Here is a 72089-nt window from a genome sequence, read left to right as displayed (position 1 = left end):
TTGAAGGTCAGTTGATCAGAAGCTTGTGAAGAGCATGCAAGTTTTATGAAAGGTTGATGAATGACTATAAACAAAACACAGGATCTCTTAAAACTATCCAAGTGGTAGTAACTGATCTAAGTAGATAATATAATGGCTAGTATGAGTAACAAATTCTTAAACCAAACTTCTTTTGCAATCATATGGTGGTTTTGATATTCATTCTTGCTGGCGAATTGAAACTGCAGTTGTTATCTAGATTATGTAAATTCAGTTTTGCTCTGGAAATTTCATTTTATTTTTTAGGATGTGTGATGGGAAAAATATACTAGAGTATTTAAGATTTCCCCTTGAAAAGCCATTCAGATTTTAAAGAGAAATCACAATTATATATTACTGTCAGTTAAAGAAGGATAGTAATTTTTTTTGTGTTTGCTGAGAGAGGATTTTTTCCCCCAGTCCAGGATACTTCAGCACTTTTTCTTCTGTGGAGGTGAAGTCCTTGATTTTCCTATGGTTATATATATATTTTTTTTTTGTGGCACCTGGTGTTGTTCTTGTTAGACTTATTCATAACGTGGTTTTACACACAGATCTAATAACAGGGCCATCGACTATTTTCTTTTTCTCAGTTCTGTGTCATTGTCTACCCCTATAATTCCATATCTTAAGCTGATAGGGCATGAAATTGTCTACCAGTTTTCTTGTGCAGTGCCTGGTCAGCCTGAAATCAAGTGAGATCTCTCAGTATTATGTTCATCATAATTAGCCGTTCATGTTGCATCAGCAGGAACAACTCTTCCGGATTTGTGCAGAACTTTCAAATGCTCTCATTTTATGCAGCCATTTCAGTTATAGATTAGTTACCTTTTATTTTGCTAACCATGCAGAGATGTTGCATATATTCATCTGTGGTGCCTTTTTCAGCTCTGCCTATATTGTCTGCTTCATTCATTTACCTCCTTTCCTCTACCCTTCTTTTCTGCTCTGCATGTTCATTTATCCCCTTCTCGAGCAAATGGCTCACAACTTTTTGTGGTTAATTCCATAAAGTCCCACCTGACAGCCTTTGTTTGGCTTTTGTGCCTATTTGCCTGGATCTTGTGCAGTTGGACTGAGTTTAATGGAGTTGCTTGTGGTATACATTAGGACAGAATTGGTCTATTAAGTTTGTAAAATCTCCCCAAATCACCGCAGGTTGAGGAAAGGAGTGGTTGAAAAGGAGGTCTCGTGGGCCTCTTGAAAAATTTACACCAGGTTATTTCTAGTTCAGATCAGAAATACATCAATGACATCTCCCCTGGTGCCTTGATATTTCCAAATACTGTCTCATTTAGAAACCAGAATGGCAAAGATACTTGCAAATGAGAGTGAGGCTCATAAAGGAAAGAATCGTTGTGACATTTCATCTCCTCAGGAGATGATGGCTGCTGAGTGTGTGTGGAAGGATGACCTTACAGTCAAAAAGCACAGTTTGTAATCATAGCCTGTGATCCTTTTCTACCTGCACCACAAATTTCTTGTGAATCACTTAATTTCTCCAAATCTCAGTGCCTGTAGCAATGCAACTTCTTTATCTTGCAAAGAAAATTCTGAGGCACAACTTTGTTTCTTTTACAAAGCAATATAGTATATGTTTGTACTTCCCCCCTCCGCTTCCCCCCTTTTTCTTCTTTTCCTTTTCTTTCTCTTCCTATGCAGGATATTTGCACTCATGACCCCTATTTCGTCTGCCTCATGTTCCAGTCATTTATCAATATAAACAATCTCTGAGTTGGCAATATTTCTTGTGGGGCCACTGCACTATCTTCAGCCTCTCTGCAATTAATATTCTGTCCTGTCATTTAAGTCCAGCCTTGTGTTCCTAATGTCAGGCAGGCTTTGTTTAATATGACCAGCAAGGTAGCATATGTTTCTAAGTTGAGTCCCACTGCCATTTCTGGAGGTATCTCCCATTAATCAAGAAGGCTACTTTGTCGTAGTGCAGCTAATGTTATCACCAAACTTTAAGTACAAAGGTGGAATAATAATGACTGTTGTTTCACTAAATGGAGGTAACACAGATGAATAGCTTCCCTTATGGTTTATTATATTAGTCTTTCACAACATTGACTGATTTGTTTCTATTACCAAGAAAGCTTTTGTCTTATGAAAACGACTTAAGACCACAGGTCAATGTTTTTCATGTCACATCTCCCTAAGAAGTACATTGCTTCATTATACTTTGTATTCTGCCACTGCAATCTGCATGTCACTTGAATTTATTTGTCATGATACCACTGCCAGGCTGCCATTAAATTGTTAACGGATATTCAGGAAATGTTGTTGCAGTAACCTTTAGAGGGAGACATATGGAAATGGACTATATCTGTTAATTAACTTTTTGATATGCAAACCTTCAGAAGTGTAATGCCTGGTATGGATCAGTACACAGGAGCAGAATGTTTTGAGTGATGATGACCACATTTCTTTTCTGTGAGACAAGAGACACTCCAAGTTTGAATTACTTTTCTATCTATTTGAAACAGGAGACTGAAATGTTTAAGAACAAAAATAAAGTCCATAGAAAGACCACAATAAGTCTCACTTTTCTCCATCCACACTAGTCTCCAAAATCAAAATGTCTTGTGATGCCTGTCTGTCTCTGTTTAGAAATTGCAGCTCACAGGAAATGAACAGGCAGTATAAGGGACATACAGGAAAGAAAAACTTGTTGAACAGTTTGAGAACCCATGGGAGAAGCTCCTGAGGTGTTAAGTTAAACTGAACCAGAGATACCAGCTCTTAGAAACGTCACTCTCCCCTTTGGAGAAGGAACTGTCAGAGAAGAGGTCACTAGCTCTGAGCTAACAAGCTGTGATGGTTCCCAGACATGTCCTGGGAGTCAAAAATAGGACTGCAGGCAAATACACTGAACTTAGGAAGGATTAAGCTTCCCTGCTTCAGACACTATGATCTCTAACAAGATCAATATGTTAAGGGATATTTAGAATATTAATTGTTCATACTTCAGGGCTGCTCAGATCTTCTGAAGCCACAGTTACAGAATCACAGAATCACAGAATCGACTGGGTTGGAAAAGACCTCAGAAATCATCAAGTCCAACCCTTAGTCCAACTTCAGTCTATTTACTAGATCATGGCACTAATTGCCATGTCCAATCTCAGTTTAAAAACCTCCAGGGACGGTGAGTCCACCATCTCCCTGGGCAGCCAATTCCAATGCCTGATCTCTCTCTCCATAAAGAATTTCTTTCTAATATCCAGCCTAAATATCCAGTTCTTAATATTGATCCCATCCTGACACAAATACTTGAAGATGGCATAACACAGCACTGCTGAAGAAAGATGCTTGCTGTTTTTTCACTTGGTAAGACTTAATCTGCACCGGTTCCCTGATGTGGTTTGCTGTGGAGCTGCACAAATTCTTGTGACAGCATAAAGTAGCATAGGAATGTGCTGGGATTTTTGGAGGTGGCAGAATGGAGGATCTGTGTGTAACCAAACAGGTTTGGAGTTGCAGTGGGAGCATTAGTCCCAACAGGTGCTGACAACATGGTAAAGAGATAAAGGTAGAGTGAGGTTGAAGAAGGACATGCACTGGCTGCCCAGGCAAGTGTGTTAAGTAACAATGTACATTGATAAGTGTGATACATGTGAAAAAAATAGTGACAGACAACAGGAAGGAAATCCACAGGCTAGGGAGGACAGAATTGTTTGCTCTGAAAGGAATGATATCATCCACCAAACCTGGCAGAAAACCCCAATTTTGCAAAGTTTGACATACCTGATGCAGCACAGTCTGAACAGCCTTAAAAAGGGGTAGGGGACAATTTGTTGGTGGTAGTTTTGTTTGTTTGGTTGATTGATTTGGTTTTGCTTTTCTGTGGACATCAAGTAACTAGAGGAAATAGAAAACTTGTGGTAAACTCAGACAAAAGACTGATGGCTAATCAAGATTTTTGTACTTTCTCAAGGAATAGGTTAGTGGGGGGGTTTCATAGATAGCACTGGGAATTTTAATTATGTGCATGTGGCTAGGAAGCTGTGCTCACAGCATCTCTGCAAGCGTTAGCCTGTTTTCATACTTTTCAGTTATTTCCTGGCATAAACAGTATAAAACAGGTTGCAGGACCTCTATAATCAAGCCAAAAATATTCAGAGAATGCAGCCGTGGCATTACATGTTTGAAAGGAAAAACTATTGAGAAACCGGAAACATAGGAAACAAATATAATTATTGTTTCCATGTTCACTGGTGTCTCACTAGATGAAAGCCAAAACAGAACCATTAGAAAGAACTGCAGTGTATCTTTCAGGCAAGTTTGCTTCTCATGGCAGTGTATTTCAGTATCAAAAATTACTGTCCTGGAAAGGCTCTCCTTACTGAATTTGCTGTTTTAATTCTTTTTCATTATTGCTTGTAAGCTTAGAGCTAATCAGTCATTCTAAAAATTTCTTGCCTTTCTGAAACCAGTTTGTCTATTAAGTGCAGGCCTATTTGTGGATGCCCACAAGTTTTGCTTGACTTTCAGGGTAGCAGCATACCCCTTACCTGTTTAAAAAACTGCAGTATTCACATGGGTTGGGTGAAAGAAAATTCATTGTAGCATAGATGTAGAAAAAAGAGAAATTGCTTTAAGGAATGTTCCAATGCAGTTCACTAACCATTAGGTGTTGTTATACTTTCATGAGCTTAAATCTCTACTGACATGACTCTCTTATATCCTGAAGTGCAAAGACGTGAGAAAGTTTGGAATTGTTCACAATATTTGAGCAATTGAGCCTCCTTTTTGTGGTAGTTAAAAGCTTTTATGTCTTAATAAGCAAGTATTGAATGTATTCCTGAAATACATTTTAGTGATAATTGGCTTAAAAAAAAAAAAAGGTAATTTGAAATGTGCTTTTGATACCAGCAATTTGAAGATCTATTTTCTGTGTAGTAGTATACGTTGTTTCTGCACCCTTTTTATCTGTGGCTCTCAATGTGAGTTTATTGGGATGGAAATTATAACCAATGACATTAAACAAGATGAGGAGACAATGACAGAGAAATAAAGGGGTATTGAAAAAGTTGCAGAGGCAGTTATAACAAAAACAAGGCCAAAACTCATCTACATATATGCTAATGTACCAAACTCAGCAATTGTTTATGGAAATTATGTATACTGAAATTATGGCATGTCTAACTGGAGTAGGACAAAACAAAATTATTAAACATGTTAATAATTAAAAAACATACTTTGCGCTATCCAGAAACTAGTTGCATTCTTAGGCCAAAAAAAGCCTGAAAAAATATGTTTATTTCTCGTAGAACTCTAGGTTGGTACTACTCTCCTTTCTGATTGAAGGCTGTGTGGTTTCATTGGCCTCTGAGATGTCTCGTTGGCCCGAGTTCAGAGTCTCCTCTGCCCAAAAGAGCTTTGAGCTGTCTACTGTCTGTGCAGCCCCACTTCTGGGATGTGCTGGGGGACCCAGTTTCCCATGCTGATATGATTCCAGTCTGCCCAACAGCAGACACTGAGGACCTCCCAGTGGATGGCCACTGTGCAGGATGGCCCTCAGTCACCTGCAGTCCAAACCTGTCCTGCAAAATGCTTTTCATTTTTGTCATATTTATCAAATTATACACACCAGCTGTACTATAGCAGATGTTTCAGTACTTTGGTGCACAAGGAAGGTAACCTAGCTTCAGTAAGGTAAATCACCTTTAACAATGAGGTAAATCACCTTTAATAATGAGGTAAGTCACCTTTAAGTATAAGGTAAATCACCTTAGATGAAATTATTCTATATTATTCTGAAGATGTTGAAGGTAATATTCCATAGATGTGCAGTAACCAAAGAATGGCTGCAACACAGTAACTTTTTGCCTCACTGCTTGTATTTACGCTCTTAACTTAACAAGAGGGAGTCTGAGGTGTTTCTCCCCTCAGTTATTAGAGGTTGTCTTTTTATCTCAAATGTGCCATGGACCAAGTTTTCCCTAAGGTAGGAGGTACATTAGATGAGGAACAGAAACTTATTCCTATGTGACTCCTTAGCTTGCACAAGGACCTTTGAGCAGCACTCAAGACTACTTAGATTTGTGTTTTGAGTTCGTAACATGGCTTAGGATACGGGAGGCAAGAGCTGGAGATGTTGAAACCACGGAATCACAGAATGTTAGGGATTGGAAGGGACCTCGAAAGATCATCTAGTCCAATCCCCCTGTCAGAGCAGGAACACCTAGATGAGACTACACAGGAATGTGTCCAGGCGGGTTTTGAATGTCTCCAGAGAAGGAGACTCCACAACCCCCCTGGGCAGCCTGTTACTCTGTGTTCTGTTACTCTTACTGAGAAGAAGTTTCTTCTCAAATTTAAGTGGAACCTCTTGTGTTCCAGTTTGAACCCATTACCTCTTGTCCTATCATTGGTTGTCACTGAGAAGAGCCTGGCTCCATCCTTGTGACACTCAACCTTTATATATTTGTAAACATTAAAGAGGTCACCCCTCAGTCTCGTCTCCTTCAAGCTAAAGAGCCCCAGCTCCCTCAGCCTTTCCTCATAAGGGAGATGCTCCATTCCCTTAATCACCTTTGTTGCCTTGTGCTAGACTCTCTCCAGCAGTTCACTGTCCTTCTTGAACTGAGGGGCCCAGAACTGGACACAATATTCCAGATGTAGTCTCGCCAGGGCAGAGTAGAGGGGAAGGAGATTTTGTCCCAAACTATAGAGTTGTCCTCCCATTTCATTACCTCTTCTTGCTTCTATTCCTTGTACTCTCACTTTTTGCATTTCAGTCATCAGCAAGCTCCTTCCTAAACCAGCTGACACTTCTCTTTTACCTGTTTCTGAGATTGTGAAATGCTTTCCCTGTTAAAAATATCTTGCAAAGAACAACTTCTCTCAGAAATGGATGGATTGGAAAAGAGAAATCAGTCTGAGAGTGAAAACTTCAGTATAAGCAATCTCTTTGACAAATTCATAATCAAATGCAAAAGAGGAAACTGTAGGGCTACAGTCTTCAGCAAAAAAAACCAAGCAAACAAACAAACAAGAAAAACTGAACAAGCAAACAAACAAACAGCAACAACCCCCAAACAACAAACAAAAACCACTTTTTTTTTTTTTTTACTGCTTTTGATAAACTGAAGTATTTTTTCTTGGTCAATGTTTGTTCTTTGTTAATCTCTTCTCTCCCCACTGTCCATAGGGAAGAAGTACCATGTAACCAGACAGCCATAACTCTCCAGCTGCAAACAACTGACAGGAGTCTGTAGACCACCTATTTGGGAAATCTCTGCTTTAAACCTCTAAATGATTCAACATTTGTGTAAGTCAGACACGTTCTTGTATTATATAGCTAAATAATTTTATAGCCATGTTCATTGTAATGCTAAGAGGTTCAGATACTCTAGGAACTGTTTATTAATGCAAATTGTCTCTCTGATAATTAGGTAATAAAAATGAGAAGTGTATGTGAGCTATGAATATGTCCTTAAAACGTGCATGAAAAGCTGTGTGCTGTTAAAGAAATCCTTGCCACAGTGATAGATGGCTGTCTTATATGGGTATTGTACTGGTTACAAGGTTTGGGATTTTTTTTTGTGTGTGTGAAACTTTGTCTTAAAACAATATTGCTAAACAATTAAGGTCCAATTTTATTGGTATTTAAGGCAAGGCTCAACTGTTCTTGTTTAATGATTCAAATAACATGTAGAAAATACTGCTTTGATAAACACTCGGAAAATGTTACATTGTCCTGGCCAACTTGAGTATTTCAGACAAAGACAAATATTGGTATTTGGACTTTTACTTCCTCAGCTGCTCTGCTTTTTTTTTTTTTTGTGTCCTTTAGAATTAGAAATACTGTGTAAATGCCAAAATATTACAAGGGAGAAACCATTTGATTAATGTAGGTTGAAGTGCCTTATGAATGGAAACTGAAACACAAGCTATAGAGAAATCATTAAAGTCACTTCTGACATGCATCCATCCCTGGTAGTGTATAAACGCTAATTAACAGTGCAGTGAACCAGAGGCAATTCAGAGTGAAACATTATTAGATGAGGAGGTACAAAAGAAAGTAAAATGTCTTCCAGCTTACTGACTAAGGATAGGTGAATATCTACAAATGTCCACAAGCAACCCTGACAGCAGGGACGAAGAGTCTGTCTCGAGATGTTCCTCAGGGTGCCATGTCTGTAGGAGTAATAGGATAAAAGAATAGGTGATCAGGTTGTGATGTAAAGACTAAGGCCTTTTGCATGCAGGTGTCTGGCAGCTGTTGAGGCTGCACTTGTATAGCCCCTAAATACAGACAAGATATTTTTACCAACTGAACAGAATCTGGTATATGCCCAGCTAATCTAAATCATGGTTTTCTCTTGTATACGTAGCATCTGTAGGTGGAGAACAGCAAAAGTCACTGAATACTGAAACCCAAGCTTGGATATATTTCAAGGCAAGGAATTGAAAAGTCATTGTTTCATGCATTTACAGCTCAGCTAGAAAATGCTGCTCAGAGCATTTTGAGAACAGTCCTGGTCTCACAAGGAGGTGGACTTAATACTCTTAATAAATCCTTTTAGACTGTATTTTGTGTTACGGGATGATAGCTTCCTAGTGCCAGCCCTGGCTGAATAGGCTTAAGAACATTATTCACCTCATTTATCCATTTGCATAGACCTTGCTGTTTTCATTCTGGGCTTTGCTTTATAGGGACATATGCTTAGAATGCTTTGTGGAAAAAAAAAAGTGCTTGATCTATGCCTGCTCCTGATAGTTGAATTCCCTCTGCTGAATTTTCTTACCATTATCTAGATAAGTTTGTGATATGGAGTTGAACAGTAACAGGCTACTACTGATGTGTTTGAGGACAACTAAAATGCAGGACACGTTTCAAATCTCCCTTGATTGCCTGTCTTTTGCTGTCACTTTCCTCCCTCCTAGATTTTTCAGCATTTTTCATTGTTGTGGGTTTTCTCTGCAAGTTATATGTGTTCTTACATTGCTGCCAGCATTATGGGACTTCACAGCTTTAGACCTATTTCTTCTACTCACATGATGAAATGAAATTGGTCCGTCTGCATCTTCATTCAGGTTAAGAATAATTAATGATCTAACAAATTATTTCCCTTCCACCTATGATCAGCTACTTCCAGGAGTTCTCTTTCGATGTCGATATCCAGAACGAAGGTTTAATAATGCTGCGTCTTATTTTGAGTGGTATCAGTGAACCTGGGTGTTTAGTCAACCTATCAAACTGTGCTGTTGTTTAAAAAAGAAAAGAAAATAGTAAAGCTATGAGCTTGTTCCTTGCTTGTTTGAACTGAATGCTTGCTGTATGCCTTTTTAACTAACCAGTCATTTTAAGAGTTCACATGCAACTCATTGATGTCTATCTATCAGCAATACAAGAACAAAAAAACACCCCACAAATCTTTTTAGAGTATTTTCATGAACAGCTTCTGATCAGTTGTTGTTCTGAAGAGTGCTTGAGCTATGCAGAAGGAGGTCCGGCAGAATTCATGGGAAAGTGAGCTCTGTAGCAGCTGGAAGCAAAGCTGTAGTAGGCGGATACTTTCACTTAGTCTATGTGAGCTGTCAGTCACTTGGCCAAAGGAACCGAAAATATTGTCTTGAAAATGTTTTTGTTCATAGGAGTGAGGTTATAGATCTTCTATTTTTAGTGGAGTGAAAACAAAGCAAGAGTGAGAGAGAGGAAGATGGTATGAAAATAGAAATTTGAGTTATTGTCACAAGGGAGCATTACACATCGTAAGTGAAATAAGAAAGTGCAGAACATGACAAGAGTGATATTCAAATGCAATAAAATCTCTTTTGAATGTTGTTTACATTTTAAAAAGTAGATCCATAAATTAGGAATAGATGAATCTGTTTTGTGAAAATTTGAAGAACTTGGCAGAATTCACTCATCCAGTGAAATTAATTTCAGGCTGTTTTTAACAGCTGATATATTTTCCCCTGTAAGATGTTTACTGATGACAGCAGGCTCCTCCTTCCTGGAGACTACCTGAATTCTGTGCAGCAACCCTTAAGAAATCAGTGCAGGCAAACCAGGCTCAAACATAGTGAGTAAGCTTAAGTATCTTTGCACCCTATGTGTTCCTTCATGGGCATAGTTTAGAGAAGTGCTGCCAGTACATAGTGGCTATACTGTTGCCTGGACATTGCAGCAGCAAACCTGTGATACCCAAGATGGATATTTTCCCCATTGCTTCTGACAAGAGTGTCTTTCCTTTGCCAAGTCTGGCTATTTTACTCAGCAGAAAGTGGCCAAGTGGGGCTTCCTATTGGAGTTCCCATCCTGTTACTAATCTACAAGTAATCACGTAACAGAGAAAAAGGAGGAAAGACAGGATCAATAAAGTAAATGTGGTGAGAAAGAGAAACATGAAAGTGACCCAATTAAAAAAAAAAAAAAAAAAAAAAAAGACTGAGGGACAAATTATCTCTCTGTGGCAGATGTAGATGCATACCTGGAGCCTCACCAGTCCAGTCCTAACCACAAAGAATAACTTAGTGCACCTAGGGCATTGACTGAAACATGACATTTGTATACAGGACATTTCTGTTGATTCTGATGATGTCTTCTTAAAAAACAGTTGTGTGATGTGTGCTATCCAACCTTCCCTGAAACCTGGGACCTTAATGTTGATATGGGTCATGATGTGGTTATGGATCTTAAGTGCTAAGAGTTACATATACCCCTGAAATTAATTTGACTGCTGTGTACCAAAATCTAATTTATTTTCTTATCATCTCCCAACCATTAGATTGCTAGAGCTGAGCTGTATAAATGCTTTAAAGAAAGGCAGCTCCTAGTCACTAAGGAATATTGCAGAAAATTTGCCTTCCAAGCATGGTTATATAACGCCCACTTATTTTAATTAGACTTTTGCTCTCAAAGTCCCACTTTAACTAAGTGGCATGATCACTGAAACACAGTAGAGATCTGTAATATAATAGCTAATGCAATCTATCTGCTCCTTTCAGCAGTGACTTCGCCTTTAGTATTATGTCTCTCGGGCATGTGAGCCCCAGAAGCTACTTGCAGTGTTGTCTTGCTCTCTGCTATCAGCTGTGCAAGAAACATCTGTGTAAGCATTGCACAGCTTTATTTCTCCAGCAGAAGAGTGGTCCTCTGGGAGGGAAGTCAAATAAACAGCAGCCTAAACTGTACTCCAGATAGCTAAAACCAGGAACAGGACCAAACCAAATTATTCACAATATGATGCTGATGTTAGTCTTTTCTCAGTAAGAAACTCCAAGCAGAGACAACATTTTTGAAGTAAGTAAATTCCAACCAATTAAAGGTTTCCCTTCCTTCCAGTCTTACTTGAGAACTATTGCTGTATTAAAGTCTTTGACAAGCTTGAGACAGTTGTCATGGTTATACCCATTATACTGCTCTATCCCTGCTGCCAACTGCATCTTCCGATGTTTTCTGTGACATGTCCTGTGCAGAATGTGGAGACCTCTTTGGGCAGGCACTGAATACAATTTCAATGTACAAACCAAAAAAGACAAATTGTAAATTTTTCATATCAGAAAAGGATCATTTGTGTATATATATGTGGCAACAATCCCTTTCTGGTTTTTGATCCAACATTCTTGCACTTCACACTGAGCAGACCAAACAATTTGTTTCTGTGTAACCGTGTTAAGCCTACAGGCATCTGAAATTCCTAATAATTTTGTTATGCTTTGTTATGATGATGAATTACTGTGTAAGTTTCTACCATGTCAATTAGCCTTACTTTGTATTGCTCACCCTGTGCATGCACTGAGATAAATTGGACATTGTCCCTGAAAGGCAATGTCCTTGTGAAACATATTGTTTGAAAGACACCTTTTTATTTTATTTTATTTTCCTTTTTGACATCAGCTACTTTTTTGATTCTGAAAATAGGAGACGACACAGTTTTTTTCTCTCACTGTCTGATTTAAAGACTGACCACTTTATAGTATATGTGATCACTTAGTCAAAAAGCAGGAATTAATTCCAAGAAAAATTGCCTTACAAAACAAATAAAACAATCTTACATACAGACATCACAAGCTGTTTTGGAAAAGAGAGAAAACAGTCGTGAAGCAAAAAGGAAGTGTGGGCCCTTCCTGGAGAGAAGAGATATAGCTGATAAAAATTCAGGAGCATAGAGATTGGTAGGGGAAATTGAACAAAACTGTTTAAGTAATTAGCAAAGTAATAATCAAATGATACAACTCATAGTGAGCATTAGCAGCAGTTTATTTTACTGAGTGGATTGTTTACTTCTCAGAGCACTCACTGCAGTCAAGCAGGAAAAGAAACACAGTCGAGCATCTGCTGCATGTCTTCTTTCTCTTGGTGGACACTACAGTTTTTGCCAGACATGACACATACACAAGAGGCACGTTGGGAAGAAGCTCCAAGACTTTACTCAGTCATCTAGCAGTATCTGATCCATGAGAATAGCTAACAACCTAATGGATAAGTCACATTGGGAACTGGACCTGTGTAAACTTGCATCCGTAATCACTTTTATTATGGCCAGTTCCTACAAAAATGCTGTAGTGGAGAAGTCGAGACTAAATTCACAGACATCACATGGCTAGTAAGATTGTCTGAACTTTTTATAGGAAACTGGTTTAGGGAATTTAGTTTTACAGAATATTAAGCTATTGGCAAAATAACCATTTTTTGTTTAGATTTTCTTACTGAAAGGCAACTTCTCTTTTCGTCAAATATGGATTGTTAAAAGTTGAAGATGTGTTTCTACATAGATGGACTACCTGAGTGCATCATGGGTCTTTTGTTGCCTAATGTCTCAATTTACCAAAATTGTGGTGACTGTGCAGTAGGAGGGTCAGCACCAAAGTGTCTGTATACATCTGAATCATCAAAGGTTATTTGCTGATGCCATCTATGCTCCCAGATGTAGCAGCATAGGCCAGCTCCAGCTTGGAGTGTAGCCAAGTTTGCCATCTACTGAGCACGAAAAGCTGAGAAGTGCGAATTTTTAGCTCAAATACTATCGTATGATGATGCATCTAGATGGCCTGCAAACCTGAGGTGATAAGAAATGTGGAGTGAGTTAACCCATGACCATCTAAATCTGACCATATAACTATGTTTTTAAATGACTCTTGAAGCCCCAAGATCAATTTTCTGTAACCCTTTTGAAAGGGATTACTGGTGCTTTCTACTTGATTGGTTCAAAAGACAGCATATGCAACACATCCTGTACCCTTGAGGAGCATGTATGAATGAGCTTGTGCTGTGCTTTTCTCCTGTTAGTCTCCTCTTGAATTATAGGAGAGAAACCATCACAAGCCACTTCTTAATAGTGCTGCATACACTGTGGCAGTAACATGGCCTTTCCAGATATAGTTCCTGTTCAGGCTCCTAAATTCCAGAGATTCTGTGGGCAATAGAGATACCTAAATTTGTTATGGCTACCTGTAGGATTCTGTTTGTGGGCTAGAGGCTTGTTTCAGCTGCCACCACACAGGAACTGCTGCCATTTCAGATGCTCTAGAGTATGCCAGACATCCTGATGGGTCTGTGAGACCTATTGCCAGCAGGAGGACAGGCAGGGTTACACTATCTCATCTCAAATGTCATTGCGTCTGTCTGTGTGGGCAATGGATTGAGCCCTCAGTATCAAAGCCCTTATTGGAGTCAATAAAGACCAATCCTGGAGTCACTGGAGCTGAGCGAGTGATTCAGCTCCTCAGCTGCTGGTTCCCCAGGTTGGGGTGCATTGTGCTCTATGTGGTGTTGGCTGGATTTCTGCTGAGTACAGCAGGCAGATGAAAAACTGAAGTGTGTGTGTGCTTACATGTAGATAACTATGGTTAGATAGCCTAAACACAAAATATTTCAAATAGTCAAGAATTACTTTTTATAATTTTAAAGGATAATTGTAGAAGCTTCCTTTCAGTACTAATATAGAGCAATGAGAGTTCCTGTAAAGTCTGAAGGTCTCATAAGGAAGTATCTGTCATACGGAAGGTTATAACTAGAAACAGAGGTATTTACCTTGTGTACAAAAATTAACATTTAAGGCAGACCAACTAACAAATGACCTGTCAGGCAGGTTCCAAAGTGAAAACAGTTTACTGCTTTAAAATAAGATATTTTTGAAATGGTAGTAGGCAAAGGAATGATTGGTGGAATATTGGCAGAAGCTGAACAGGAACTAGATAGCATCACCACTGGTTTTGATCGCTCTGATCCCAGTAGCCTTGTGGGGCGTGATTTCCCACTCCTCATTAATGAAGAGCTAACACGGAAAAAGTGTGCAATTTCTTTCAGTAATAGATTTTTCAGGGAGTAAAAGGTTGAGTCGTGTGTGCTGTTTCTTGTTGCACTGAAGACAGAGGTGCGGTAGCATTCACATGTGCAAGATTTAATTACTCTGATTTATCAAGCAATTATTTTTCCTACTAGTTTTATTTAACTGTCGGAGATCTCATCCTTTCTTTGAGCATAATGAGTGCACTTGCTCCAGGAGGCAATTTGCCATTCACAGATGAATTCTCTTTAATAGCGACTCTGCTTTATTTTTCATTTTCAAATGAAATTACATTCTCAATTTGTTGGTAAATTTGAGTAGTAAATTTATTAGTATATGAGAACAGTGAATTCTTTATTGCAAGATGACACAACTTGTGCAGGGAAGTGATTCCCGTCCTAACCTTCCTTTTAGACAATAATGTTAAGCCATGCTGGTAGAAGATGGAAATTTTGAGTTTGAACCAGCAGGCTGGAGAAGGTCTTGGATTCAGAGCTTATGTTTCCCAAATAGAAGTACCTAACTCCTAATCTACAACATAAATTACAATCACCACTTCGGTTTTCCAGCCATTTAAATGAATTAAGGAGTCTTCTGTTTCCAAAATAGATGGTTCTGTTTCCAAAATAGATGGTATAAATGCCAACATCTAGTGTCTGACTTGCACAAGCTTGTAGTGCAGGGTTTCAGTGGGGGGACAGCATATCTTGTTGCAATTACCTGCGAACAGGACAGTGCTCACTATGTTTACTGATGATTCTCACTCCCATTCCTTTTATCATGGGAAGAGCTTATCTGTGCTATCTACATCCGTGGTTTCTTCTGAAGGATTAGATAACTCTGGTTTTGCCTGCATTCTCTGGCTTTCTATGCACACTGTAAGTTTTCCAGTATTTTGTCTGTTTTAAGCATATCCCATTGTGACTTCCTGGTTTTCTTATTTGTAATCTCTTATTATCTATTCTAAAATATTGTGCTAAATTGTTTTTTTATATCTGCTAATTCATGTGGAGCATCTCATCATGTTCTCTTTTTCATGAAGCCTTCTTATACCTTTTGCATCACTGCTTATTGCTTATATGTAGGGTGGCATCTTACAAAACCTGTAACTTAACTCTCATCAGATCCATTGCTCACACTCTTGACAGCAGAAAACAGCCTAATTTTCATTAGAAACACAGCCTAATTTTCATTAGAAAAACCATCCAGTTGGAATGGAAATAATTAGAATGCAGCAGGAAAAAAAAATCCATGTGGACTACAACAGGAGAGAAAATGCTCTTCGCATGGGTTTTTTTTGCCTTCATTCTTGAATGTTTCACAGTTTTCACTTGCACCTGTTGCAATCTAGGACTCACAGGAGGTTGAGATCAAGAGGGGCCTCTGGAGACTCTGAGGTCCAAACCCCTGCTCAAAGCAGGGTCAAGAACAGCAGGTTTCTCAGGGTTTTCAATATCTGCAGGTTTGGAGGCTCCGTAAGATCTCTGGGCAACGAGTTGCAGTATTTGACCACTGTCAGAGTTGAGAGAGTTTTCTTCTGAAGTTTGAATGGGATTCCTTGTATTTCAGTTTGAGACCCCTGATTTGTGTCCTTTCAGAGGCTTGTGTATAGTATTGTGGTACAAGATTGTGAAGGAAAAATTCAGTAGTATCTTTGATAGAACAGTGAGTGAACATTTGAGTTAATATATTTGTAGTTTCCCAAATGCTAAAGCCAGAAGAAACTGTATAGTCTAACTTTCAGAAGAAAAACTGTGAAGTCAGTGTCAGTAATTTCTGCATAAAGCCAAATAATAATCTGTTGCAAGACAGTGTGTTTCACAGGAAGGACTCACATTTTCAAATGCCATTAGAAGTAATTGAGAAACTACATCATCCATTGGTGATTTGTTCTAGTAGTTATTTGCCTTTATCAAAAAATATAGAAAAAGCAAACTCATAATTTCACAGAAAATAAAGCTGGAAGAGACTCAAGATGCAACCCCCTCACCTGAAGCTGTGCCACTTACGCCTACGCCTTTTAGAAAGGTGTTTGCCTTTTTCCTTGATAAACCCCAGTGATGGAGACTGAGCTGTTTTTGTGGATGATTCTAATTATTCAAAAGTTTTTCTAGCGCCTAACTTCAAATTTCCATTGTTGGTATTTAAGTGTGAAACTTCTTGTCCCTAGTGGTCATGGATAATTGTTTACTCTCTTCCTTACCACTACCCTTTGGACACCTGAAAACTGTTAACTCTCATTTCAGATTTCTCTCTTTTAGGTTAGGTGACCCCTTCAACTTTTCCTGAGCAATATTTTCTGGAATTCTATCATTCTTAAGGCTCTTTTCTTCCAGATGGTCTAGAATGTTCTTGAAGAGCAGTGCTTGTGACTGAAAACGTAGTCTAGTAGATGCTGCATGAGCTTTTGCAGACAGCCTTTCACATGGGCAGCATGTTCACCTTTTGCAATATTATTAGCACGTGCTCAAATCCTATCTGCTTTAATCTTCAGACCTCTTACAGCCATGCGGATCTCTCATTCCCTATCCTTTATTCATGTATTGTTATCTAATTGTATAACTTTATTTCCCACCCTGCCTCCAACATGAATTCTGGCTTTGCAAGACAATTCTCTAACCTCTTAAATTATTTGGAGTTTGGTCATAGGCCTTTCAGTGCTTGAAATGTCTCCTATTCTGGCATGATCTCCATATGTAATAAATATATTCTGTCTATAATGTCATGCAAGTGATTTATGAAAATGCAGTATAATAGCAGATTCTGCAGAATTTTGTTTAAAATATCCTTTCATTTTAAATGGAATAACCCAACATAGTTGGGCACAACTTCCAGCTCCAAAAGTCATTAACCTGTATATTTATTGAAACCATGACAGCCTACCACAGGAAAGTTGAGTACATATTTACCATATTTTTTCATGTTCCTCCCTGACACCTCCTAGTGCCTTCTGTTAGAGAAAGGACACTCAGCTCAGTGAAATCTAATTTTGAATTCTTATGGTTATTTTTGTCTCCTTATTTTCCACTGTTACATCTTGATGATTGTGATCATTTTCCCATATGAAGAGTGTTTTTTTCCTCCTCTTTCTGTTTCTGCTCTTTTTTTTTTTTTTTTTTTTAAATAGATGTAAGAGTGTCCTTTTCCCAATTTTGTGGAGCCTTCCTTATTTTTGACAAGTTTTCAAAAGATGTTAATTTATCAGCCCTAGGATAAAGAGGTGACTGAAGGAAAATACCAACAGAGACTTTTCAGTGAGTCCATCTTACTTTAAAACCTCTCATTTACCTATTTTCAAGTCTGTCACTGTTTTGGTTTTATTACTCATCTCTCTGTCTCTGCTGTTAATTTTGTTAGCTCTAAGATCACAGCTGACACTTTTAGTGAGGACAGAAACAAAGATGTCATTAACACTGTGACCTTCTCAAGATTCCGGTAGAGGAATAGACCAATATTTTTCTTAATCTTCTACTACAAATAATGTAAATATAGAGTATTTTCTTTTATATTTTGTCTTCTCACAAGTTATGTTTTGCCTTTCTGATTTTATCCTTAGACCATTGATACTCTATTTCAGGATATTTTGTGCCTATGAGTTGTTCTTTTTTTCTAGGTTTGTTTGTTTTGTTTCTAACAGCACTATTATCTCTCCCCAATTCTTTCTCCCTTTTTACTGTCATTATGTAAAAACCTAGCACTTTCACCTTCCAGTGTTTATTGTACACTGCTGTCCTAAGCTCCATGATTTATGATGCTTGTGTATTCCTTTCTAACTGTCTGAGGGTGGTTATTTCTGTCATCTATTTTATTGTCACTCTCAGATAAGTTACTTCGCATCTCAACCAGTTCTTCCAGGCTGGCCAGAGAGCCAGAAGACCTTTTCCTTTACTTGCTTTCTTCACCTTTTAAATAAACAAAAATGCCACCAGGATGTTCCGAGACTTTCCTGCCAATCTGTTCCTGCCACCTTTCTTTCCCAGTAGTTGTCTGGATGATGAAAGAGTTCCACCACAAACCTGTCCTGTGCTCTTCATGGTTTTGCTGGTTGCCTAGAAAAGGCCTCATCTACTTGGACTTTGTGAGCAGACCCAAAACATCATAGCATTCTTTTAGCTTCAGCATTTTAGCAGGTCTTTATTCCTCCATCTCCTGAGATTCAGAAGAATATCAGTATACCCTTGATATACAAACATATCATTTGTTTTACTTTTCAGTAAGATCTGAACAAGATACGTAATCTTAAATCTGCTAAATTGAACAGTATTCCAGCATTCAAATGCTGATACCCTTTGAGTGAAGTTGTCTGTTGGTATAACTCTAATGACTTTAATACAGTTTCCTCGCAGAGAATGACCTATATTTTCCCCTTGAAAAGAAGAAAAAATAGTCAAGTCTTTTCTTAAAATCTGAAGTTAAGTTTTGATTTGAAAAACTCTTAAAACATTTGTGACATCTTTTCTGACTCATGTAATCATTACTTTAAATTTTATAACCAGGATAATTCCTAGACCATAAATAGTAGCATTTCAGAGAAAACAAACAAACAAAGCAACAAACACCCCCTCAAATGAACAACAAACAAACAAACAAACAAAACAAAGCAAAACACACACCTCCCTCCAAAAAAACCAACCAAACCAAACCAAACCAACCAAACAACCAGAAAAAATAAAGCAAACAACAAAACTCACATATACACACACAAAAAACACATGCACAAAATCAGCCAAACAACAAAAAACTCCACAAGATTATGAGACCAGAGACAAAACCCAGAGCAAAGGGAATCACTTATCAGATCTTGTGGATACTGCATTAAAAAGCAAAGAGGATTTCCCTTCTATACAATTAATTCAGATTTAATAGCTAGGTTCTTCTGCACAACTGCAGTCAAATTTCCATCAGTAATGTAGAAGTTCAAATAAAATGTTATTTCTAAAGATGAATGGAGAAAAAATATAATAATATTAACTTCCTTAAACCTATCTTATATGATGGATTTATGAAATGGAAATAATATAGAAATTCCTTATACTGTGGCAGGAAATACAAAGCATGTGAATGGAAAGGTAGTTCCTCTGAAATAAAGACATTTCAGGAGACAGTGAATTCACTACAAAGGGATCTTCCATTAAATACTTCCTACACTTCTGTTTTAACTGGAACACCTGACAAAAGACAGGGAAAGATACATGTGGATACATCAATTTTCTGTTCTCAAACAGGGTGTTCACAGAGCAGCAAATACCAAAACTGAAAACATCTTCAGAAATTTCATTGTAGAACACTTGAATGCAGCTCTCCTCTGTGTTTAATCTTTGTCGCTGTTCATTTTACCTAAAGCACATCTTGTCCTCATGTGCTCTGGAAATCAAATTCAGGAATTACATAATTGAACGCAAGATGAATGAATGGCTGCCTTAAGGGGTCATCTCCTGTTCTGCTACTTCACAATAAATCTGAATGAATTCCTATTTCAATGAAAGTGGTCACTAGAGGGGAATAGAACTGAATTTCATTCCTACAATTTAACTGGAAATTGGAAAACTAAAAGCAAATTCTCAGGTGAGACAGAAAAATCTCCCAAAGGTTGTTTTTGGTGCACCTGACTACTCTACAGTAATTTAGAAGTGTTTATATTTTCTTAAGTTAAACAATTAATATTTCTTCTCCTCCTTTTTAAAAATATTTTTTCTTTTTTTTTTCTTTCCTTTAATACATATCTTTATATCTCTAGATAGATAGATAGATAGATAGATAGATAGATATACATATATACAAAACCCCAGATATATTAGGTTTTGAGTACATAGGAGATATCAGACTTGAGGAAAAAGTATGGTGTAATGGTTATAACTTTCTCCAGCACAGACAAACAAAACTGCTAAAATGAAATTTGCTTGTTGTCTTATTCTTTATAACATGCCCTTCTGGTGGAAGACCATGCAGCTTTCAAGTTTTGGTGAGCAAAAGATCTGTGTTATGTATAGAGTTGAACTATGCATAATATGGGCTTGAAGATTGTTAGTGGATAGAAGTTTTTTTCTTTTATTTTTATTCTTAGGAAAACTGTATCAGCGTTTTTAACATTTCACACCTTTTCTTGCTTCTTATCTAATAGGTATTCTCTCATGATTTATTAAGAAGTATAGAAGATGTATTTTGTTAAAATGTAGAGAAATCATGGACTGTAACAATGAGATATTGTATAAAAGGGTAGAGATATATTTATGCAGATTCCTGTGGAATTTTTATGTGTTTGCTGCATATAAATTAGCCCTATAACTTCACTGAGGAGAGACAAGAATAAATAAATTCTGAGAGGAGAAAAAGTTGGAGTTTTGAATAACTTGCTGAAGGAAAAACCTGGAAAAAAAGGGTAACAAAAGAAAAGGGGAAAAAAATCTATTTTCTTGCATTTAGTTATGAGTACCACTGTAGTTTATCATATATACATACTTGAAAGTGTAAAGACTGTGAGATTCATAATGTGCCAGAAATGAATGCATTAGAGAAAACCTTTCTGTAAATTTGATATGACTGAGGGCTCTTTTCTTGTTCTGGATTTCATTACAAAATCTTTGTGGAATTCCACTAGATAATAATTTATTAAACAAATTTTGCATTAAAGTATAAATTATAACAGAATTTCCTTTATTTTAGTCATCTTGAAACAGTTTAAATAAGAAATATAATTCTATAATGATCACCCAGGCAATGCTATTGTATTTTGGGAGAATTGGTTGGGAGAAGTTTGTATAGTAGGTATTTAGAAAAAGAAAGACAATGTAATAGATGAAATAGATTGCAGAACTAGGTAATTGTTCCTGGTATGCATGCATACCTGTTAAATTATTCCACAGTGTATGAAACAAAATATATTTTTGTAAAAATATTGCTAGCTGGTTCTCTTCATCTTCATGAGTATGTGTATAATACATTAAAACTACAAAACAAAGTGTTGGAAAAGCATTAAAGTTACAAAGAAGAAAGAAAAGACTTGAATATTGAAGATTAATGAAAGACCATGCATTATCATATAGTATACTATAGTTCCTGATAACCTCAGACAAGAGAAGTCTTTATTGTGCAACTTACTGTGTGTCATAGTAGGGAAACATTCAAGGGCTAATGCATCCTACCAAATTCCTCATAGATTATCACTCCTCTAAAATCTAATCATTATCCCATTTTAAACAAAAAGTACCCCTCCAGTTCTCCCTCCCCTCCAAACCCCAAAAGTCACCTGCACATATTAGAAGCTGTAATTTATTAAATACTTGGAATTTCAAAATGCATGGACAAAAGTTATTCTCTTTCTTGTAGTTTATCTGTGAAAATGTTACCTGGTCTTTATTTTGTGCTCAGTTTCACATATACTTTTAAGATCATAAGGAGACGCTATACTGAGGAAATAGCACGTGAAAATGGTATTCAATTCTGCATATGCCCATGGCTGTATTAAGATTGTATATGCAATTATAATATTGTCACTGACTGACTTTTGGGTTCTCAATCTTCCATTTTAAGACTATTTTATGGCAGCTGTTTGATAGAATAAGTACTCGACATATCATTAGAAATATTTTACGCAGAATAATGTTATTATCTAAAACTAACTGTGGACAAAAATGTATGTAGTTGGAAGGAAAGAAGCCTGTGCAGACCAAACAAACCTTAATGGCTTTGACTTCACAGAAGATGATATTTTCTTCACAGAATGTAAAGATCTTTACAATCTTAAGCATTATAAGATAGACGAAAACTCATCAGTGAAATGTGGAAACAGGATGATTTTTTAAAAGGTATAGCTTTAAAACATGTATCTTCTAGTACAAAGCCATTCAATGTTTCTGGAACTCTTCAATGTACCCAACAGGTCTAGCCATGTGTCTGCAGAACAAAGCTGTTGAAAGTGATTTATTGTGACAATCCTTGTGCACCAAGAAAGACAGCCAAACCCCCCTTCATTGCCAATAAACCTCACCCTGCTCATGACGCTGGAACAGAGCTGCCCGAGTTGAGGGGCCTCCTCTGAAAGGGTCACTGCCCAGGGGCTGCTGATGGAGAGAGGCAGACAATATTCAACTATGAAATTGCTGTAGGACAGCAGACCTGGATGGTGCTCTCTGGTGGCTTTGCTGAGTTAAGTTTTTTCAAAACCTTCAGCCATAATATTCACAAAACCTTTGTCCTAATATTTCCTATAAGTTCCAGGCTTGTAACAGCATTACAAGCTAATGCAGGGGCTCTACTTGCATTTTCAAGCAGCTGAAAATATCTAGCCTTTGACCATTTTCCTTCTCAAATTATTCAGGTTTACAGTAGTCAAATAAAAACATTGTCCATTCGATCTCCTGGTTAGAAACAAAGAAACAGGTCTTTTCTTTCCTCATGCTAAGAATTTGCAGTCAGACTCCAACAAGATAGCTTAAAGAAGAAATTATTTTTTCTCATTTGTAAGAGGAATATTTAAAAAGCAATAAGAAATTACAATTTTTGAATCTAGATACAGAATTTAGAAAATATTGTGTTAGTACAAGTAGTTCTTTCTTTAACATAAGGTGGCAAATTGAAAAGCTTGAGCTTTTATGGCTCCTTTGAACATAGTTTAACTATTTACGAGTGTATGGAGTTTGAAACAACTCTTGGCTAAAACGTTCACATTACTGAGGGCTGCCCAGCAACAGGCGTTTGAGATGGCAAGTGAAGAAAAGTACATTCCTCAGTAGAATCTGTAGAAATTATTTGATACAGTTAGAAGTCAATTTCCTGAGTTGGATTTTGTCCAAGGTTCTTCATTTGTCACCTGAAGCTTATGGGAAAAGCCACAGGATCTTTCATGAGCACAAGTTATTGTGACCTTTGCTTTGATGCCTCAGGATAGAAGATTCAGGATGGTTTCTCTTGACAAAATGCTGGCACAGTACAGCAATGGGTAACAATACTCTTGATTTATTCCTTATCTGTCTTAAGTTTCTGTATTTTGTTGTTCTTGGATAAACAAAAGAGATATTCTTAAAAAAAATAAAAACTATACAAGAAATCTGGTAGACTAAAGTCAAGCAGTGTTATTTTTCAGTGGACATTGTTAGCTAAGGAACGCAGAGCTGAGATTGAAAAAAGCTATTTCATAATGTGAATGATACTAACATTTACGAAATTGAAATTTTGCTTCCTAATGACTACAGAAAATGGTGGGGCTCTTTGATATTCAGTAGGGCAAATGTACAAAGCATTATGCCAGAACCCAGTATAATCTGCTTTCAAGGGTAAGGACAAAAGTACAAACTGAAGATCAAAAGCAGAAGATTCTGTAGAAACAAGACAGAGCAAAACCTGTGAATGGCAGTCTACAAGTGAACTGAAAAGAAAAACCTTTCCTATGAATAAGAATTGTTTGACTTTAGACATTGTTTTCCATCTGTGGATTTCAAAGCATTTTACTAATTATAATGAAAGCATCATAATGTCTATTTGTGGGAAGTAAATATAATGTCTGTTTTGCATATGGGTAATGATGATACTAGTTCTCAGTCTTCAAATACTGCTCTCATCTGCTCCCTTCAAAAGCTGCAAGTTGAAATGAAATTGAGCTGTGAGGATGAAAAAAATAACAAGATTCTTGGACTGAATTCCTTTTAACCTTTCCAGATTATTTTTGTATGACAGTCACAGGAGTGTGCTTACACAGGGAGGCTGCTCATTGTGTCAGGGTAAGCCATGTTAATTAGATGCAGGACTAGAGACTCATTGTGATATTATATTCCTCTTTATATGTAGCTTGATTGATATATGATGGTTCTGTTGAGCTAATGAGTTATGTGAGATGCAAACATACTTTTTTTTGTTCAAATGGAGTTTAAAAAATGTCACTGCATATACTGCTGAAAGTGCTCAGGAAAGAACTGTGGTCACAGCCGAATGTAATGTGAATGTTGTTATGAATGGATGTCTGGGCTGAATCTTTCATATGTGATTTTTTTTTTCACAAACCCAAAACTCTTTTCCATGAAATGCATCTATCAAAATATTAACCGATACACAATATCTGCAGTTTTTTTAATCTGTGGTTTATCAAGCTTACAGACTAACATACAGTGGAGTATAACACATTCATAATATTTAAGGAGTGCCTTTTCTTGAAGGTATAATATTAGACAAAAATTGAAAAGAAAGAATAAAATTTGTCACTTCTATTCAAGATGAGTACACTACTGAAAGCCTGTTTCTACAGTTGTACTTAAGAGAAAGGTGGCTGCTTCTGGCAAGCAGGCAAAACTGGATCAAAGGCAAAGGCTGACTAAATGATCTCTGGAGGTCGCTTGCAACCTGAATTATCCTATAAGCCTTTTTGTAAAACACTCTTTTTGTCCCATACTTTGTTGCCATTACATCCAGGGCTGCGATCCCTTAGAGATTCCAGCTGGGCAGCACCGACACTCGCTGGGCCTTGAATGAGCATCACTTGGAAAACAGTGTATGAGAGTGAAATTTAAGCAAGAAAAATATAGAGTGGTATGTTTTTGTGGATCAAAAGAATTTTAAAAGTTACTACTCTTAACTTCTGCTTACCAGCTATGAGCTGGAAGTTGCCTTTCTGGTCAGCTGAGACACAGTAACCCTCCCTGAGAGCAACCCTAATCCGTATCAATGCAGCACCAAAGTGCACAGCTTAAACTGCTCCTTTGGCATCTTGTTGGTAGTGACTTTTAATTTCTGAATAGTATTGAAAGGGTGAGTCAGTATTTTCTGATATTACTCCAGCTCAGTTTGAAAGAATCTGCCTCGGTCCTTAGTGAGAAAGTAATTTACTTCCAAGTATCCAGATTCCAGGCACCTACCTGTCATGTAACAAACACTGAAGAACTGAAAGAAATCCTTTCAGATATTAGTCTCAAAAGATTGCCTAGAATTGTGTAAAAAGGTGAATGACCAGATCAGGATAATGTTCAGCTTCTTTTTTTTCAATTATTGCCAGTGACTTTTTCCCAGAGAGTCAATCAGAGGAGAATTTGATCCAGGCAGTTAATTCCATGACATGATTGAATTGCAGTTAGGGAATTTTCTTCATTTTTACCTGATTCCAGGTTGTTTCTGCCAGGACTTCAGGCTGTTTGTTAACACCTTTGTCCTTTTGCATGTGTTTAAATGCTATCACACACTGTCCTCTTCAGTCTATACCTCTGTTCTCTCTAATCTTCCTTGAGCATTTTTTCCCCTGTCATCACTATTTCTCCTTTGCTCTAAGCCTTTCCACCACTAATTTTATTCTTGAGTTCACCTTTAACCATCTTTCTTCTTTCTGTTACACCTCCATTTTGTAATTTATCTTTTATCTTGAGGGGTCTGAGGGGTAATCGAGGACTTTACAGTTGTTTTCATGGGCCAGTAGACCTAGCTCACTTCAGAGTGTGGTGTACTCTTGGACCGTATATAGTTCATAAAAGTCTGGGGAAAAAAAATGGCGTTATATCCACGTATTCTGACAGCTTATTACAGTGTCCCCCCATTAATCACATGCATGATGTCTGCAACCGATGTGTGGTAACATTCTCTTAAAACAACTGAAAGATCAGAGCCATTTTCCTTTGATAAAGGAGTTTCTGTCTCTTTCTGGACCATGAAAAAATGCTGCCTCTTTCTCAAGAGATTTGATATTTGGGCACTTGAAAACTGAGCATAGGACAATAAATAAAAAGTCATTTGTCAGTTTAGATTCCCATTGACACCAGCACTGGCATGCTCTAGATATGTTTACATACACATTCTACTCTTTCAAAGGGAACATAATATGCTTTGATCTCTAGGGAACTGTCTCAAGATAGCCCAATGGCAGTCTGTCCAGCTCTGCAATGTTAGAACTCATTTTGCATCTAACATAGAGGAAATGTTTGAGCTTAATCACAGTTCTTGAATTTCTTGTTAGTGTTGCTACAAGTGGAAGCGATCTCAAACTGTTATTTTAAAATATGGCTGAACTTAAGCCAAAACAGAATCTTAACCGTGCTGACTCAACTTCCTCATTCTTGTGTATAGGGAATTGTTGTTTAAGCACAAATAAATTTATTCCAGATATGAATATGGATATGCACAGAGTGCATCAGGATTTATGTTTCTGGTTAGAAACAAAAGTAACAATCATTAAAGACACCAGTTCCCACTGCTGTTTATCTCTGTTTGTTTATTGTTTCTTCTTACAAGACTCTGCACCCTGGACAGTGTTAACTTTTAGTACTTGTGATTTTTTTTTATAATTTTCTTTTAGGTCTTGGGACTATTTTGCCATCTGATTACATTTCACCAAGGAAATTGTCCAAGATGTATTATTTTGTGAAAATAACTTGCCACAATGTATAGAAAGAATTGCTTTTACAAGGATTCTCTGAGCAGGATACAGGGAAAAAGTATATTTGGAGGAGTTTGGTGTTTGGGGACATGCATGTATTATCTAAAACAAATTGATCCCAGCCTGCCAAAGGCTTTTCTCATGCTAGAATAGTCTGTGGAAAAAATCCATATAACACAATGCAACTTTATATTGTGCTTGCCAGGATCCTGGCTCCTTGAGGGGCTGTACACCCTCACTCAGTTCCTGCTGACTTTCAACAGGAGGTGAAGATGCTCAGAGTCCTTCCTGGGACACTCAGACCCTCAAAGAAGGAGAGTGAGATACCCATAAGCCCTCTGCAAGGGTAATGTCACCTTCCTATGTGAAAGCAACCCTTGGAACAAATTCAGTTCTTTACAGTCAGTAGCTGAAATGCCATGTCTCATGGCAAACTATAGATCCTCTAGTGTTATTAATATCCTAGCTTTGGGACATACACACATTGACCTCTATTCCCAAAATGTACCTTTGAGTGCTGGAAGAATTTTGTACAAAATATAAGACAAGCATTTTTTACACAAGGACTATCGGACATGGTGGAAGAGGGGTAATTCAGACATTCAAAATAATTTCTAGAGGCAGGTGCTCTTTGTAGTATATTGAAGTTCCTGATGCTAAACAAGATAGTGACAAATTTCATGACCACTGGCCTCTATTTCTGAAAGAAGCTACTGATATCTTGTATCTCTATGTTTGTTTTTCTCCTACTGCCCAATGTTGACATGGTCCAGCCTTAAGTCCATTCAACATCAGACAACTCCAAAGATTTCTCAGGTTGGGAACGCAAAATACCTGGGCATGCTAAAAAGACAGAATGCAAGATAAGCATATTTAGAAATCAAATGTGAGTTGAAATCAGAATGGGCATTGAGGTTTCTGGCATATAACACCAGCGGCGTTGCTGCAGTGAGAGTGCTGGGGGTAACCCTTCATCTGTGGTTTCACTCTACCACACTGGAAAATACAATTAGTGTGCCGAAAGCACTGCACGCCTCATCAATGACAGCAGCAGTTTCTTTTGGGGTGGAAGTGCTGTTTCTGCTGTGATAGATGGTGCAGCTCTTCTACTGCCTTTTACTGCAAGAATACTGCACGTGATGCTCTGTCAAAGGCTTGGCTGGAGAGCAGCACTGTGCTAGTGGGGAGACTCCTGACAGGAGCCAACACCCGGCCAAATTGCAGAGTTGAGGAGGAAGAGGGAAATTTTCTTATGGACCCAGAAGAGTCTGAGTAGAGTTGATGCGGCACAAGATGTCACTGAAAGTTGCTGGACTGAGTGGCAGGCTGGGAGTTCCCCTGCAATGCTCAAAACCTATGTTCCCACCTTCCTATCTGCAGCTTTTCTAAAAGCAGTGGAGCTGCTGAGCATCCAGGAAGAGTATTTGCCTTCCACCTGGGCATCAGATACAGAGAGGGAGTTGGCAGCGTATCTAATGCCTAGGGACATATGAGCAAATGCTTTCCTTACAAGAAAATCAGTAGCCCAAGCATTATCAAAGGGCAGGTGTTTTTCCATGCACTTATAAGCTTAGGGTACTTGTGTTGCAGCAAAATACAGAATTGTGAATATGGCAAATAGTGGAATATGCAAACTGAATTAAACTTAGTGCTGCAGCTTTTTCAGGCAAAGCCAAACACTATCACTGATTTCTTCTGTGCCAAGGATGTGGAATTTGATGTATTTGGTGTGTGCAGTTTGTCAGAACTTAGATGTGAAACATGGACTGTATCACACAGATGCACATTGGCTGTAGCCTCTCTGCCCTCTGGGATAATGGAAACAGAAGTTAATTTTAATTTTTTTTTCAAGATGTGATGCTTTCACTGACTAGAAAGGGCTAGATCAAGATCTGCTGTGGGAAAAAAAAAAAAGAAACAGAAACAGGAAAGGAAAAGAAAAAGAAAAAGAAAAAGAAAAGAAAAAGAAAAAGAAAAAAGAAAAAGAAAAAGAAAAAAGAAAAAGAAAAAGAAAAAAGAAAAAGAAAAAAGAAAAAAGGTATGACAGTGTTAGTAATTAGAGGGGTTTAAATTCCAGGACCTTGTGTTCTCCAAGATTTGGTGGCACTGCAGGTGGTCAGTGTGCGTGGGAAGTATGAAAGGTGACAGCTGGACTGTAAATTCGTGCAGCTGGGCAGTTCCTTTGTTTTGTGCTTCAACAGCATTTGGCTTGGTGGCATTTTGGTCTGTGACTGAGCTCATCATACAAATAAATAGAATGTTTTCTTTTTGGCCCTGAAGCAAACAGGCGTGTGTTTGTGCTGCATACATTATCTGAGCAAATTCAGACCCAGCATCATACTGTTACATCCAGAAGAGCTTCAGGTCACAGCAGAGTTTCAACCAGCTCCTTCCAAGATGTTTTTGGTGACTGTGTAGTGATGCCCAGGGACACAGGAGCCAGCTGGCAAAGGTTCTCATCCACAGCCTCTCAAAATCTATTTTTACAGGCTTCTGTGGGATTTGAATTAGGGTTTTTAGGCTGAAGTTACTATTTCTTGGTGCCAGTAATTGGGTCAGTTATTCCAAAGTGTTCAGCGCTTATGATTCTTATAACAGCCTTCATAGTCATATTTTCCAGAGAGTCCAAAAACGTGATGTGTTTAGGTTATAGAAAGAGCAGTCACTAATACGTTTATTTGTGTCTAGGGGTTGCAGCATTATTAAATGTTCATTATTCACATATGCTCAAGACAATATTGGTAAGGATAGAATGTTCTGTGGTACTGATAAATGCGGCTTTCACATACACATCTCCAATAGATTTTTGAACTATCTTATAGGTTTCTCAGGGGAGCAGAAGCAATTACAGTAGTTACATATACTGAATTTTCTTTCTTTCTTCCTACCTGTTTGCCTCTAATAAACAGAAAACTTCTAATTTTCTTTGCACTCTGGCATGCTAGAAATTAATGGAGTAAATGCACATGCTGTTTACTTTGCCAGAAACTGGCTTATACAACAGATTTTTACTCTGTAAGACAGATTTTGCTGTATTTGTGCTTTTTTCATCTCCCCCTGAGGAGCATTACCTCAAAGCAATCACAAGACACCCATCCTTGCCTGCTGCTTCTTGAATTGTTATATCTTCTTTGCTTCTTGCTTCTCTATTTTTGTTAGGAGGAAAGAGCAGCAACCGAAAAAACCTAAAGACTGCCTCCTTTCCTAAAATCATAACTATTTGATGTGAGCAAGATTAAACATGTAAAACACTCTCGTTCCCATAGAGTTTACTTTCAGCAGCTGTGTTCTTTCTACTCAAATCAAGATATGTAGAGCGCTCTGCAAAGTACAGCATTGAAAAAGGAAGATGTGTACACGCTTGAAAAATCCTGAGCTGCTTGTGAAGCTATAGACACTGCATGTTTATGACTTGGTTTTCTAAGCAATCTCCAGAGCTTGAACGGATTACAGTGATATTTTAACAAGGCTTCTGGCATCCATCACCAGCTTTCACTTACTGAGAAAGCTAAAAGATGGAAGAATGTAATTATTTCCATGTAAGCTGAATGCTAGTGGCTGATTGTCATGAGAACTTCGATGCTTTAAACTTCTTTGTCTCTTGTAAGGCAAGCAGGTAAGTCTCTCGGGTTCTCTTCCAGTGTTCATTTTGGTAAGGGAGCAAGGGCTTGCAGGGGACTGGTGTCAAAGGAAAATATGTTCAATATGAAGGCAAACTGTATTTCTTAAATTTTAAACACACAGTATTGCACGTTGTCATTTTCTGTCTGGCAGGTTACAAATCCACTACCTATAAGCTGAAATGTTTCTGTGAAATATTATCGCTTTCCATAGCTGGGATCTGAATTGCATTCCAAATTAATCCCTAACATGTGCTTTTATATATTATTGAAAGGGGATCTGTATGTCAGTCATCTGTACATCGTGCAATATCTGTGACTAAATCTCTTTCTGTCATCCTATGATTACTTGTAGATTGATTAGTCTGGTTAAAACAATGTTATTCTATATGATAAATGCAATAATATTTATAAGATTGTATTTTACAAAGGTGATTTTTGTTGAAGAGGGTTTGGGTTTTTTTTCCTGAAAACATGATTTCCTGAACTGAGATCTTTGGGCAGCTTACGTTTCAGATGAATTCTGCATCATTGTGGAAACACTGTGGTAAACAAGGGGTTTCCTGCTTGCAAGTGTGAATCTAACAGCATCAAAAATAGATATTTCTTTCCCTTTCACCCTTGAAAGAACACTTATTCTCTTTGAGTAATGGTACTGCTGTGCCTCTAGAGGTGAAGCTTCCTATTTGAAGACTTTTAACATAAAAGCCCTGATTATCATTTAGGAAAAAAAGAAAAAAAAAAAGACAAGACCCTTTGACCATAAAGAGTTTTTGTTTTAATGAATTTCTTTTGTTGTCCTCTGAGAATATTTGCTAGCTTTAAATATTATTATTATTGAAAGGCAAAGATTTTATATGTTTCTCTAAGATTTTTGTTTACAAGAATGACTATCAGAGAAGAGAGTATTTGGTGATAAAATACAAATATTCATAATTTTTATTTTGCTTTAAAATATGGTTGTTTACAGAAAGCAATTAATTTAATCTCCATTTCCAATCTGGCTATGATAATTGAAACAAAGCCTGCTGGCAGACATAATTATAAATAAACTTTTAAAATAATGAGATGTGTAATTAACAGAAGACTGAGTTATTATCACTTCCTTCACCATACAATAATTTTGCATAAAAACAAGAGATATAGCTCTCATTAAAATCTCACAGCAGATCAATCCACAAAAGGGAGTGAGAAATTAAAATGAAGCACTCAAGGTGTGCAAACACTGTGATTAATTAATTAAAAAGAGACCAGCACCAAGAAAAAGCCTAAAACAAATAGAAACTTAAGAAACAAATCTATTGTAAAAGGTTAATGTATTTAGACTGGTTTTGGTTTGGATTTTTTTTTAAAGGATATCTCAGAATAACTTGTAGATCTATATTTGTGTATATTGCTTCTGTCTTTTGGCTCTGATGAATCCTTCTGAACACCTGCACATTATTCATTCGTAAAGTTTTCAAAATGTTAATCAATGGAGTGAGTAATTACTTAGGAAGGATGTAAAAGAGCCTGACAAAGGATGGCTGATGGACTTTGCTTTCCCCCCCATCAAGGGACATTCTCTGTCAAACTTCAGGGACTTGCAGAGCTGCTCCCAGTGACTTTCACCAGAAAGCTGCCTACAAAGATCCCTCTGCTAGTGGGAAACAGAAAACAAAACAAAACTGGCTGATGAGTCTTTTGGGAAGCGAAGAATTAAGAGGAAGGTTTTGAAAGGCTTTACCAGTCAAAATAATACTGGGATTCTGGAGAATGATGGTGTTCAGAGTAGAAATGCCAGCAGTTACTTAAATCTGACTTCTGTCAAATTCCTCTAAGTACATTTATTCAAGTACTGTGCAATATCATGCCAACACTCATACTCTGCATCTTACAGTATTTAATAATGTGTAGGACTACTTTGGCCACTATGCAGTATTTGTTCTAGCAGTGTCCTGTGTGTAATGCAGTAATTAAAAGCTCTAGTTGTGAATCATATGAATATTCAGGTTATGTTACTTTTCTTAATGCTTGGAATTTAACCCAGGAAAGGAAATTTCCACCTTCTATGAAAAGGGAAAAAAAAAAAAAAAAAGCAAGGGAGAAAGAAATTTCTGTTCTATGGTATTAAATAGTATTGTCATGTAATACACACCCAAGAGCTTAACAGAGCTGTAGTAGGACTAATTTAGCCAGTGCTTGTCTAATCCTCCATTAGCATACTATTATTTTTTTGCCTGGTGGGTGTATTGCCTGTTGAGAAATAATGTGAATATTTATTCAGCAGTAATAACTATTGCTGCTTGAGAGCTTTTTTACTGTGTGTGAACATGCTTATCTAGAAAAGTATTTCAGGCAGATGATCACCCTTGGAATTCAATGAATTCATGCGTTGCATGTCCTATCTTAACTACATGGCTGTACAGCAAGATTACGGTTTTTCTGATGAGATTCCAGTTCAAACGCAAACACTGCAAACACATCACTGGCTCTTAGAAAATAGTACCTGTCTTCTGGAGTGGTTTAATGTACATGTGGAACTAGTTTATTTACGCAGCATTAGAGGTGCAAGTCTGTCTCCATTTGGCGCAACAGGCTAATCAGTTTTTTACCTGAGACTGTGCTAATTCTCTGAAGAACAGAGCCCAGTCCTCTTCCCATAGAAATCAGGGAGCATTTTGCTACCTAGGTCAGACAAGTAGGATCAGACCACTCTTTTTGGTGTGTAACCTGTGTTCATTGTTGATGACCCCCAAAAAATGCAACTAACACTGCATCTCGCTTATACAAAATGGTATTTTAGGTCAAGATATCCTTTTTTAAAACAAGTTGAGATAATTCCTTTATGTTCAAATTGTGTACTAAGAAGTTCATTTGAAGCCAGATTTTCTATTTCTTAAGAAAAAAGATACTTAGTGTGTGTATTTTCTGCAGAGAATATGGCTGTGCTACTAGCCAGGTGGTCACATTTTTGTGCATACATATTTGATACAGCTATATTGAAATGCTATTTTTACTGTTAGGGTGATGTAAGGGAAGCAGTGCTATGTTACCTATACACAGTGAATTTAAACTGAAGATAAATCTACAATGGACACGTTACTGTGTATCTATTATTAGTAGCTACACTGATTTAAATTCAGGATGATTTCATTTAAATCAGTGAATGTTGGAGGTTTACTTTTCTATAAATTAAATCTGAATCAGATCCATTAAAATTTATTTCAGACTAATTTGTGAAAATATGAGCAAGCCCAACAATTAGTAACCACAAGCTGTAACCTTTTATCATTCCTTAGTCACTTAATGGTTCAGTTGTAGTAAAGCAGCATTTATTTAAAAAGAAGGAGAACAACAAATCTAAAATGTTTTGCATTTTATGGGCTTTACTTACCATTGGTTGTACTATTTTTGTACCATTGCAGGTTTTTGAGAGCTATGATATCCTAGTCTCATTTGCACTGATGGGAACTAGAAAAGAACAAGACCAGTTGCCATATAGAATTTTGAAAAGAATTATTACAGTAATATTATATTTAAAGTATGTTAGAAATGGTTTTTAGGGACTCTAAATATACTGCATATAGATGGAACTATGGGTACATCCTCTGTCATGCTTTTGGATATTTGTTTTGAATGAAGATCTGCTTCTTATGGTTAGATTTTTCCAATTAATTGCTTGCTGATGATCTGGAAATGCACTCGCTGAAGCTCAGACTCTCATGCATGTCTTATGGCATTTAAACTAAATAGGCAAGAAATCAATTCAGTTGTTTGTGCTGCAATTGACTGAATAGTAATTGAGACACAGGATATTGAAAGGTCAACATGAGAAATATATCCAGAAAACTTCTTTGCAAATTATTTCCACATGTGTGTGGTTGCTTCATAACAGAATTATACCTTTTATTTCATACTTTAAGTATTTTCCATGATCTGTGCATATCTTTGTATTTATGTAAATATTACTGTATCCTTTACAGGCAATACTGCTTTTAAAAATCTCATTCAGTTCTCTAATGGTAGCTACTGGAAAAGGTGCATTTTGCAAGAAATCAAGTGATGGTCTCTGTCAAGTATTAAACTACAATTGGGATGAAGGCCAATGTTTTGGTAAACAAGCTATTTCTTTTGCTCCCGGTGGCCAGGGGGTACCATGGCAGGCAGGTGGGTGAACTGAGGAGGAGGTTTCCCCCCTGCAGCACTCAGTTCAGAGCTTGCATGGGTGTCCCTCTGTACTGCCCTGTGCGAGGATATCTCCTGGTGACAGCAGGTGCTGAAGAGCGATGTTGGCACACCTCTGCTGCCAGGTCCCTTGTCTTCCCTGATCCTGACACTTGCAGGGAGAATCCTGGGAGATTTTTCTGCTTCAGCTTCTTAAAGCCTGACAGCTTGTGCCCACATCTAAGTCTGCAGGGGCCTCTGCTCTGCTGCAGGCTCAGTAGGGGACAGTAGTGGCCCAGCGCAGAAAGGAGCCCATCCACTCTCACTGCCATCCCTCCTGCAGCACAGGCGTCCCCATACAGACAAAGAAAGACACCATTTCCCCATCCTCGGCCACCTCTTCACGTTTGCTGCAGCCCTCATGCACCTTCTTCAAATGTCATCCTTCCACTTGGTCCTTTCCTACACCCTGGACTAGATCACAGTGACAGAAGGGTCTTTTTTTATTCCCATTTGTCTCCCTGAGGACTTTCTCTGGTTATCAGGTCTCAGCCACACAGAGGAGCCAGTCTAAGATCTGCAATGGGCTTCTGCTCAGTTGCCATAGCTTGTTGCATCTCCCTGTTATATTGATGTCCAAGGTTTTGCAGTGTGGGCCATCTCTGGCTACAGGGCTTGAACATGGAGGGATGCTGCTGGTCTGATTCAGCTGCAGTAACCGACAGGGTTTTGGTGGGATACCAGTTGTATCACTCCCCCAAGGGACAAGGGCTGACTGAGTCCCAGCTTTCTCTGGTCCTTAGGCTCACAGGACGTTCATTTTCTCAAAGAGGACAACACTACTATTGAACAGATAGAAAGGTGGGAAAAGATGAATAGAAAATGGAATAGAAATAGAACACATGCATTAGTCAGCCTTTTCAATGCATAATAAAAAGCATTTATATGAGATTAAATTCAATCTTTGTGTAAGTGAGAGACACTGTACTTGCTTTCTGTAAGAGGCTGAATTTTACCTAAGCAGCTTTGAACTTTCTAAAAAAAACCCCTACGTCTTCTACAATTTTTTTTAGTAATCTGATGGCTCCTTCTGACACACCAAACAGTTTACTTTCATTTTGAAATCACCAGTTGTTGACTTGTTTCCTTTCTATAGTTATTTTATTGCTTTGCCCTTCAGCTGCCCTTCTCTAGTACTTTTTATTATATTTTGTCTAATACAAAGAGCTTCAACACTGCTTGGTACTCCTCTTTATAAAAGCAAAGTACAAAACAAGGCACATTAAAATATTAATAATTTGCTGTCACACTTTTTAAAGATTGTATTGTTGAGGACAAAAACAGGCACCAGCGTGAATGTAAAGGGGTAAAATTGGAAAAAGACAAATAACTACAACTTATCATGTTGAAACAAACCTTTCTTTACTATGTGTATGGTGAAACATATTAATGTAGACTTAATAATTTCTTTGTAAGAGTTTGGGAAATATCTCCACCTCTCTTTGCTCCCTTAGTCTCAATGTTCATATGTTTTCCAGCCTTTCATCACTCTCAAGCACTTCCTCTCCCCCAATCTTGTCTGTATTTTCTCTGTTTTTCATGTTTTATTTGCCTGAGATCTTGTGCTAGCTTCCCTCTTCTGTTTAGTATTTAGTACCTCTTCTATTTAGTATTTCATAAATCATTATACAAATTTGAAGGAAAAAGTAGTCTTTTTTCCCCTCCTGCACTTAAATGGAACCATCTTCCTCCACAGGTTGGAAAGACTCATTGACAGACACACACGACTCAGCTGTATTTCATTTCCTCCTTTTTGTCAACCCATTTCATTCAGAAAAGAAGAAAGGAATATTGGAACACTGTTTAACCTTATTATCACAGATAGATGAGGCAGCTGCCCCTTGTTTCCCAGTTCCTGTGTTACATGACACAATTCCTAAGCCGGACACTGTATCTTTGGTACCTTTTACTTTTGCATGCATTAATGTGCATCCCTATTCACGTGTAATTTCACACTCAGATCCAGAGGTCAGTGTGTGATAATTCCCTAAAAAGTGACAGAAGAGTAAAGGCACAGATAAGTTTTTGATCTAGAAGGGGAAGAGACTGAGAGGAAATACAATGAATTTTATATACATAAAAGGTCATTGCAACAAGGAATGGCAGGGATTTTTTTCTTGATCATTGTGAATATGACAAGAAATATTGTGTTTAACTTTGCAGCAATGGAACTTAGAAATATACTTTTTCAGTTATAGTAGTGAGGCACTGGAATAAATTACCTTTTAAAAGCATGGAGTCTCCAGAAAGGAGACTTGTAAGCAGTGGTTAGAAAGCCATTTCCCAGGACTAGCATGTGTGTGATTGATCCTTCTGTGAAACAGGTGGGTTAGCACCCTTTCAATCCTTTTTAATTTTTTTTTTCTCATTCTTCAACACTTTGTTGCAAGCAAGTAAACTTGTGGGCTAGTGGAAGCAGTGTCATATATGAGCAGTGACCCACAACAAAATACACTGTTTGAATCAACCACTGCGAGAGATAACCTTGTTGGATTTATTCCTATCCAGGGACAAAGGTGAGGTACTAGGAGAGATACTAAAAAGAAATGTCCAAAGACTCAGAAGAAGATATAAAGGAATAATCAAAGATTAGTTATATAAATTGGTGACCATATAAATCAAGAACAGTTTATTATGTGTGGTTTTGGTATGTTTTAGTGTGTTTAACCTATGTTTAGTATGTTAGAAGACCTCAGGAGTTACATTTTCATGGAGTAGGTGAACTAAAGGATTTCTTCCTTAGAAATACCCTGCTGTATTCTGCTGTTGGTAGGAGGCTAAATGAGTTTCATTTTCTAAATCAATTTTGAAGTTCCAATATTTCTCTGTATGCTCTGCTTGGGGGATTAGGAATACCCGGTATATGCTTATATCAGTAGACATATCAGATGAATTGAATATGTTCTTCTGTTTCATATAGTAGTTTTGCTAACCTGATTTAATGGGTTTCTTGAGCTTTGTGTATATGTGAAGCATCTGGCTTTGCTAAGAAAATGAGGCTAAACTGTAAATCTTTGTTTATACACCATGAAAGCAGAGTGTGGTGGGGCTAAGCTGCTGTCAAAAAAGTTACTCTTTTGCTTAAGATAACCTGTCCCCTTTTCACAAAGACCCTGTATTTGCCATCTAGATAGCACACACAAGCTGAAAGTTGGAGTTTTCCAAAAGAAGAATTAGAGAATTCAATTTATTTATGTGACTGCAAGCTAAGGTAGTTCTCAGGGCCTTGTCCTTTAACTTGTCCTATCATTATAACAGAAATAAAGAGCTGATCTAGCTCAGGTCTTTGACGGTAATCACGCGTGAGTGGTTTGGCCAAGATATGATATTGCACTTACTGCCAGTTCATAGGGAGAGAAATCTTGAGGTCTTTTCATTTCTTACATCTTACCTGTGCAATGGAAAGACAGCTTAGTCAATCCTGAACAAATGCCACAATCTGACTAAGGATTTATCCAAAATGAGAGCTCAAGCACCATGTCTTGCTTCAGACATTCTGTTGTTTTGTTTCCAGGCTCTGGAGTCACAGCAGTCAGTGGAAGCCCTGTCACAAATTGCAGGGGTCAGGCCCTATTCGGGGTCCATCCACTCTGCATCAGCCTTGCAGAAATTGTCCACGTCATTCCTACGGGGCCATTGGTCAAGGTGCTCTAGGAGAAGCCCTCTGGAGCCAGCTCCAACTATCCCATTTATTTTACGGACCAAAACCGAATGGCCTCACTACTGCCTCTCTCCTATGAGGAACTTAAACACAACATCGGTTAAAGCAATGACAAGGTTATGTCAGAGAGCTCAGTTTTGCAGACAAAGACACCCCAGCAATTCCTCTGGATGGTGGCTTTGGTTTACGGTGAAGTGTCTGCTCTGTCTGAAGCGCAACATGGTAAAGAGGTCAGAAATAAGTCAAAAATCTACTCTGTTTTTGTAGGGAGAGAGCTTAAGTGACCACAGCTTCAACTGGAAACCCACTTTTGACCCCATGAGCTGGCATAACCATGGGAGCTGGTTGTCATTTTAACATCTTCGCAGCATGCCTGGAGAAACCGAGGGTTAACGCAGCTGTTTTTGTCACGGGGGAACCCCACCGCTCTGCTTCCTTCATCTCTCCCAGGGCCATGCCAGCCCCCCTGCCTGGGCATCCCTGGCCCGGTCCCCCCTTGGGGGCTGCATTGGCACCGGCAGCACCTCGCAGAGCTGCTCGTGGGAGCACTGCTGGTGCCGCACAGCCTGGGGGGAGCACCCCACCTCCTCTCCCCGCTGCACCAACTGGGGCTTCTTCCTTTTGCTTGCACAGCTTCCGAGCAGGGCAGCCGAGGGCATCGTGGCGGGTGAGAGAGCCCCGGGAGGAAGGGGAGGGAGGCGGGGGAGACCGAACCGTCTCCCCGCTGCTGTTGCAGAAGCTGTGCCGGAGCCGGAGCCGTCGATGTGGCTCCCCAGAGTTAGTTGCTCAGCAACCAGAATCAATTAATATGCTTTGCAGAAAGTGCAGGGGAAACCCGAGCTGCTGTCAGCGAGAAGGCAGGAGGCTGAGGAGGCTGAGGGTGACTCAGGATCCCACTCCCACCTGACATTCCTTCAGTCCCACCCCATCCCCTCCAGACCCCTGTTATCTTTATCCCTTTCTCCCTCCCTACAGATGACTTACCTGTGATGACTTAGTGCGTGTGTCCCCAAATCCCTCAGGCAAGGTATTGCTTTGCTCAAGAGCTCTCCTGCTTTGAGGGTTTTGCTTTTAGGTCTAATTTGTATTTTTGGCTTATTTGTAAAGCTTTCTCCAACACTTTTCTAGAAATTCTAATAATGCTTTGTGGAAAGGGACAGCTGATGTTTTTGTCAGATGGTTTTAAAGATACCTCAGGATGAGAAGGGTTGTTTGGTAGCGCACAGCTGAGCAGCAGTAATGAAAATGCATCATGTGTGAACTGGGAAAGTTTTCGCCTCTTCCTTTATTACAGGTAATCAGCATTGCATATATGAGACCAAAGAGGTAGAACTGATTGTTGTAAACACATAATAGACTAAATGAGGGGTTGTGGTTTTTTCTTCTCTTTTTCTGCATAGTAATTTCAGGTCTTTGGTAAGGTATTATTTTCTTTTCTTTCTTTCTTTGATTTTCTTTGGAGTCCCTCTGATGACACCACGAATCTGGGAGTGAAGAACTTCTCAGAGCTGATTGGAAATGGCATTGCGGAGCTGAAACTTAACTGGAGGAAATATATCTCCCGAAGAAGAAAATATAATGCACAGTAAGGATCTGACTTCTGGTGAAAAAATCAAGCCTAGAGAAAACTTGTCCGCTTTGTTAGGAAGAATGGGTTGGACAATTTTCTTCAGTTCCAAAGGATATCTGAATGCCATGCTGAGCTTAATCTCTGCAGCATGCTCTGTGATTCTCATCTCTTCCTGATGCACTGCATGGTAAGGCCTTTTTCCTTCCTTTTAATAATAACAACCATATTTCTGTTATAGTGAGAGGTAAAAATAATAGCAATAATCAAATGAAAATTGAAAAAATGTAGACAGCTAAAAAAAGAATGTTTGTTTGTATGGTTGTCTCCAGGAGCAAGTGTTCTGATTACTGCAGCAGCTTTGTAAGATCATTTCTGTCTTTCTCCCTTGCTTTGTGACTGTGTGTATGTGCGTGTGGGTGTTTGTGCACACCTGTGCTGTCATTTGCAGTTGGACTGGAACATCAGTAGCTGTATTGTACATATTCCCATGCTAAAGAGGATGGTTAAGAATTTGCTTTGATATTTCACTCTTTCCCTCCCTCCCTCTACTCCCCTGCTGCCTCCTTTTTCTCTTGCTGTCTGTTTCTCTGGGGTCATGGTCCTATACCTGCCCTGCACCTCGGTCATGCACTGACTGCTAGAAGGCAAAAATAGAAGGTAAAAGAAATCCTATATCAATGTAAGAATAGTTCTGAATAAGTATTATCTGAGTAAATAAAAATTACAGAAGGGTTTTTGAATGTCTGCAAGATCTGCAGGTACAAAAGATTTACTTTGTTTTGTTTCCCATGGGAAACAAATATCAAATGCAGACTTGGATGTTGTGTTTTAGGTACAGTAGGAGGCAGATCCTTTTACACATGCCAGAAAGCCAAAAAATGACAACTGTGAATTATGACAACGTTACTCTTGATGACCCATATCATAAAATAAGCAAACCCAGTACGAGATGTTCTCATATCAAGTAATTTTTGTCATGTATTAGCAGGGTGTTGAGAATTCTTATAAATGGCTTCAGTGGATGTTGCAATATATTTTTCATTAACAGCTGTAATGTGCTTTCATCTCTGGGATGAAGGGTGCTAGGGGTGTACGAGGTGATATTACTAACTACTTGACTTAACAAAATTTAGGGTCATTATCAGGAAATTGCCAAGCAGATCAGGAATTATATAGTGATTACACTGAGATGGAAGAACAGGTTAGTTCTGCAGAAAGCCTGGTTTACTTGGATCTCTGATTCAGAAATTAGGGTAGAAGTGAAAAAGGAAAAAGTAGTGATGTCAAATATACATATTTTCTTATACATTCTGGTTGATCACTGAGTTTGGAAGAGGGCAAGTTGAGTGCATCTTGAGGAGCAAACTGCGGTAAGGGCCTGCCCCCGCTCTGAGGGTCATCCCTTGCGATCCCACTGCTTGTGGTGGGGTTAAAAATGGACCAGGAGTGGGTTTGTGTGGTGGTTGTCACAGGCTGTCCAGCTAGGTGTAGAGGTGACAGGTTCCTGGCAGCTGGTTTTGAAAGTGAGAAGGATGCAAAGAGCCAAAACAAAAAGGCCACATGAGGACTCATGAACAAGAATCAGAGTTTAAATCCTATTCAGAAGATGAAATTCTATGGTAGTTCCTAATACATCTCCTCCTTGTATGATGAAGGACTCCATAAGACAGTTTTTAGGGAGAGAATGGTAATGCAGCTTTTTCAAATCACTGCAGTAGGAAGAAACAGAGACGATACAAACACATTCCTTTTCAGTAGGATTCAGAGGAACCAACCTTGATTTTAGGAATAAAGGTTCAAAATATGCATACATGTGCATTGAAGTAGATATTTTTCTGTATTTTACCATCTAAAATGTGTGACTAAACCGATATGGAAAGCTGAGGAAGGACAACACAACCCATAAATGTTTTCTTCCAGTCTTCACTGTTGAAAGAAGCACTTATTTGTGGGAGTAGCCCCCTCAGCTCTTTCTGTCAACAAGGGCTGCATCTTAAATTCAAGTTTCCCATTGCAAATCTCTCCTCACATCAGCAGTTCTATTTCAATCAATGGGACAACTCATATGAGTAAGAACTACTCATGTGAATAAATTATGAAAGGTTTTATAAGATCAGAGTCTTTGATTGTCATGGAAACAGTTTTATTAGGCTTCAGGCATAATTCGTGTTTCTCTTCTAAACAAAATCATTTTTCCTTTTACCCATCTGAATCCTTTTGCCTTGTAATTAGGACAAGAAAAATAGGTTAATTGCATTCTTAAAAATCATGCAGCTGTACAGATACGTTGTTAGCAAAGAACTATCAGAGTATGCAGAAGTTTACTTTTATTAGTTGTCTCCAAATCTGAGAGAAGGGTATTCTTATTGGAATCATTCATTGCCTTATTTATTTTTGTGACAGTATTAACATTGCTGCTAGGTATTTTCAATTCTTCTGGCAACTCATCAAAAACAATAATAACAAAAATAATTCTTTTAAAATATCACCGATCTTATAAAAGTACTCACTATTATTAGGTTCAAGGGTACTTAGCAAGCTTTCTACTACATTAAATATTTCCATTTTTCTAGTTAATACATGATGTTTAGCTCTTTACTTGATCCAGGAACATATTTATCTTTAGGGTATAGAAGCACAATATGAAGTCATAATTATAGTAAACTTCTTACAGAATGTAGATATATGTTGAAATATGAAGCATAAAATCATCTAGGTTTTCCTTCTCTATGCAATTTTGCGTGCTTATAAATGTCTATATTATTAAGATATATGTTACATAACAAGTAATATTTCCTTCACTATAATTTGTAAAGAACAGTTCCTTTTCAGAATGCAGTACATATGATTTTTTTTTGTGCTAGATTATGCACTATGGAGGAATGAAAAATATTGCAGAAAGCAAGCATAGCAACCTCTAAAATGTATCCAGTACACTAATGCAGCAATGGGTTTGTTTAGTTTATCCCCATAATAGCAACATATACATAGCAAGAATAGTGGATTATTTTCTGAGAAGTGTGTGATTTTAAGAGAGAAGGTTTTGCACAGTACAGGATCTTTGTTGTCTTTAGTAGTCAATTCTGTCAATGATTTACTGTGATTTAGAACTCTTTATTTAGTGACATTTTCAATTATTTACTTTAAACATTTGCTGTATTTGGCTTTGTCAATTATAAAGCAAATTAAATTAGCAATTTCCTTTTCTTTTAAGATACTACTCAATAAAGCTCTGATGCTGAAAACACATGTATTTCATTTCAGTCTAGTGAACTGTTTCTTTAGATAAACTATGTGAATTAGAGCTTGAACCATCTGCATTATCAGGGAAGTTATACTGAACAGTGGAAATACTTTCAACACTTGCAGCAACTATTTCTAGTCAAGAAAAACATACTTTAATGACACAACACCTAAGCAGTTCCTGTACTTGGAATGCCTTGAGCTGTCTCGATTCAAGATCCAGCAAAAACCCAATGTTTTAAAGGACTGCAAAAAAATCCAAAACAAAACCAAATGAGTCTTAAACATTTGTTGCTTAAACATAAATAACTATAGAAAGAATACTTATCTGACAAGAAATTTCAGTAGATCAGCATGTGTGCTTTTCATAAACCAGGATATAAAATTTAAATGACATAATGTTTTTTAAAAATGAAAAGCTCTAAAAATCCGCTTGTATGGAAATAAATACTTCAAAATGGCACATTTCCTTTTAACGTTTTTAATCAGATTTCCATTTATTACAAGAAATTGTACTGATATCTGTTTATCTGTTCTTCTCAGTGAAAATTTGCAAAATTTTAATATATATATATAGAGAGAGAGAGAGAAAGAGAGAGAGAGGGAAATGTTATATATTTTTAACTACATCTGCCACAGCTGTCCCAATATTTATTTGCCTTCACAGGTCAGCTCTTTAATTAAAAGCTCTCTGAAGTGCCATCTTTAGCAGTACATATTGTATAGCCCCGTATTACTGATGCTAAGCAGCTGTTTTTATCAGGTCTGTGGTGGACGTAAGCTCTGATTGTGATCCCCTCCTTTAATTCTTCTTGTGTCTTCAACAAAAAGGAGGCCTCTTTTTTGCTGAGAGTTTTGCAGATACCACAAGAAGTAGTTTCTACTACAAAAATCTTTGGGAGGCCTTCAAAAGGCAGGCAGGCTAAGAGTAGAATTAATCGAGTGTTAATATCCTTATTAAATAGATGAGGAACTGAGGAATAAAGAAACTGCCCAAAGCTATACTGGCAAGGGAAGAGCTCAGAATTGAACACAAATGTCCTTATTCTCAGTTCCTCACTGTTCCTGCAAAGTTTTTCTTAATTATGTTCTTTATTTTTTCTTAATGACTTGCATTTGGACCTTTAAGTTAATACTAGTTGAAGTATCAAATGTGAAAGGGAATTATTGATGCATATTTCCTTTCCAGTCTCACATGGTTGTCCTAAAAATTCTTTTTTCTCTGCCGAGGTGTTCTCTTTGAATGTAACCATTAATTATGTAATTGCTTTACTACACAGGGGAAGCATATCCTAGATTAAATGGAAAATTAATAAACAGAAATATCCTAAATGTGCCACACAGGTTCTGGGGGTTGTATATGTGTCTCTGTTTAAGCTATCAGGGTTTAGGGATAGTTGTGAGGGTATGTAATAGTTTTGAGGGCTCTTGGTAAATGAATCAAATTCCAACATAGAAAAAAATCCAGCTAAAATGTAAAAAGACTGATGCTTTTCTATCAAGAATTCACACAGGTCGTTATAAATCCAGCACTTGTGTGCAAAAAAAGATGACATAGAGAATATGTTACCTAACACTGATGTTTATTAACCCTGGTATGTCTCCTCTGTCCAAAGTAATCTTTCAGCTTTTTATCCTCTTTACGAAAAAAACAACAGACAGTTTGTGCAAAAACTACGTAGCTGCTAAAATTAGAAAAAAAAAGCTTTTTGTAAACGTGCCAGAGTTTTGGAATGAGTTCTGCAGCAAACTCTCCCAGAAGCTTCAGAGGTGTCTGCTCACTCTGGTCTACTTATCCAGCTCCAGGTGTAACACACCTCTGGATGCTGACAGGTATTGTACTTACACATTACCCAATGACATACTAACACAGAAGGGTATGAAAGTCTGATTAAAAGCAATGATTCCACTGGAAACCTTATCTCATTTGTGTTTTATTCCTGAGAAGTGTAAAGAGGATAACTTAAAGAGCACCCTAGTGCATCAAGTACACACTCATATTTTTTCTGACATGAACTTTTTACTGGCTTACAATGAAAAATGGTTAGAAAGGATTGCCTTAGTCAGTACATGCTCCATTAAAGTAAGCAATTACATAACTTGCTTCAAAATACTCTTCTCCAATGCACAGAGCTCAGGGCAGCCACTTACATTCTACTTTTATCAGCAGTGGTGGTGCACAGAGTCATCCCAGGCCTACCTCAGCCCTCTGTCCTAAACCAGACCTAATGTTACCTGTAAACATCATAAAAGTGGTTCTGAAAGGCTTTTCCAGTTAAGTTGGCAATTTTTCCATGGAACTTTGGATATTAGAATACATAAAAGCATTTAAGTTCAAGCACATGCTGGTGTTTAAGAGCTTAACATACCATATGACCCTTAGTTCTTTTTTAAAATAGGGGGCCTAAGGGATCTAAATGCCTTTGAGGATCTGAGCATGGGGTTTGTAATATTTGTATATTTCCCATACAATTAACAGATTAGGAATAAAATCTAATTATTACGGTAGGGTAATTATTGAACTTTGACAGGTAAGGTGCTTTTTAGTTGGCTAAGAAGCACTGGAGAACTACTGAAGTCCATGAACATAAATAAAGCCTCAGAAGCAAAATGCCTGGAGAAAGTTGATGAGCCAAAGAGATCAGTAAGCTTTGATGAAATAAGAGATTGCAAAAAGAGTAAAGGATATCTGGTACATCTCTTCATGAGAAAACAGGGTGGAGGAATGCCTGTTCCAGTTTTCAACCAAGCTAGAAAGGAGTGGTGAGAGGAGAAAACAATGTGGTGTTTGTGAATATAAATCATGCCTTGATAGCTTGTTGCCCATTTGATAAGGATATTAATGCAATGCATATTCTTAACCTCTGAAAAATAGTGCCTTATAATTTTATGCATATATTTTCTGATATTGAAAAGCATCACTTTCTCCTCCATGCAAAACTGTGATATATTTGGTGAGAAAAATTAGGACTTGACTTTGTCACATCCCAAAACCTAGCAATACTGTCTGTAAAGTGAGATGTTATTGAGCTATGTTAAGAATTAAAGAAACTTTCCTTTAAGGAAGACAAGTCTGATGCTTGAAAACAAAACCATTTAACTTTTTCAATGAGAAAGCAGATGGAAAGCCTGTTTATTAGGACCTGTGACCTGTGTGTTGTTGGAATTTCTATTTTAGTTTGTGCCTAAACCAAAAACTGGTTGAGATTATTTTGTTCAGGTATTCAATGAAGATAGAAGCATCACATAATACTTAGCAGAAGAAGGTAGGATTTTGAAATGGCTTTTAAAGCATTCTTGAAAGTGGCTCTTAATGGGTGACCACAGTGACCCTTAGGATAGTATTTTTTCTGTGCTGCTGAACATAGTATTTTTTCTCTGTCCATATTAATCAAAGCTCAAAACCAAATATTTCCTTAGGAAGAGTCATCCATTTCACTGATGTCATATCCATTTGTTTTGGGCTCCTGTGTTTTCATTCCAAAACAAATGCTCTGTGTTGGACCAAAATCTGGATCTTGGCCGAGTTGAGTGCGTTCTCGGAACGCTGCTGTGAAAATGTGTGACAATCCACCTTGTACCTGCTTCTTCAGAGCCGCTCTGGGATATTATTAACTCAGTATCAAGGGAACAGCAACTTTGACATGATTTAGTATAATGTTCAGAGTGTTTCAATGTGTCATGTCCCTGGAAACATCCTGAGAGTGCACTGTGATGTACCTTTTAATATTGCTTTAACAACACTAGCAAATCAGAGCTGGTTGAGGAAGGCTTGGTCTGTTACTTCTGCTCTTAATTTTTATCCCTCAAATTCAGCATTTGTTCATGTGCTTTCTAATGGAATTGTAAGGGATCACTGATATCTTTGGGTCTAGTCATTGTTCCCACCTTGAAAACCAAGCAATGGATATTTAGTACAGAAGGACCGTCTGCTCCATCCGTGCTCGCTCAACACAGGATAATTCCAGTCCTCCTTAATGAATTTTAGTAAGCTAGTAAAAGACCACAAGTCACATTTGCAACATTTCACAAGAGGAGATAGATTGAAAGAATCGCTAAAGCCTTATATTTCTTTGAAAAATGAATAAATAAATAAACCAGGGCATACCTAATCTTACAGAGAGAATCCTTTAATGGTTTTGCTGAATCTGTCTCAAAAATTCATTTGTGATCTCTCATCTGGCTTTCCGTAGACTTATGAGTACATGAAGCAGGGACACCAAGTGGGCATCACAGCGATTTTAACATCAGAAACACTAGTTCTCCCTACCTCACAACCTGTTCCTACCCACAGTCCTTCTCTGGAGCCTCACGTGGAGGCGCAGCATCTCCCTGCAGAAGTCAAGTCGCGCGTGAAGAGAGAAACAACCTTTCTGGATCTCCCTGCAGGTTAAGCATGGGAGTAGTACAGCGTGAATGTGATGCAAACAGACAGGATCAATAAGGAATTTCCTTCATAAAACAGAGGAGACCTTCCTGACATCAGTTCTTCAGGGATAAATCCCAAATATTTTTACCAAGTTAACACACATGAATTACTATGTATCTTAAGAATCTGCTGGTGTGTCCTCCTTGCCCACATGTCTCTAGTAGATACCTGTACAGACACGTTCTCCTTTGTCACTTTTTGTGTCTATCCCAGTCTGTGTGAACACACATCAGTAACACCCATGACAGTGTCTCTGGCTACATCTATCCTGGTGTGTGTGCATCTGAACTGAGCCTCTCACTCCTTCGTTACACACCCGCATGCCCCTCCTGCAAAGGGACATCTCTGTGGGATCGCTCCCTGTCATGTCTCTTCAAGGACCTGATCTCCCAGTCCCCTGTGGGCTATGGACAACTCCTCAGCCCTTGGTGATACCACTAAGAACAGACCCTTCAGCTGTGTGCACAAATGATGGCTCCCAGGTGATTCAATGAAAGAGCCAGCACGGCCTCATGGGCCATGGCCATGTCCCACTTTCTCTCTTGGTCTATGAGCTCTGTCAGTATGATCTTGTCGGCCATATCCACCACAGGTCCTTACGGCTCCTCATTGCAAAGCCCAAGCCTTTGGCACAACTTTCTCCCATGTGTTAGTATACGATGACTGCTACTGCTTCTAGAACCAGATCCCACTAAAATGCTGTGAGCTGCAATGCTTTGGATAGCTGTTTGGATAAGGAGATTGCAACCTGGTAGGACTTTTCTGCTTCAGCTGCTTGATTTGCACTGGGGTGAGAAATGCAGTGCTTTGCACATGAACGTGCCTGTGTCCTCTGTGCTGGAGTGAGAGCTCCCATCCTACAGCCAGTGTGAACTGATGAGGAGCCAGAAAATCTGCACTTAAGAAAGTTGCCATAACCTCAGCTCCCCATGGACACAAATGGCCAGGCCAAAGCTGCTGTCTGTTTCAGACTTCTTCCCCTAGTCTGGAGCTATGAAGTCCTGTCCCCTCTTGTACTTTCATAGAGATGCTGGGTTCTCCTGGAAATCAGGTTACAACCACTATGTGCGTCAGCTTCCAGATCTGTTCATCAGGGCTACTGAACCTTGCTTGTGTGTCCCAAGGTGAGGATTAATCTGTTAATGTTTGTAAAAAGCTATGTAAATGATCTGTATCATGCTGACAGGTCAAGTACTGCATTCCTCGCTGGCTTCTTCTCCTGACAGTTTAAGATATATGCCAAACAATGTCTACCTTTTTCAGACAGTGTTCATTGATGTAGCTTGACTGGCTTAACCCTCTCGGGATCTGGCCCTACTTCTTCTAGCTTACTGATTGGGTGATACAGCACAAATAGGCAAGACTGATGCTTTTTCACATAACCTAGAATACAATAAATACATCGATTTATGCTTGTGCAGGACCGTGAGCTCAAAAGGAACCTCTTGGATCTATTACAGCACATGTGCAATTCAGGTCCTGAAGGCTGGAAAACAAGGCTGTGTGGAGCTCAGTGCTCTGCTTGGCTGTGGGCAAGAGGCAGAAAGGCAGCAGCAGGTGCTTCTGTGAGCTGCTGGCAGGATTTGGCCCTGCTGCACCCACAGGAGCTGCAGGTGCTCAGAATGACTGCGAGGCTTAGCATGAGCCCCTCTGAGAGTGTGAACCTTACCCAAGAGGAGGGTGTGCTTGGAATTTGGGAGCCTTTTTGTCCTATGCTTATGAAATAGAATGCAGCTATTAGCAGTGAATGCAACTCCCATAACTAACTTCACAAGCACACAGAACAAAAGGTGGCCAAAAGGCAAGTAACTAATTTCACTGCCTGTTTTAACACATACACAGTCCTAGTTATCAGCATCACATGTGAATCTTTATGTTGATTTTTGGCATGAATTATTAATACTTTCATTATCTTTAATTCTTTTTGCAGTGAAGATCATTAATTTGCCACTGACCTTCATTAATGTTTCTGTGGGTGTATCTATACTTTTCCTTAAATACCTAAGCTAGAAAGTAAAGCTGCAGCATGAGGCAGGGACTGTCCTCAGTACAAGCTGTTACTATCCAGAGTAGGACAGCCAAAAGAAAGGGGCTTTCTGTGAATGTTTTTTTGTCACATGGTCCTCTTTTTTGAGGCTACTGGAGCTGATAACTTCCCATTTTCAGGGACTAAGACAGGGATAAGGGGCCAATATATAACACTAGCGATTTGGGTGGCTAAATTATGAAAAAGTGGTGTTTGTTTCTGCCAGTATTGCTTGTCTGGGCACCTTTTGCTTTCAAAGCCTAATCCAGTACCCGGTGGAGTCAGTGAGAATTGTGCCACTGATTTCTTCCACATCTGGATCACACCACTAGCTGGTTTCATCACAAGTTGCTGTGGTAGGAAATACGAATGGACCGTAGCTTTGCACTTTATTTCTTTGCCTGAATCTTTCAATTATTTTCCTGCTTCAGATATTTATCTGCCACATACTTAGAGCTTCAGCAAATGTTCAGGGCATATCTCGGTGTCTGCACAACACCTCTGCATGCAGATATCCACTGGTATTATCAGAGCTGCTCTGCAACTGGGTGTCTCAGAAATTTAGCACACGTCTTGTTTAGTATCACTCAAAGAGCCTGTTTGTCAGCCACAAAACTCTGTGAAAATGATTGACAATGAAAGGAACTGATTTCTTCTTCCTCCTCATAAAATTACTACATATCTCCATTTAGGGTGTTTGTTTACACTCATACTAAACTGCCGGTATTAATGTACCCAGCCCGCATTGATCTAGCTGGTTTAAGCAAAATGCAGAGGGAAGATGGTAGGGCAGGGGAGTTGAGGTACATCTAATGAAGGTAGCAGGACTGTGGTTGTAGCTGCAGGTAGCTGCTCTTCATGTGGGTGGAAGCCCCTTGTACTTTCTGGGAAATTTCTGCTCCCTCTTGGCTATGTTGGAGCTGCCTTGGGCATGGATATGTGCGCAGGAGTCGTATGACTGCAGCAGAGATATAGGTGGTGTCTGTTATAGATAACTGTGAGTTGGAACAGGATTTACAACCCATGTTTGGGAGGTCTTGAATACCTTATTTACTATGCTGTATTAAAAAACAACAACAACAACAACAAAAAAGTGTAAATTTATAATAAAATAATGAAGATGAAACATCTGTAAATCTTCCTTTGATGAGATGACTAGCAACATTCTAGTGTTTACAGTTTGGACAGCAGAATTACACAGAAAAAAAACCCAAATTAGCATTTACAAGAAGTCACGAATGAGAAAACAGAAGGAAGGCAGCAGAGATTTGTCCTGACAGAGGGTTTATGGCTCTTGAGAGAGGGAAATGTGCCATCTATGAAGAGCAGTCATTTTTGCAAAACCTTGTTTTCCTGGTTAGCAATTACTACCTGGCAACAGTGAGGGAGAAGCAGCCTGTACCATGCTTGACAAGATGGAAATATGGTGCTTCAATGAATGTTTGGTAGCTCTGCACAGCGTCCTCCTGGCAGCAGATACCTGGGGACAGAGTGCTAATGAGCAGGGAGGATGGAGATGAAGCTTCTCAGAGCCAGGGACATTAACACTGACCAATTTCACACCTAAAAAGGGTGTCACCATGCTCATGGAGATGCACCCAGGATTCCAGAGGCCCTGACTCCACAGTTCCCACCTGGTGCTGTGGCCACTCAGCCATCCTTCCTGTAAGAGGCAGCAGTATACAGCAAAAATGTTATTGCAAGTATACTGTGGAAGAGTTTGTTCTTAACTGGATGTGAAATGTAGAGAGGGTGGCATGGTCCTCATGCTGGTGGAGCATGGTATACATGCAGGTATCTGTAACAAAGATATTTTATTCCTTAATAATTTGCAAATATCTACATGCAGTGAAGTGCTGTGCATTTGTAAGCCATGCAGGTTTTCTCCTCAGTAATGTTTACTGTAGCCCCAGGGACAGCGCAGAGAGTGTAGCCATGACCAGAGCAGATAACTTCGTCAGAGGAGGGAAGTTACCCAGCCTCGCTGACAGATTTTTATGAAGGGTTTCCCAAGGCCAGCCTGCAGCAGCGCATCGCTACAGATACGCCTGTGACATTTGTAGACCAAGACGCAGCGGTATTAAAAGTAAAACACCGTCAGTGGGTTTCCATAAAAAGCCTGATTCTTGGATTATTCGTGGGGGTTTGAATGTAGCTATGAGTTGTACAACCCTAAGCTTTCTCTTGGAACGACTCTATCAACCTACATCTGTCTTTCTTTCCCTTCAAGCACAGTGAGCCGCAGCAACGCTGCTTTGCTCTGCAAGCTACCTGCAACTGCTCCCTGCCAGTGAGCAGCTCCTGCTTTGGCTTGCACACTCCAAGCAAGCTCCAGTGAAGAAAGGGCTGGAGAAAGGAAGGAGAAATTGAGAACAACTGGAAGAAAGAGAGTCATGAACTTGGGAAGACAGACTCAGGAGTCCTCTGGATATTTTCTTTCAGAAATAAGACAAAAAATGCTCCTGGCTAAACCTTAGCTTCCAGAAAAATTGACAAAATTAACTTCTCCATAAAACATATTATCCTTTTGGAAAAATAACTGGAGTCTTTCTTACTAACTTGTGCAGAATAGATTGTCCAGTTTTCCTATGGCTGCTGCCATAGGTCCTAGTCTGCTTATAGGCATGAAATGTGGACAAGTGTAATTATGATGCAGGCAGATTTAAGTGTCCCCAGACAGGTTTTTGAATAACAAAAAGAATATAAATATTGGATCTGTGAAAGGAAAATGTCCGTTATTAAAATCAACCCACAAGCTTGCACTTGTGAAAAAGCTTTCTTCTTCAACGCAGCTGTCAGCCCCACTGGGATTTTAAATTGGAGTTTGTCTACTGTAGCTCTCACTTTCTATTTGAAAAGTACTGTCAGAAACATTAAACTTTTGTGTTGGGTTTTTAAAATACAGGAAAGATAATATAATTGCTATACTAAGGTAGAGTTATGAGCTTTTAGGCCCTTCAGTTTTTGGCAAATAAAGGTTACGTCTTTTGATTCATGGAATAAGACATTTCCCTATATAAATTTGCCATACGCTTTCTCTTCAGAAAAAAAGTCTTCATCCCTTCCTCTCCTCTGGACCATTTGGCACAGCTCTTTCCTTTGTAACTGCCTGCACTTCATTCGAGAGCTGGCTGCATTTCAGTCACCAGTCACTGTGCCGAGTTTCTGTGTGAATTATTGTAGTGTGCTTGGCATCCAGAGATCTAAGGAACTGAAAAGTATGGTTCAAATGTCGGACTGCAACTTGAAAGGCTTCCGGAGATGCAGAGCCGGGTCTGTGGTCTGACTGAGGCAATGCCTGTGCCAAACTCAACAAGAAAAAGTCTCTGGGTGACAGAAGGATGGCCCTTGCTGGACCCGTGGCCTGCGCAACACGGCTTCCAGCTTCAGCATAAAATAGAGTGGTGTAGAGGATGCCACAAAATGCCAACCCTAAGGGGAGAACAAAGGTCACATGCATTACCTGTGTCAGTGATGTTTGGGAGAACCTAAGGACAGACAAGACAAGCAAAATAGAACTTACCTTGAATTCTTAAGTTATACAGGCTTTTGTGAATGCATTTAAACAGCTGGGAAGTCTTTGGAGAAAACTTACTTCAAGCAAATGGAAATCTTTGGAAGGCTGCTTCTGTATCAGGAGGAAACAGAAAGAAATTTAGTTTAAGGATGTTTTTCTGTGTTGTGTTGATTTATTTTCATTTATCATTGGCATTGATTAACACTGAATTGACAGGGCAGTGTCATTATTAGTGCTTTATTAATCTTCTTCATTAGCAAAATAGTATGTATAGTAGAAAAAAAAGGAAAGGTGCACTTTTTTTTTTTTCTTTTTTGGTGTCAATCCTTGGAGTCTCTAGAGCCATCTAGAGCCATAGATCAATTGCTGGTGTTTAGTGACCTCCTGCCCAAGAGTGTAGGGCCTGTAAGTGGGTCTTCTATGGCTGGCACTTGTGTGGTGCATAATAGAAGATGACACTGACCCTTGAAGCCTTTTGGAAATAATATTTTCAGCAGGATGAATTGTTCCTGAATGTTTTCGCCAATGTACTGTGTTACATGCCCAAACATTTTTTTCATCATCTTGAGCGTATGTCCTACATTTTCTCTCTGCTCTTTTTTTTTTTTGCACAGTTTTGATTGTAGCCAACAGCAAAGGTCAAAAGACATTTTACTGTTTCTATTTCTATATTTCTGTTAAGCTGAATTAAATTATTGGTGCTGCAAAGTGACTTGTTAAAAAGCTTACACTGCAAGACTTCAACTGGTATAAACTGAAGCTGAGCTGCATCAGTTTAAACCAGATGATCCAGAGAGACAATGTGGTGTAAAGAGTAGGGTACTGATCTGGAAACCAAGAAAAAGAATTTGGTTCTCTGGAGCTTCAGTGAGCACCTTCATGAATGTAGATAAAGTTTTTCATCTTGCTCTGCCTCAGGTTTTCTGGATGGGTGATAGAGTGATGCTGTATTCTAAAGCACTTTGCACATTCAATTTTTCAATCATGTAGTCTTATTCCTTTCACATCTAACATTAATCAGGACAACTGCCTCTTTAATCTACATTACAGATAGGTTTTGAAATAATAATAATCTTTACTACATAGGAAAGTAAATCCAGAAGTTTTCTTAGTGTACGAATGATTCTGGTCAGAATTTCCAGGTTAACTAATATTTAGTTCAGACTTTTGAATTCACCCTCAGATGGCCTTTGGAGAAGTTTGGCCCAAGTGTCTTTTGTGTCTTTATTTTTATTTATTTATTTATTTATTTATTTATTTAAATTTTTTGATCTCAGAAATGCCACTCATACAGGATCTTCATTTTTTTTAATATCTATTTGAATTTCCTTAAGTCATGAACAGGCAATATCTGAATATTTCTTCTATGATTAGTGCTTATTTCCCAATTTTGCTTCATGAAGAAAGTTCTTTCTGTCACTAGAGCCTGAAGAATATTATTGCACTGCAAGACTACCATCTTCTGTGGGTTTAGATAGTCTGTGATCACAAGTTTTTTTTGTTACTGATATGCTCGTTTCTACCAGTCACCTCACCCCAGCACTCCCTGATGCTACCTTACAGCATGAAAAGGGAAGAAATGGATAAATATCTCCCTAGAGAACCATTTGGCCTTAAAAATATGAGTAGAGCCAAATGGATACTTAACAAACGTGAGAAAAATATCTGAACTGAGAAAACATCAGCCCTATAGGGATGCTGTGACTGCTGCTAGAATAGAAAACAGGTCTGTGTGATCTTAATAGATAAACAATTTCTTTTGAAAATTAAGTTAAATGAAACATTATGAACCTATTGTTTCTAGGTATGTTTTTATTGATTTACTTATCATACCAGTTCAGTGGGACTTGGTGCTCTCCCTGTGTGTTATTAGGACCCTGGGACTTACAGTCATTTCCAATGACCAATTTTGCATAATTCAGACACTATGAATATTTTATTTATTATTAGCAGCCTCTTTATTGCAAGCAATATTTTTTAAGAATCCATTTTATGTTTTAAAAAAATCAGAGTTAAATTTGCCTCTGTTCTGGGGACATAAATCCAGATTAGCTTTCCTTTTAACAGTAGTTTTACTCAAGGTTTTGTGGATGGAATTTTTCTTGGTGTTCGTTGAAGAAAAATGTAGCAAAATATACATTCCTGTCCCTAAATCCTTAAGAAGAATGACCAGTGTGCTACTGAATACTCTTAATATAAGAAATCTGTAAAATATTTTCAGTTTCTGTGGCTATGTTCTTGGTCTTCTTCATATTTTATATTGACATTGTTTTAAATTGCTGGCACTACATTACAGTATGTCAAGATGCATCATATAAACAGACACAATTTAGCATGACCTTGAGGCAACATGATGTGTATGTTGCATTACATTAGCTTTCAAAATATGTTCCTTATATAGTACAGTACCCACTGCAGACAGAGAAAGAACATAGGTTGTTAGGCACACTATACAGAGTTGGGAGACATATGCAAATAATCTCTCCAGATCTATAGCCACAACATTTGTATCTTTTTAAAGAGAATAGGAGTAAGCTGTAGGGTCCTGCACTTGGGTCACAACAACCCCAGGCAGCGCTACAGGCTTGAGGCAGAGTGGTTGGAAAGCTGCCTGGTGGAAAGGGATCTGAGGGTGTTGACTGACAGCCAGCTGAACATGAGCCAGCAGTGTGCCCAGGTGGCCAAAAAGGCCAACAGCATCCTGGTTTGTATCAGGAATAGTGTGGCCAGCAGGACTAGAGAAGTGATCATGCCATTGTACTTGGCACTGGTGAGGCCCCACCTGGAATACTGTGTTCAGTTTTGGGCTCCTCTTCATACAAAGGACATTGAGTTGCTGGAGAGAGTTCCGAGGAGGGTGACAAAACTGGTGAGGAGTCTGGAGCACAAGTCTGATGAGGAGCGGCTGAGGGAACTGGGACTGTTTAGCCTGGAGAAAAGGAGGCTGAGGGGAGACCTTATAGCTGTCTACAACTACCTGAAAGGAGGTTGCAACATGGAGAGTGTTGGTCTCTTCTCCCAAGTAGCAAGAGATAGGACGAGCGGAAATGGGCTCAAGTTGCACCAGGGTAGGTTTAGATTGGATATTAGGAAAACTTCTTCACTGAGAGGGTTGTCAGGCATTGGAACAGGCTGCCCAGGGAAGTGGTGGAGTCACCACCCCTGGAGGTGTTTAAAAGACATTTAGACAAAGTTCTTAGGTTCATGTTTTAGAGCTAGAGTTACGTTATGGTTGAACTTAATGAGCCTGAGGGTCTCGTCCAACTGAAATGATTCTATGATTCTATGATTCTAAAAAGTGAATCTAAAGGGCATTGCTCCAGATGCAAGGTGAAAAACGGAAAACCTCTGAAAAGCAGGAAACATGTAGCTGTCAGGGCAACTGAGTGCTGGAACAGGCTGTACAGAGAGGCTGTAGAGTGTCCATTCCTGAAGGTGTTGAAAAGCTGTCTGGGCATGGTCCTGGGCAGCTGGCTGTAGGTGGCCTTGTTTGAGCAGGGGCGTTGGACAAGGTGATCTTCAGAGGTCCCTTCCAACCTCAACTGTTCTGTGACTGTGATATCCACAACTCCCAACAGCAAGCACTAGTTATAGCAGTGTGCCAGTGCAGGGGGCTTAGGAAATCCAGCTCTTCCCATACTCCTTTCTTCCCTGCCCATCCCGCTGGTCTTGCCCGAGCATTTGGTGAGTTAATTGTGACCTTTTCAGTCCCAAATATCACTTCTCTGCTGTTCCACAGGGCTCTACCCTGAGCCCTGTAGAGGAGATGTGTTACCTCACTCTCGTGTTTCCCAGCTGTGTTTCTTGCTACACAGCCAGTTTGTTTCCTCGGGAGCGTGGGGCTGGTGCAACTCGACCTGCCGCCTCTCCCCCGTGTCGTGCTTGCTCTGAGTGCAAGCCAAAGGGGCAGCTGCTCCTGTGGATCGAGGGCCTGGCTCTTCTGGCTGTGCCAGGTTTGTGCAAATCAACCTCCAGCAACTCACTTCAACCTTCTGTCCTTCCCCCCTCACCTTCACATACTTCATACTGTCGTAATTTTGTAAGTTGCTTGGGCTGGGTGTCATTCTCACTATCTGTGGCTGGTTTCTAGCCCAGACGTCAGCAGGGGATGCTGCATGCTGCTGCAATATAAATGACTAATGATGATGATAAAAGGTGTGGGAGCTGGTTGCCTGGAGTGTTATCCTACTTTGATAACTTTGTTTTAGAAACCAGCTCCTTCCTCAAATTATCTGTTATTTTATCTCATCAAGTTTAATATTTTGAAAGTGGAAAGAGATTTTTGGCTGCCTCCATTTTGGAGGGCTCATCCCAGGGCTTTGAAAGAAGCTTTGAAACTTTCAGAGTTTGGATGGTGTTGCTGTGACGGTGCCAGTAGCCTTCAGCAGGAATTGCAGGTTATTGGCACCTTTAACAGTCAGCTGCAACTGTGTCCTAAAAGAGGCATTCAATAGGGGAGTACTCTATTTTTAAATTTGAGCTGATATAGGTAATAATTACATACCAAACAGTATGTGAAAAGAACACTATCAAGGTTGCACAGCTCAGCACTTGAAGCTAAGAAATGCCGCAAGTAAAATTGTCTCTACTCCATTAATTTGCCACCTTGCACAGGTGCATCAGTCACAGACTATTTTTGCCCAGGAACCAAGTCTCGCTTGGTGCGCATAATAGATGACACAGTTTGTGAGTTCAATACTTGATTTTCTTTTCACTGTTCAATGCATAGCTCAGACTCTGCTGCGAAGGCAAAATTACTTCCCAGTGGGGCATTCCAGGGTGTTCCACCATGCAGATCCTTGCCATGTGCAGACACTGACTTATCTCCATTTGCAGCACCTGAATAGCAATTCTGGGTATCACGGCTTCCTACTACAGCTGGTAACCTACGGTAAAAAAGAGTAAGATTACAGGTAGTCATAATTATGTATGCCTGATGTAATTGTTTTGAGAGTACCTGGCAGCACGTACTGCAGCTCCCACTGGCTTCTCCTGCAATGGCCAGTACTCACCACTTTCAGACATTCAAACCCCCAGGCCCAAGGCAAACTCCCAGAAACACAGAATGAGGGACCAGCTTTGACAAGTGTGGTGTAAATGACTTGTCCCATTTCTCAGGGCAACATCTCACACCTGCAGACAAAAGACTGATGCTCCTCTTCTCGGACTTTCTTGCCACTTTTTAAATTCTGAAAAAAAAAAAGAAATTAAAAAAATTGAAGAATCCTACAAGAAAAAGCTTTTTTCTTTCCTCTTCTATGACAAATGCACTGTTCTCTGACTGAAGCTGGAATTTGGTGGATAGAATAGTACTTAGCCTAACACCTACCTGAAGACATATGAAGAGACGGAGGGTGAATTCATCCTGGATCACCTTTAATTGTGACATTTTTGGTTGGTCTTTGCAAATCAATTACAGAGAAAATAAACAAAGAATTCTTTTTTTGAAAAGCAAACTGAAAACCTTTTGCTATTCAAATTTTCATTTTGACAACTGTCATCTCAACCTACTGAAGTTCTGCAAAGATGCTTTTAGCTGAGAAAGTAATCAAACAGGAAGAAAAAATTACAACAGAAGAAATTTCTTTTGTAAAACTGATCACTTAAAAACAAACACATTCTCAGATGCACAAGACTTTCTTCAGCACTTATATCAGGCCATCTCAGCTACAATAAAATTTCCAGTGCAGTGAATATACTTGAGTATTTAACAGGAAAAGTTGACAGGTTTCTATATGGATAAAGCAATGGTTAGTTTCCAAGCATTATTCCTGTAAACAGCAAAACTGATTTTTTCGCAGAAAATACTAACCCTGAGACAAATGGCTGGCATACATCATTTCAACTAAAATATTTTTTAAAAGCTATAAAAAACCTGAACACAACTTTTCTAAATCATGAAGTGTCAGTTGACTAGAACTATTTGCAGTGTTCCTTAATGTAGCTGTAATTAATTATTGGAATATAGTTGGAAGTAAAAGGCTCTAGATTGCTGTTTTACCCACAAACTCACGGCTCTTTTCTAGAGAAGCTCTAGTGTTATATCCCGCAGGCTTATTGATGTTCTTCTGATGTGTGTTTGTTTTGTAAGGAGAGGTCAATTCTGAGGTAAAGGTAGATCCATTATAGGCCAAAGTATCTTCTGGCCTTGGCCAAATTTAGAGAAATTATATAGTAAAAAATAAATACGAGTTTGTATCTCTTTTCTATCTCTTAATACTTCTTGAATCTCTTCTGAAGCAGCTCAGTTTCCATTCCAACGTGCAGTGGTGAGGGCAGATCTTCAAATTGCTTATGACAGAGGTTGTGTGCCTTCTGGCAGATGACGGAGACCTGTCTTTCACTGAGACTTGGGTATTGTTTTTTTTCCTTTACAGGGCTTCAATGTATTTTTGATCCTAAAAGAGAACCCTGGAGATGTCCTTGAAATAGAAAATCAGGTGCGGAGATCTTGGATGATGGAAAGAGATACTTTAACATCTCATTCTTTCATATAGCTAGGTCAGCTTATGTGTTAATGCTACTTTTATCTGGGCAAAAATGCAAATTTTATGGCTTTTATCAGGGCTATTTTTAACTGAATATACCAGCATCCAGGTGTGCTCACTGTAAGTTTTTTTGTTGTTCTGCTTTTTAAGCTCAGGAAAGATGAGCAGAGGACTAGGAGAGAGAACTCTGACTTCAAATCTTCATTCTCTCGTAATTTCTGGGGTGTGGGAGGGAAAGATGTTAGCCTTTTTTTTTTGAATGAAAAGTATCTCTTCTACAAACTGTGTAAGTTATAAACTCTTCGGAATAAGGACAATACATCTTCAGAGGGTGCAGTACACAGGCTTCACATTAATACCAGAAGCCCAGAAGAATTTTTTCCGTTGTTGCCCCCAAACTCCCTCATGTAACTAGAAAAGACAGAGAAAGACAAGAAAGATAACCAAAAGGATGGAATGGCTTCTGTATGACGATCAACTAGACAGACCAGGATTTTTCAGTCTTGAAAATGGATGACTACAGGGATATGGTAAGAGACTTACAGCATTTTAGGTGGCCTGCAGAATAAAAGCAGTTTTCTTACTATTTCCCAAATTACACAATGAGAAATGCAGTAACAGGTTCAAATAACATTGCAGAGGGATTCACGTGAACAAAATAAACAAGGACCATGTCATTTTTCCTCTCTTCTTGTTGACAGAGACGGTATCAGAAGTTAATGCCAGGAAGAATGGGAGGGAGGAAATACTCTTTTGATACAAAAGGCCTGAAAAGAAATATGGAGTCTTTAAAAGGAGGAAAATGGTAAATGTGTGTTCCAGCACCAATTGAGAATCAAACGCTTCTGCTTCTGAATTAGCACCAAGCAATCAAGCGCAGTGCTTTGTATCAGGGAAATGGATTGTGAACACAGAATAGGCCAGACTAAAGCAACCAGAATTATAGTGAAATTTCACCACTGTTTGGGCCCAGTGAGAAAATGAGTCCTCTTTGGATGTGTAAAATTTGGACTTTTAATTATAAAAATCACTTCCAGTTGTGTTTTAAATAGACTGTTAGTTTTGATCAATAACAACTCATTCTTCATAGTGCATCTCATAACAAAGGAGAGAGGGCTATAGGTAAAGGGTGGCTCACTGTCATTTCAGTCAAGCTGGTTTCTTTCACAAGTTAGGACTCATGAAGCCTCATGAATCCTCCTATGGGAGACCTGGCTGTAGGTGGAGGAGCCAAGAGCTGTTTGGGAGTTTACGGGTAGCACAGTGTGCACAAAGGCAAGTGAAGGAAAGTCTGCACTATTAACAACAGCCTGGTATTTAAGGATCATTATTCTGCTACAGCTCACAGCTTTGTTTCTAAGATAGGCATACTTGTTTTCCAAATATTTGGTCTCTTTATAATAGACCTTAGGTATCCTGAGCATTTCAGGGTTGTGCATGGTCCCAGAGACATAAATGAGGACAAAGTTAAACTGTAAAACTGGCTGCAAGTCCTTTACCTCTTTTAAGTACTGAGCTGCCGGAGGGAGGCAAAAACAGCTGCCAGAACAAACTGGATCACTCATGGTGGAGGCCAGGATGAGCCCTGTAGTGCATTACTGATTTGAATTCTGCCCTCTCAGAATAGCCTCTTTGCTGCTGAGTGCTTCCCGTTATTCTAGAGGAGGTCTCACATTGCTGAGACCTTGGGAAATATCCTGGCTGTGGTGCTATAAATAGCGTGTATTTCCCACTGACTAAAACCCTCCAGCACAGCAGCAGCCTGACGTGCATTTACTTTCCTGCTTGAGGACTACGTAAGTGCTTGTGTCCTCTCTCCGCTGAGACATCTCATGGCTTCAGGCACCCGTCTCGCTGTTGGGGAGTGTTATTGAACCTGGCTTACGTTCATGCTCTTTCTGATCTTGTTTTTCTAATGAAACCCCACTCCCTGGGCACCTTTCCTTGTCTCCCCTCTCCCTTCTCTTATGGCAGGTCTCTGCCTTTCTCAGGTGTTCTGATTTCTACCATGAGTTTCTGCTCATGTCATGTCGATTAATCAGCTTGCCATATGTACTGCACACTGCCTGTGCAAACTGCTGTGTCTGAATGAGCTTTTAGTGAAGCTTCTTATGGCTCCAGAGCTTCTTTTGGCCTCGTCTTGCACTTACATAGTGCCTTTGAGTTCCATGAAGTACAACTCTAAATACAAATATATGTCCCTACACCCACCTGTGTTTCTCTGAGCAGGGCCTTGACTGATAGCTGACAGCGCATTTTATTAGTGGAGTTTAGGAAAGGACTTCTCCAGTCAATATAGCACAAGGGTGGTAAGTGGATACAAAGTCATCACAGAAGTGAGAATATGCCAGTGTAATCCCTAGAATAAGGAGTGCTAATGAGCACAAACGTGTCCGAAAACTTTGCCTTCCTCCTACAAGTCACTGGCAGCAGTTGTGGTACCCACTTCACTGCCCTGCTCAGCACCTCGCCTGGGGCTGTGCAGGAACTTGAGCTGAGCACCCAGCTTTCACAAGTCTGCCCTTGAAAGAAAATTAGGTTAAAAGAACTTATTAGGAGTAAAGGAACAAAACTCTGCTTGGTTTTGATGTTCAAGTGTGGTTAAATCCTTAAGGACTGTCTCCTCCCTGCTCGGGAATTCTAGCATTTCTTCGTGAGATAAGGGAAGATATCAGTTCCAGAAGCAGCTGAACTCACACTCTGCTTTGTACGATTTCTGTGCACTCTTCAGTTTGCTAATCAAAACAAGTTTCTACGGTGTGTTTCTTATACTCAGGGGGTGGAACTATCCTCAGAAAATTAAAGCTCTCTTATCTCTTAATGTGTCATCACAACTAATAGCCTGGGGACTGTAAACAAGTTTAAATATCAAAACAATTTGGCTGATGATTGTCTGTGATTATGGATTAAGAATAGAAAATTTGTGCTCACTGATATTCATGCTAGATTGAATAAGGAGTCAGATCCTCAACTGGAGTAAACAGAGGTAGCTCAGCTGAACTCAGGAGAGGAAGGCTGCTTTGTACCAGCTGAGAATCTGACCCTGGGAGCTTTTCAGAAATTTTTGTTGTTGTTTTTCTAAGTGCCAGGTGATACAGGACAGCTGGGGCTGATCGCGATGAGCACTGAGGGCCCCAGCAAAGCCTGGACCATCCTCCCCTCCTCCGACTTCCCAGGAGCTCTGCTTCTGCTTCTGCTGGCTGCGTCCTCCCTTCCAGCCTCTTTAGGGACCTTGTAAATAATGGTTTAGAAGAGAAATTATTTTAGATTACAAAACTTTTTAAAGACCAAGTCAAGGTACTGACATATTCAAAAGCTGACAGATATGTCATGGCAGGTACTTTGAGAGGGCTGTGCTTTGTATCTTCGATGTGACAAACATAGTCTAGTAAATTCACAAAGGTATACTTGCTGCTGCCTTTTGCAAAGCCCTGCCACTAAACCCTCACGTGTAGCTCAGTCAGTGCTCCCACTGAGAGTGAAGGGATGAGTAAGGTTTATTTCATCTTGCTAGAAATGCTTCACATAGTTCACTGGACTGTTTGCAACGACAGTGATGCGCAATAGGTCCCATAGATTTGGGAACATTGTAATGGGTGTATTTTATGGCACTGCTGGATTTGAAATTTTTCATGTTAACAGCTCTCCCTTTTTAAAGTATTTGTGAGGCCTCACTTTTATTAGGAATCATTTTCTGAAGTAGTCTGGGCAGTCCTTCAAAGAATCCCACAGATGAGAAACTGAGGCGGAGAGACACTAAGTGAATTTCCTGTAGATATATCAGGAGTCAGCAGTAGTGCTACAAGATAAATGGTGCAAGAGCATTCTAACCACTGAACTGTACTTTTCTCCCCTATGCAATGCAGAATACACGGAATACATATATTTCCATTGATAGCTTTTTGGAATACATATCTTTTCAAAAGGCTGATGTTAGCTTAATGATGAATCTTGCAAAATGAAGTAGGAAACATTAATTTTGAAGTAGCAGGAAAGTGCTTTCCTAATGAAGTAGTAATTGAATAAGTATAGTTATTAAACAACTGGTAAATCTAGTGCTCTCTAGCCCTCTTATCTCAGCATTTCCATCAGCAGTTTTGGGTAAGGAAAAGTAGTGTTTCTGACAAGTATGAAGTCCCACCAGATATATATAAAAGGAGCAATGTGTCGTAAGGATCTTAAAATTATGAAACAATGTCAAATAAATGAAATCAGTTTCCAGAGGAGAATAATAAAGGCTGAAAAAAGGTACCCAGAAAGCCAGAAGACTTTTCTGTTTTCTTAATTGGTGTAATTATACTAAAACTGACAGCAAATATTTTCCCAGTAGCAAAAAACACCCACAAACTCCAGCCAGCCAAAATACCGCTCTGAGCATGAGATCTGTGAAGGTTAAAGGCTCAAGTCTGCCATTAGGCGAGTGCTCGTTTTCTCCCAAGGTCAGTCCTTAAAAGTGGAGAAGTAATTTTGATTCTGGTCTCCTCACAGTTCGAAGTCAACACTCACCCTGATATCAACAGTGCTATATTTGGCAAAGTACTAATATAATTGCGTTTTGTCCTGATCATGTCCTGTTTGAATGTTAAAGGGCTCTTAATATCAAGCCCATTGTGCCCTGTTTCTCTCATAGCTTTTGTCTGGACTCCTGCTCCCATGGACTGAAATTTCTTTTATTGAAGAGCTCATGGAGCACACCTTTGGGTGTAATTTCAACCAAAAAGGATGCACTTTATTCAGTCCCATGCTGCATCATACTGTGAGCCAATGATAGCACATAGGCATGGCTGAAGCAACAGAGATGGCCTCCAACAAATCACACTTTGCATCAGCCCGTGTATAAACTCTTAACTGCTGTTGCCTCCTTGTTGTTCTTTCATGCTTATCATTACCCCAGTCACCAGCGTCTCTGTGCATATTTTGCTGCATCACACTGGGGACCTTCTCCCTCAGTTAAGGCTCCTCAGTGGGATAGAAATAATCTGGCAACCAGAGATGTGTTGGCAGAGTTTGGATCTCAAACCACTCAGTATCTCCTCGCTAATAATTAAAACTTGCAAAGAAGAAAAAAGTGATTGTACAACGTCAGATCAGAGATCATGCAGCCTGGGAACCACCCCTCTCACAGTCACTAGCAATGGGTGCCTGGGAAAGACTTCGGTAACAAAGCAAGGATATGGTAGCACTTCCCTGGAATACATTTTTAGCTTCCAAAAAATTCACAGCTCAAGGATTTCCTAAGCTAGTGGCTTTGTCTTTATATCTAATAGCTTTAGTTATTTTTTTTTTCTTTTGTGAATTATTTAGCTACTTTTTACATTTATGTTAATTTTAGGATCTACAATGTCCTGTAGGAAAGATTTTGACACTAACTTCATGCCACACAGTTTGATTTTATTAAGAAAAGACTAGAGATGTTCATAAGAGGGGTTCAGAAGCCCCCATGCTGCCCCTGATCACATTAATCCTAGAAACAGGATTGCCTAGCACCTGTGGTGCAGAGTCACCATACCCAAGAATGTTGGTGGATACAGTGCGTGGGCAAACCCACCTCAGCTGGGGCTCTGCGCTGCTCTCTGTGGCTCTAGGTTGATGTGAATGGGAAACTCTTCCCAAACCATGGGATGCAGAGTGACCTATTGTACCATCTCTGGCTTTTTTCAGAGCCAGAAGGGCTACCCATAAGATGCTTGGGTATGGCCATAATGCTGTGGGAGCCAGAGTGCTGAATCGAGAGTGCTTGGCTTTTGTGGGAACCAGCCAGCAAAGACTTCACCCCCCCCCTCAAATCCTTGCATCCAGGCCTGAGATTTTATCAGATGGTATTTGTGTTCCCACTTGATTTTTCAAATAAACAGTGAAATGCAAACATTTGGCCAGAGGGAAAAACTCTCAGTTACTGAAGGGGAAAAGAACATGATATCCAAATGACTCATGGCTTTGTGAGTGAAGTAACGGCTGTGTGTCATAGCTTGGGATATGGGTTTGTGGTCCGATGCCACATGGAGTGGATGTGCTTGGGCTGTGAGGTTAATGTAAATGGCTTTGGTAGGAATTCTCCTGTGACTTCCCAGAACCAATTTTCTCGTTAAGCTAACATTGACTGCATGGCGGCAATTGATAAGATAGGGAGGGCACCCACCACATGAAACCAAACCCTTCTCTGGACACCAGCTGGGGGTGAATATGACAAAGACCTTCAGCCGCTAGGAGAGGCAGATTGTGCAGAAAGAGCTGTAGGTGGCCGTGGCTGGAGGAACTGTGTGGACCAGGGAGTTTCTGAGGGCTGGAAGGGAACCTGGAGGAGGGGGCAGCAGGAGCCAGTGTCCCTGGGAGGTGCTTGGTGCCTCTGAAGCTTTGCTGTTGTGGGGCAAGTTACCCGAAAACCTGCTGGATAAACATGCTCTAAAGTCTGATGCAGTTCCCCTCTGCCTGGCAGCCCCTGCTCCTGCTGACTTGCACCTGCTGTGTGTGCCTTCAGGTTACTGACTGCCTTGTTCTTGTTTTCCTCTGAATCATTTGGTGACGCTAAGTCAAAACACGTAAATGCTAATGCAAGCATAAGTATAAAGGCCAGTGGCACGTCCGCAGGCCCCCGCTTCTGCCTTATTCACCACTAATCACTTGTACCTGCTGGGATTCAACCATGACACCTGTTCTAGGAAGTTGCCAGAAGATACTTGTTGTCCTATATATGAACAACTTGCAGATGTGACAAAATACAGGTTGTTTTGTCTGCATTCTCTGTTTTTCCTTTCAGTCCCTCCATCGCAAGATTTCCTCACCTCTCCCACTCCTTTCCAGCCTTTTGGTGCTCTGGTTGCTGCTCTGTGGCTGTGCAGGCCAGGAGCTCAGTGGAGCTGCAGGTCAGAGCTCTCCTCTGGTGACACCTGTGTGGCCATGCAGATGGTGCCTGGTTCTCGGGGAGCCCTCTCCACCCCGAACATCCATGCTGCATGGGATCTAATGGTTTTGCTTCACAGGTTAGTGGAGGGAGGAATGAAGGAGGTGCCTGTGTCCCCTTCCTCCTCCCACCAAACCCCTCTTACAGGGTTTTTTGCTACACCCTACCAGTGCTTACTGCAGCAGAAACACCACGAGATATGGTTTACGGCTTGGGAGGCAACAGCACGACATCGCCTGAACCCAGCTGTTGGCAGATCAGTTTGCACTGGGACATCAGCCAAACTTTTTCAGTTTTCTGGGGCGCTCTGGTTTGTTCATGAAATTCAAATTTGCAGCATTAGATAAACACAGATAGATGGGATTTATCCGTTTCTAATTTGAACAATCAAATGTTTATCCAGGTCTCAGCACCTGTCTGGAAGACCAAGGAAGCTTCTTTGCCTGTGGCTCCAGCAGTGCTGGGAGTCAGGGTTAGTCCTGCACTTGAAGAATCTTCTTTTTTTTAAGCAGTTCAGGGGCTGGGGCTGCTTGGGAAATGGCTGTATCCTCCCTGCAGGCAGATCAATACATTTCAGCTCACTGCACTGCAAGTAACTTTTCATCGTACATTAAGAATGAGGAAAATAAAAGCCAAGATGGATGTTATTTTGGTTTTGCTTTTATTTTGAATTATTTATTAGAAGTCACTGCTATCTTCCTTCTCGTCAGGAGACAAAATGTCTTTGTCTGTGCTGGTTTTTCCTATTAAAAAGAAACAAGATCTTCCCAGTTTTATTTCTCTCATCCACTTGCTTCTCGGCACTGACGTGTAAAACTAGTGTCTCTGCAACTTGACAAGATGGTCTCCTGAAGTCCCAACACAGATAAAGTCCCCACTGATTCCAGTAGGAGTCACCTCGATGGTACATTTCTAATCAAGTTTCTAATGACATTGCTGATGAGTTATATGCGTTATGAATGATTGCTGACACAAAAGCAGAGAGTGTTATTGAGGATTATAAGTAATCTACAGGTTAGCTGAACTATCGTTTTAATGAAGCATTTACTAACTAGCTAGTAAAAATACTAATCCTTTTAAAGTGAATCCTTAATATAACACATTATGGGGCAAAAGTTCTGCAGTTGGGTCCACTGTTAATATGAGCTTGGAAACTCAAACTAACATCCCATTTTGATGTTTTTCTGCCTAAATCTAGGTTATCCTGAAGGGGACGATAAAGAAACTGGCCACCAAGATGGTAATCACTAGTGGAAATGAAGAAGATAAAGGCAGTCAAGAAAAGGAAAGCAAAGAAGAAACCATCTTGGCGATGCTTGGAATTATTGGGACAATTCTGAACCTCATTGTGATCATTTTTGTGTATATTTACACAACGTTGTAAACTAGGAGGCATGCAAATAGACCAGATAAAACAGCCATTAAGAGTGACGACAAACATTGCTAACTATTGACAAGTTGTTTAATCAGAATTGACTCTGTATTATATTAACACATCATAAAAGCACTGCCTGCAGGCAGCGAAGGCTGAAGCACAACTAATTTAACAAGACTTCTTCACACAGTAACAAGCTCAACTCTTCTGTCCTGCCCTCTTCCTTTCAGTTTGGTTTTCGGTTTGGGGGAAAATGACTGCAATTATGTAAGTTGTAGCTTTGAAGAAATCCACCAAGGATATGTTGTTTTAACACAATTCAAAGGAAACAAAACAAAAACAAAACCAGAAAGAAACTGTACACTATATATAATTAGAAATGTATACTGTATACTCGCAGAGATTGAACTCCAAGATAGCTTCATAGCACAGATCACGTGTCTGTTAGGGCAAACGATTTTTTTTTCTCATGGTTTTTGCTTTTACTTACATTGAATCTGACAAGCTTTTTATTTAGAATGAACATATGGTGCAATCATGAAAAAACAATTCCATTGAGCAAGGTCTGCCTAAACCTGATAAAATGTTGGGAGAAATACATTACATGGTTATTTTTCCTTTCTCATTTGCTTAATATCTGTGTCTGTTCATACCAATGTTTATAAATATATATTTTTAATAAATGTGCTATATTTTTAGCATGAACCAAATATTTGAAGACACTCGTATTCATGCAGCTAAATTTTGTTTGATGAAGTGCCCTTTTTGACAATGGATGTTATTTTTCTCAGCAATTATACAGCAGTCTTGTTTGCAGCCCTCTCACTGTAGTCTGAAGCAAGCTCATATCATGCTCATATGCATGACTTGAAGTTGGAATGTCAGCTGAAAAACATTGCTGCTTAATACGGGAAATAGCAAAACATTGTAAGGTGACCTTTGGAGACTGGTTGCAGAAAGCAGGCTCTATTTATAGTTTAAAAAAAAAAAAAGGCTAATGGAAGAAATATTGAAGTGTCTCACAAAATATTATGAAATTCACAGAATTTGTGGCTTTCAAAGTCTGGTCATGCTCTCGAAGTACTTAAATTGAAAGAATTGAGCAGAGGTTTATGCAGTTGAAAAGAGAAGTTTAGAGAGCTTGTAGTGAGGGGCTTAAGTGAAATCCAGATTGTAAATACAGAGTATATTTTAAATGTGAGGATGATTAACCCTTTACACTTCTCTGATGTGCTTTAACTGAGGTTGGTGCAGTGAAATTCTCTGACTTGTGTTTTTGGCAGGAATGTACAATGATGATGATTACAATTTTTCTTCAGAGTTCAATACCTATAAATATATGAAGCATTAAAAATATGAGACCTCAATTCTGCCTCAAGCTGCCTAAGTACATTGCCCATTAACTCTGACATAGTCTCTTAAAAAATAGGTCAATTAATTGTTTACTGACTGTGGTTTGGATTGCATCTTCACATGCACAAGGGGGATTGCTATTGAAGCAGCTTGAGCTGTAAAAAGTTTGATCGAAGACTCATTGATTTCAGTGATCAGTCCTGTCCCTCTGGAATCAGTAATCAGCTTTTCACTGATTTCCAGGGACTAGGACTGGTCTCAAAAATACAGAACTTCATTGTGGGAAATAAGAGCAAGCCTGGAAAACCCTGAGGGGCACCTCTCATAAACACGGGTCTCTTGTGGTGTCGCACATTCAATAAGAAAATCATTAGGAGAAGGGAAAAGGTCAGTAAATGAATTAAAATTAAATCCAAGACGAAGACTGAAGGAAAAAAGAGCAAACATAATCTCATGTTAATGAAAACAGGACAGCGTGAGAGAGGTGAGAAAATGAGCAGAGATTTGAACAAGCAGAGAATGGCACAGAAAGAAGGTGCTGAGCGTGCCAGGGTAGTTGAGGAAACATTTGTGCCTCCTTGATACTGGGAGAGCTGCAGATTTGGAAAGGGTGAGAAACATTAGTGGCACAGTTCCATGGAGCCGATTAAGCTGAGGTTGGTTTTTAACTTATTGTTATTTATTGGTAATTCTACGGAATTAGCAAACTCTGCTTTTTGATCATCCTGAGTGAAAAAAAAACGGCTAAAATATATTTGCCTTCACTTTACATTTTCCTTCTGGTTAAACTACTGCTGATCAGGGTATGTGGCAATGGCCCTGGTGCTCATGTCCCAAAGCACACCTGCACATGCTGCAGGCACCTGGCAATCCCCAGCCTGCCACTGCCGCTGGTGGGATCCTCTCTGCAGGTGTTTCTCTTGAACTTCTCTGCCTCCTTTTCCAGCAAACACCGAATCACTCTGTGGGTGGCTTATACTCATCTTCTAGAGGAGAAGCATGGGAAAGAGCAGTGTCCAAGGCAAGAGATGAGCTCTCATGCTTGATGTTTCCTTACCTCTGTCTGCATCAAGTGACCATACTTGTCACCTTCTTCTGAGCATGAAGATGCTTAATGAATGAAATGTAATTAAGTACTTCTATTACTATTATAAATTAAAGCTCTGCATTGTAAAACAACATAGAACACCCCTCACCACCCCACCCTCCCACAAAGTAACGTAGAAACTTTTGCTGCTCATCACAGTTGCGTTCCTTCAGACATGAGCCAGCATCTTCACCAAGACAGGCACTGGAAATACCCAAACATGTTTAAGCTGAACTGGTGGGTCACAAAGCCCAAGGACTCTATGTTCACTCTGCCTTTCCAAATAGACCCATTAGCAGAAGAGTTTCCAGCTGTGGGTGTGCTGTACTTTGTTAGCGTAGGCAGCATGTACAGGCATCTACCGCCCTGCACTGTCAGCAGCCGTGTGCTCCACGCTTTGCCACAGGGTTTTTATTGCACCCTGAAATAGGAAGAAAGCTTTATCCCATTCCATTAAAAGTTTAACACTTAATATTTTAGTTTTACAGGTTTCTGTTCACAGATAGTTCTAGAAATATCCTGGGGCAAGTACCTCTTAAGTAGATTCATTAAGTATTCATTTAACTAAAAATGAATAGTTTCTTTCGAGGGCAATTCCTTTACCTTTTATTTGGTATTCATGATATGAGAAAAGTATGTTTGCAAGAATGACTGTGTGAGGAAAATGCTTCATACAAAGATCTGAAGTATACCTACCCAGGCAGCCACACGCAGGCCTGAATACCAGCTGGAGCCAAATTACCTAAATTACCCTTCTGCTTTTTATATGAGCCATTTTCAGCATGCACCTATAAGTAATATTCAACTAGGTAACATATATATCATAGAAACCTTATAGTCAGTAACTACAGTATAAATAGTTAAATAAAACGTCTTATTTCAGATGCTGAATGGTAAATCTGCTTTGGCAAGGAAAAAGCCAATAGTCTCATTTTTGGCTTGACTTGTGGGTAATGGAGATAGTTTCCAAAGTACATTTTTAAAAATAAAATATTAGTCCATTAGTGACAGGAACTTTCATGTTTGCATTTGAGTAGAAGGAAATTAATATCCAATATCTTAATAAGATATGAAAAAATCACCTTTTGCTTCTGTCAACTAAGAATACCATTTCATTTTTAAATTATCCTACGTAGTTTGACTGTTTGTGTTATCGAAATGAAAAATTTTTCCTGAGATGACAGGAAGGTGACATTCTACCCACTAGTGCCTAGTGTGTTGTCTGGTGGGTACAGAATACTTGAAGAAAGAAGAAGATATAACTATTTAAGTCACATTATGCACACAACAAAGTGAAGAGAAAGAAGAAAGACTACCTCTGTCATCTCTGGTTCCTAAAACTGCCACTGAAAATTCATAATTTCAGGAGTCATGTTTTCATACAGGAATATATCTTCTTATGTACCAGCCAACAGGGCAGTCTTTTGCTCCTTCTGCCTGTAACTCTGCAGCAGTGCACAGCTCTTAGCACCTTAGGGCGGTTTTTATGCGTACGCAGCTTGGGAGCCTCTGGAAGACTCTGGAAGCTGCTGGTTTGATTTACAGTGGCATAAATGTCTTCTATGGGGCAGAGTTTTATTATTTTAAGGATAGTCAGTAATCATCTTTGCATTATTGTCTGATAACTAGGGCATGCTTTACTGGTTGAATTCCCAGACCCATCCCTCCCCTGGACCACAGGTAAAATTTTTATTCAGTAGGCATCAAATTAAAAAAAAGCTTCAGTTACTTCATAATGAAACTTTAGTAAGAAGCATTGCTTAAGTCCAAGTGTCTTACATTTCCTTTTAATCTATCCATGTCAGGAGGTCTCATAGTTTCTGAGTGAGAATTGGCGTTTGAGAGTGCATTGTGGTATAAGCAGAGAACTTGGCCCAGAGAGGGGAACGGGGATCAGAAGTAACTGAGTTAAACCCCCAGGGAGGCAGCACTGCAGAATTTGCTAATTAAATAGTTTGAAGCTTGGCTGGAGTACTTTGTTTCTGGCTAGCCAGTATTTT

At 39.2% G+C, this 72089-nt stretch overlaps 1 protein-coding gene across 1 annotated transcript; it reads left to right on the top strand.

Annotated features, from left to right (window-relative positions):
* Positions 1–39818: 39818 nt before the first annotated feature.
* Positions 39819–67658, top strand: TUNAR (transmembrane neural differentiation associated intracellular calcium regulator; the record flags this gene model as incomplete). The annotated part of the gene is made up of 2 exons (XM_080346031.1): positions 39819–39857; positions 67473–67658. 2 exons carry the CDS (start codon positions 39819–39821, stop codon positions 67656–67658), a joined length of 225 nt encoding a protein of 74 aa, XP_080202157.1.
* Positions 67659–72089: the final 4431 nt, after the last annotated feature.

This window comes from Nesoenas mayeri, assembly GCF_963082525.1.
Source record: "Nesoenas mayeri genome assembly, chromosome: 5".
NCBI lineage: Eukaryota > Metazoa > Chordata > Aves > Columbiformes > Columbidae > Nesoenas > Nesoenas mayeri.
The sequence above is the reverse complement of the archived record's forward strand: the minus strand, read 5'-3'. Positions and strand labels throughout refer to the sequence as shown.